The sequence below is a fragment of the Saimiri boliviensis genome, chromosome 1 (genome assembly GCF_048565385.1).
Source record: "Saimiri boliviensis isolate mSaiBol1 chromosome 1, mSaiBol1.pri, whole genome shotgun sequence".
Lineage (NCBI taxonomy): Eukaryota > Metazoa > Chordata > Mammalia > Primates > Cebidae > Saimiri > Saimiri boliviensis.
The window spans coordinates 77,639,382-77,711,470 of NC_133449.1; the positions used below are offsets into that span (position 1 = coordinate 77,639,382).

Consider the following 72,089-nt stretch of genomic DNA (forward strand, 5'->3'; position numbering starts at 1 on the left):
CTAACAATGCCATGGGCTGAGGGGGCATAAGCCATGGAAACTTATTTTCTAAAGCTCTGAAGGCTGTAAGTCCAAGATCAAGGTGCCAGCAGGGTTGGTTTCTCCTGAGGCCTTTCTCCTTGGCTCATGGGCCGCAGCCTTATTGCTGTGTCCTCACATGGCCTTTCCTCTGTGCAAGCACATCCCTGGTCCCTTTCTTCTTCTTATAAGGATGCTGGCCTTATTGGATGGGGGCCCCACTCTGACGGCCTCACTTGAACTTAACCACCTCTTTAAAGACCTTATCTCCAAATACATTTACATTCTGAGGTACTGGAGATTAGGACTTCAACACAGGGATTTTAGGAGGGACACCATTCAGTCCATACAACCTGGTCTCCACCCATTAGACGCCAGTAGCATCCCTTACTCGACGTTGGGACAACAACAGTGTCTCCAGATACTGCCAGATGTTCCCTGGGAGCAAAACGGACCACATTGAGAATCACAGCTCTACAGGACAGAAAGTTTTGGACACTGACCGCACATTAGAATCAGTTGGAGAAATTAAAACCAAACCACCCACAGAGATTCTGATTTGATTTAATTTGGGGTGGGGCCCAGGCAGGGATATTTTGCAATAGCATTCCTGACTATTCTAACTTGCAGCCAGAGATGAGAACCCTTTAGGAGTATTAAGTGAACGAGACAGACATTAAATAACAAATTTTGTGATTAAAATTTTAAAACACAATTAAGATTATATTACGCATACTCTTTTGTAACATTCTCTTTAAGCATCTTGAACATTTTCTTGTGCTGTTAGATAATCTGCAATAAAAATTTTCATGAGTATATAGCTGAATGTGCTGCAAGTCACCTAATCAAGGCCCTATTATATATTTTAGAGGGTTCGAAGTTTCCTCTATCAACTTAATACTGAAAAGAATATTCTTGTATGCATATCTTTGCAAGCAGCTTTGATCATTTTCTTAGGGTAAAATTTGAGAGGTAGAAAACTTGGGTCAAAGGGGTGAGTATTTGTGTGGCTTCTGATACATATTACTAAATTGTCCCTTAGAAGTGTTGTATTGCTATAAAGCTCTGCTAACAGAATATACAATTGACTCTTGAAAAATATGGGAGTTAGGGGCACTGATGCCCTGTGCACTAGAAAATTCAAATATAACTTTTGACTCCTTGAAAATTTAACTATTAACAGCCTCCCGTTGACCAGAAGCCTTACCAATAACGTAAATAATTAACACGTATTTTGTGTGTTATATGTATATATACTATATTCTTACAATAAAGTAAGCTAGGGAAAAGAAAATGTTATTAATAAAATCAGAAGGAAAAGACATTTGCAATACTCTACTATATTTACTGATACTGTAAGATGATGCGATCTGTTTACAGGATGAATTGTTTGTCTGAAATGGGCAAATGCATCTGCAGACCTCCATCTACAGCATTTTTCAAGGAATTCAACTTTTTCCTGTAATGTCACGACTTTTCTCTGCTTCTTGGGAGCACTTCCAGCATCACTAGCAGCACTTCGTGTGGATCCCATGGTGTTATTCAAGGTTTACGGCGTTGCACTAAACGTGATGAAAAATATGAGAGAGCCGCAAGAGATCGCTTTTCACTACGATACACAGTTTACTGGAGAGACGAACTGCTCACCCGAAGATGATTAGAATCACACGGCGGTGATTTAAGCGGATACTTGCAACACTTGAGTTCACCAAAATAGCAACAGGAGATGTCTGTGAAATGACTATAGTAGTACAGTATGCACTACAGTTAATTTTATGCAGCTCTGATTTAATGCTGTATCTTTACATTTGTTTACATGTCTCTTGACTGAATGACACCATGTATGGTCTGTGTTTGTGTGCGTATGTCTTGATAAATTCTAACTTTTTATGATAGATTTATGTATACTTTATGGTAGTAAATGATAAAATAGACCAGTATCTACATACGGTTTATACATTCATGGCATACCTTTTTCTTAATTTCTTTGATATTTCTAGGCTTTGCAGTTCTTCTGCGAGTCTTTTAAAATTGTTGAAAAATCACCAAAAGATTTTCTTCTTTCTTTTTTGTTTTTGAGACAGATTCTTTCTCTGTCGCCAGACTGGAGTGCAATGGCATGATCTCGGCTCACTGCATCACTGCAACCTCTGCCTCCTGGGTACAAGCGATTCTCTTGCCTCAGCCTCCTAAGTAGCTGGGACTACAGGTGCGTGCCTCCACACCCAGTACATTTTTTAATTTTTAGTAGAGATGGGGTTTCACCATATTGGCTAGGATGATCTTGATCTCTTTTTTTTTTTTTTTTTTTTTTTTTTTTGAGATGGAGTTTCACTCTTGTTACCCAGGCTGGAGTGCAATGGCGCGATCTCGGCTCACCGCAACCTCCGCCTCCTGGGTTCAGGCAATTCTCCTGCCTCAGCCTCCTGAGTAGCTGGGATTACAGGCATGCGCCACCATGCCCAGCTAATTTTTTGTATTTTTAGTAGAGACGGGGTTTCACCATGTTGACCAGGATGGTCTCGATCTCTCGACCTCGTGATCCACCCACCTCGGCCTCCCAAAGTGCTGGGATTACAGGCTTGAGCCACCGCGCCCGGCCTGATCTTGATCTCTTGATCTCATGATCCACCTGCCTCGACCTCCTTAAGATTTTCAATATATTTATTGAAAAAAATCCATGCATAAATCTATGCACTTCAGACCTGTGTTGTTCAAGGGTCAACTGTATAAAAAGCTATTGCCCTGTGTCTTCTCTAGACTTGGGTATTTCAATTTTTGAAATTAAACAAAATATATTGCCTTGTTTTAATTTAAATTTCTTTGGTTATCATTGAAGCTAAACTTTTTTTCTCAAATACTATACATTATTTGCAGTTTTCATTTTTGAATTGCTTGTTCATGCCATTTGTCTATTTTGAACAATATTTAAATTTTTGTATATATTTGCAAGAGCTGGTTATGAGCATATTAATTATCTGTTATATGTTACAAATATCCTTTGGTATTTGTATATGTCATGTTTATTTCTAGAAGTAACTTTGTTATAGTTAAGTCTATTAATGTTTCTTCTCTCCCTTTCTCTCTGCTTACCTTTGTTCCTAGTTTTATTCATAGAAAACTTTTCCATAGCCACCATCAGATCAATATTCACCTATGTTTTTGTTCTTTTATTATTATATTATGGACATTTGATTTTCTAAATTTATTTGAAATTTCCTGTTGATTTGAAATGTCACATTTTCCTAGATGAAATTCTTATCTGATTGGGTCTGTTTTGGTGCTTTCTGTTTTGTTTTACTCTGTATTATTTTATTTGCTAGATTTATAATTTGTTTTGGCAGATGAAGTTCAAGTTCTTCTCATTTTAAATTTTCAAAATAATTTTTGAAATTCAGAATCTTTTGTTTTTTCAGATTCTAAAAATTCTCATTGTGATTTTGAGTAGAAGTCCATTAACTTGGGGAGAATTTATAGCTTTCAAGGTTACATCTTATCTTCCATACACATGATGGAAATTTTAAATATTCTTTATGAATCTTTGTAAAACATTTCATTTTTTAAAATAACGGTCCCATATGTTAAATTTATTTTAAGGTGCTTTTTTTTTGTTGTTGTTGCTAGTTGAAATGGACCCCTCTCACCATTGTATTTACTAGGTAGTTATTGTTGCGATTTAAGAAGCTATTGTTTTAGATAAATTTATCTTGTAATTGTGTAGTTTACTGGGTAGTTTCAGTGTTTTATTCTAGTTTTCTGGGTTTTTGATTAAAATTTATGCAAATAGTGTTCATTTGGTTTTATTGTCAATGCTTACGTTTCATATTTCTTCTTGTCTTACTGCATTGGCTAAATATCAGGACAAAATTCAACTATATTGGGAATAATGAACATGCTTAACCTGCCCTTGATATACTTTGATCTTTTTATCTATTCTTACATGAGATTGGCTGAAGTTTCATAAGACTTTATTGTGCTTTGTCTGATTTTTGCATTGACATAGTATTGCCATTTGTCTCTGTTGGATTTTTGTGTTGGCATTATGCTAACTTGGCAAAATAAATGGGAACTTTCAAAGAAGTTATATGGTCTGTAATAGTTTATGTAACAAAGGATAGTTGATTTCTTAAAATTTTGAAAGAATTTGCCCATAAAACCTTCTGATTCTAATCCCTTGGCAGACTTTTTCAATTTCTTCCATAGCATTTGTTTGTTCAATTTTTGGATATAGTTTTGGTAGTCTACATTTCTTAGAAAATTACCTATTTTACAGAGATTTGATTTTTTAAATTTATTGTAGTGTGGTACATGAAATTCTTGTCTAAGTTAAAATATTTTCATGTCTGTAAATTCATATACATTTTTACTCATAATTTTGAATATTTATTTTTGTCTTAAAATTATTTCTATTCTATTCTTTTTTCTTTTAAAAACACATTCACTTCCATTTTATTTTTGTTAATTGCATTTTATTTACTTTTTCTAAATCATCTGATTTGAAATATTAGTTAATTCTTATCTTTTTAAAATTACTGATGAAACCATTTAAGGCTTATATGTTTTTACTCTGACTCTGGATTTGAGAGCATTTCCTAAATTCATGTATTAAATTTTCTATGTAGTCTGGATTGAGCTGTTGCTTCCTCTCTAACTGAAAGTTATTTATAAGTAAATTTTGAAATTTTTAAGAACCTGGGGCTGTTTTTAAAAGCAGTGTTGTAATTTTTGTAAATCTTGTTACTCTCTAGATTTGGTCTAGGGTGCATTGAGGATGTGGTTGAAACAATTTCTACTTATTTCGAACCTGATTATAATTTTCTTTGCTGGAATAGTCTTTTTAAATTGAAATCTGAGTGTGTTCCTTTGCTGTATAAAATTCTTCAGTTCTCCTCCATTACCTTTAGGATACAATCTTAAGTCCTTGACATGGCAAAACAAATTTTCTAGAATTTAGCCTGTATCAGTTTTCTAGCCTTGTCTTTTGCCACTGACTCCCTTCTCCCCAGCACTAGTCCCCCACTCCTGCCTCCCATCACAAACCCACTGAGTTAAAAGCCCCTGCTTCTATTTTGTGCAGGCCTCTAGTTCAGAACTTCTCTTTTATTACAGCTATGTATCTATGTGTCTGCCATCCTGTTAGCCAGTGAACCCTATGGCCTTGGTCATTTTTGTGTTTTTAGTGTTGAGAGCAGTGTCTGGTATATACTAGGCATCAATACATGTTGGCTGGATTGACCTTGAACAGATGGGAGCATGGCATGGGCTCAGCTGGCTAAGGGGACTGTGGCTTCAGGTCTCATTTTTAGCATACCAGTTGACTTTAGTGATCCACAACAAAAGATCAGGTACAAAAATGCATTTGTAGAACAAGTGAAGAATGCGTTCCATATTTGTAACAAATTATCATCCTTTATTGACAAGATTAAAGTCGATTCTAATTTTTTTTTGTGATGCTACCACATAGCGGTGTACCTATTCTTGGCATTAGGAGGAGAAGCAGTCTAGATCATGGAAAGCGGTTGAACCTGAAGCTACATCTAGCAAGCAGTCAGGCCGATATTTGCTCTGGCTGCCTCCACACAGGCTTGCAAGCCCTCAGCTTCTGCAACTCTCAGAGAAGATACTGAACAGGGTTATTTCTAATGACTTAAAAAAGCATCCTTGGCAAGTAGCAGGAACAAAATAACTCACAACACCAAAAGAAGAAACATTTTTATATTTTAGGATTATTTTTTTAAACTACTTAGATTCTTGAAATAGAATGCAGAATTTTATGAGTTTGTGTGTTGCATATTTTTTTTTTTGCTCTGCAAAGAAGATCTAATTAGGGTCTCAAAGCATATATGATAGAGAAAAGCTTAAGAACAACCTTCTTAGAGGGTTCCAAACCTGAGGGTCACAAGGCCTGATGAAATATTATTTCTTTTTCTTCCTAGATTTCCCCATCACGTCATCCCCTTAACTGTCAGTCAATCAAAACTATGTAGAGCAGCTTCCATGTTGAATGCATTATTCTCTTCCAAATAGAAGAAGAATAAGAAAAAAGGGCATGAGCTTGTTCCTGCCTTTTAAAAGTTTAAGGTGGGATTGGGGAGAGAGGAAAAATAAATGTGGAAAGTTAGCGAAGAAGACTTCTGGTATAAAGCGAATACATTGGCCACAGGCTGCAGCTTCCCCTTTCTACCTTGAATATCCACAAATGATAAGAGAAAAGTTTTATAAGCACATAGCCATTTTTAAACAAGAGTAAATTTCCATGATCAGAAATGGAGAGGTTTCTATAAAGTAATTTAACACAAAGGTCATATTAGAATTTGGAAGCTTTAGCTGTTAGGCTTGAGGGGAGTGGGAATGAAACTGGACTAATCAGTGGGCTCCAACTGGAATCCCATTAGCTGGAGAATCTGGGGCTGGAGTTATACAACCTGTGTAGAGCTAAGGCCTGAAAACACACTCTCCCCATTAAAGGTGGGAGGGGCAGGAGAAAAACCTTGCCTTTGTGCCTAGGTTTGTGACTAAGGGTCTGAGGAATGCCACTGCCATCCAGTGTGATGAGATCTCGGCACCATCCTGTACGTTCAGGGCCAGGGCCAGTAAGCAGATTACTCTGGGGTGAGAAGCCTGAGCCTTAGTATCAAGTCCTCCTTAAGACTGCTTTGGGTTTTTAGAGTGTATGTTTAATATAAATAAATAATATACATGCTGTATATTATTATAGTTATGTGTCTACATGTCTGTCATTCCATCAGTTAGTGAATCCTGTGGGGCCTTGGTCATTTTTGTGTTTTCAGTGTTGAGAACAGTGCCTGATATATACTAGGCAGCAATATAAACTGAACATATATTCAGTCTCTCTCTCTCTCTCTCTCTCTCTCTCTCTCTCTCTCTCTCTATATATATATATATATATATATGTCAAAATGCTGCTCTCTCTCTATATATATACACATATGTATCATTAAAAATCATTGAATCAGTATAAATATATCTATATATCAGTATATCTATATGTATCTACTGATCCAATACACACACACACACACACACACACACACACACACACACACACACCAGTCAATTTTCCTAAAAGACAATTTCACAAACAAAACTTACAAAGTACCCAGGAAGTTTAACACCATGAAAGATGAGTAACAAATTCAGAAAATGGATGAACCAACATCCAAGGAAAAGAGATAATAGATCAATCTAAAAAAAAGAAAAACTAAAAAATAATCTAAATGTTTTCAAATATAAGGGAGGGCATAGAAATGAAGAAATAAGAACAGAACACAATGAAACAAGAATAGGTGGTTATGAAAGATTAGAAACTTCATAAATGAAGAAATCATTACTGGGCTAAAATAATGTAGTTCATGGATGTTTTAGTTAACAGATGATGCTAAAAATTAGTAGCTTAAAGCAATGAACACTTATTATTTCATACTTTCTTTGTGCCAGTCATTCAGGCATAGCTTAGCTGGTTGATTTTATTTCAGGGTCTCTCATGAGGTTATAGTTAATACATTAGCCAGATCTGTAGTCATCTAAAGTCTTGATGGGGGGCTGAAGAATCTGCTTCTAGGATGGTTCACTCATGTGGTTGTTGGCAAAAGTCCTCAGTTCCCATAGTGCTACTTGATGGGTTCTTATAACATGGCAGCCAGCTTCTTCTATGGCATGTGATCCTAGAGAGAGCAAGGAGTAAGGAAGCACAAGGCTTTTTATGATAAAGTCCTGGAATTTACATACTGTTGCTTCCACCATATTCTATTAATTAGATCAGTCATCAAAACTAGTCCTATCTCAAGAGGAGAAGAATTAGATTCCACTTCCTAGAGGAAAGACTTTGCAGGTACATTTAAAAACACACAATGAGATAAATAGCCTATTGTGCACAGCAAAAATGAATCAGGAAATGGGAAGACTGAGCTGAGGAAATGTTTCAAGATGTGATGAAAGGGCCGGGCGCGGTGGCTCAAGCCTGTAATCCCAGCACTTTGGGAGGCCGAGGCGGGTGGATCACGAGGTCAAGAGATCGAGACCATCCTGGTCAACATGGTGAAACCCCGTCTCTACTAAAAATACAAAAAATTAGCTGGGCATGGTGGCATTTGCCTGTAATCCCAGCTACTCAGGAGGCTGAGGCAGGAGAATTGCTTGAACCCAGGAGGCGGAGGTTGTGGTGAGCCGAGATCGTGCCATTGCACTCCAGCCTGGGTAACAAGAGCGAAACTCCGTCTCGGAAAAAAAAAAAAAGATGTGATGAAAGGAGCTAAAGGGAGAAAAACACACAAAAGAAGTGAAGAGATCTGGAGGACAGATCAAAATGCTCCAATGTAAATTTAATAGTAGTCCCAAGAGAAGGAAATAGAGAAGAAGATGCAGACACAATATTTGAGGGTATAATGGCTGAGAATTTCCCAAGACTGAAGATAATATTTCCCAGATTGAAAAAAATATCATCAAGGCTGACAAGTATAAATAGAAGTTAGCCAACTCTAAAAAGCAGTCACATTGGCAAAAGGGTGGCAGAAGATACTGCTTCAAATAAAATGGAGAACAAGAGATTTCTAGGGATGGAATAGTCAGAAAACTCTTTATAGGTGGTAGTGGGAAGGCTACATCTGATTCAGGCCCAGACGGCTGACTGCGCTCAGTAGAAAGGGACCAGCTTGTTGGGCAGTCATGATGCTGCTCATGCATCTTCAACTGACCTTCCACTGACCCCTAGGACAGCTTCCTCCCCACCTCTGCCTCACCTCTGCCACCATAAAAAGTCTTGCAAAGATGAGTGAGGTGGCCCTGGAACTCTGATACCCTGAGTATAGTGGCAAGGCCTGAAGACACCATGCTTTTTACCCCTCCACCCCTCAGTGGGGCAGGATAAGGTCCCTTTCTGCTCCAGGCTCCTCTCTCCAGTTTTTGGACCTCAAATGTCAAAATGCTGCAAACAAATGAAGACACTTTTCTTCTGCACTAAGGCCTAGACTTGCCACATTCCTGTTTATTTTCACCCCCAAAAGCTGTAATTAGTAGTCAGGCTTAATTTTCCCTGCAGACTCAGACAGGAGTAAGTGTTAATTTGAACATTTGCAACTAACAAATACCTTCCCATTGGCCAACACATAACCCAGCAGTTTTGAGAGATGATGAATCCTCTAAGAAAGGCCCAGGGTAGGGTGGAAGGTGGGTGGGGAGGTTCCAGGGAGGCAGAAGCTGGCGCAGTCCAGCCGGGGCTGTCTTGCTGACACCACGAGGCCAAGACCTGGGGAAGTGGCACTTCAAAACAGTGAAGGCCTTCATGGGAAGTGGCAGAAGGCAGCTAACTACACCCAAACCCACAAGAGACGAACACCGCTAAGCGGGAGTAAGAGCTTTGGCTGGGAAAATCAGTCATCTGAAGAGAGGAAACATTGTTGGGGGAAAAATATCTTTGGCCAGGCAGTGTGATCCGACCCCATGAGAAACTTTTCTGAAGACCAAACCTTTGGCCTTTGCGTCCTAATCTCCTGCCTCAGGCTGAGGCTGCCTGGATATATGTTTCTATGTTGAGGTCACTATTGTCTAAGGTTCAATAAAGCGGTCTAAGGGAACAAGTTTCGGGGGAGGGAAAGGCAAAAAATATTGGCAAGGAGAAATCATAGTCATAAAACCACAATAATTCGATCTGCCACATGAACTTTCACAATCAGTTCAGAGTTCATTCATGGTTCTTTTTCTCCCTCCTGTTGCTGCTGTTGTATTTTCCCTGTCTGCATTTTTTTTTTTTTTTTTTTTTTTTTTTAGCTTCCTGCAAACTATTTAAAAATCGGATACAGAGAAGACATCCTCCACTTTTCCTCCCTTTAAGGGAATAAAGAGCAGGATGGCCATTTATTCCTTTTGGTTTCATTTCTAATCCCTGGGGAAATTGACAGAAAGAGGGCACTCTGTCTTCCCTTCCTCTTTGTCTCATTCCTCTTCTGTTTCTTAATCACTGGGTCACATTCTAGATCTTTCTTTTTGTCTCTTCTTCTCTCTGGGTATTCTGGTCTTTCTCTTTGGCTACAGCTTCTACATAACTAGACCACACCCAGTATATCAGCAAGGCATTCAGCATCCTGGGTCAGCCACAGTCTTATAGCCTGCACAGCAGTCACATTCCCGGTTGTATTTTCTACCTCATTTCAGCACCCCTAGCCAGTGTGCATGCTGAGGAACTTTGGTTCTTTTAGCTCTCTGGATGATCTTTTATTTTAGTGACCCTGGGCAGAACACAAACCGAGCTCAGGCTGCAGACCGAGACCTGACCTCTTTTTATGTAGTTATGTCTAAAGGGGCATCTGTGGGATAGCCAGGTTTTCAGGCCAATAGTTTTGGGATGGCTGCACGTGCCCACAGGCACACACAGCATTGCAGAGAAAACAGATTTATTTTTTAGTTGGTATTTGATTCCTATGAAGTAATTTGAAAACTTTTCTTCCCCACTTTCCTCTTTTTTTTTTTTCAATGAGAGAAGGAAATGGGTGATACTTCCAGCCAAAGCTGTCACGTCATGATGCAGGCAGGGGACTTAGCAGAGTGTGGTGTTTTGGGTAAAGGAATCAGGGCTGGGAAAAGGGAGGGCTAGAAATAGCCTGATGGCAGGGAGGCTGCTGGACTTGTCTCTCTTGCAACTGGGCACTAGCTGCAGGATGATTCAGGTACATGACAGTTTTTTTGTGACTCAAGGATTCCAAACGATTCTTGGACAAGGGGGAAGCACGGCGTGTTGAAGTGAAATTCGAGGCTTTCTTGGGTGCTGTGGTGGGTGAGAATGAAGGTTAGGTTTTCAATGAGTTTGAACAGGACACCAGAATTTTAGGGAAAGAATTGTTCTTTCCAAACTGCTGGATCTTTCTCAGTCAGTGGCGGTGCTGGTCTACATGCTTGGGCTCCCAGGCATTTCAGAGATTTGTAGGAAGCACAGGGTGGGAAGGATAAGACCAGCTGCCTAGCGATCAGGAACAGTTTCTCTGCTGGTCTGAGTATCTGAGAGCCCTGGAGTTCTGTACTTTGATTGGGTTTTGGGACCCAATTGGTAGCTGAGTGGAGGAAGATGTGCACCAGTCTCTTGTCTCATAAATATAACGGTAACTCAGAATCTTGGCGTTTAATCCCATGGCTATTTGCACAATTACCTCCTCATGACCAGCACTAATCCTCAGCAAAAATGCAAAGTCAGGTGAATCTTGCCTCAGTGGCTTCAGCTTCTTCTTCTGTTTTTTAAATCTCCTTCCCTATCCCTTGGCTGGCCCATCTTCACTTGTTTCCACAGCTCCTATCTTCCCTCTCAACCTGGTGTTCCGGGCTCCTTTCTGCCTCATTAAAAATTCCATAGAGAACGCAGATCTTAGTAACTCACATCTTAGCTTTCCCAAGAATGTTTGCATGTCTCATTATATTCTAAAAGGCTTTGTCCTTCATGGGACGATAAAATGCAAGTTCCACGGGGATAGGTATTTTCGTTAGTTTTGTTTGCTGTCGTGTCCCCAGGACCTAGGACAGTGCGCAACATACGGCAGATGATCAATACACTTAATTGAATGAATGAGTCAACTAACTGAATTCAGGTTTTGTCAGCACATAGGGACAGCTCTTCCTTTTGGGGGGAGCAGCTGGGGACAGACAGGCACTGAAACCGCCCCTACTCTCTCCAGGATTTCACATGCAGGCTACCACCTCCTCCGCCCCCACAGAAGGCCAATCCCTTAAATAACTTTTTAAAGACATAACTTTCTTTCGTCAGACTCTCTGGGATCCTAAAATCCCCTGCTTTGGTTTCTGGCAAACTTTCCATCTTTCATGGCAAAGACGGTTTCCTCTCCCACTCTCCCAGACCCCGGCTTCATTACGGTGACCCTTTTAGCATGGTGGTCAGTGCCTAATGTTCATTTGCCCCCGGGGGATCTGAAAGCTGCATATGCAATGCCCACCTCTGTCCTCAGGGCGTCAGGAATAGAACAGCGTCTTCCCTTTCGCAAGCCTCCAGTGCCTGTGTCTCTTTTGCACGACTGACTGCTTAATAGTAAAATCGATCTGCTTCCAGGCAGGGGCTTCAGGCCTGGTGACTTGGCCTTAAACAAAGTCACGCCTGTAAAGGACAATTGCTCAGAGCTGTCCGTCTCTGAGGACTGCCCCTGGTTAAGGTGTGAGATGGAAAGTTGACAATGGAATCAAAATATTTTGGGCTGTTTGGAGAGCTATTTTTAATATGGGCAAGGGGTGTAGTGGTCCTTGTTTAGACCATCTTCAGTTTGTCAGGAAGCTCTGTGCATGGAAAATGTGAGCCAAAGGCCTGAGGTGGAAAGGGAATCTAAATGATCTGGACATGTACCTGCTGTTCTGAGCAGCTGGGGATGTGGGTTCTGTGTGTATTAGGGAAGGATTTTCTTTTATTTCTAGACATTCTCTCTCCCACCTTTCAGCGGGTGTGTAAATACCCATCAGCACCCCGGTCCGCAGGACCGTCCCAGCCAGCTGTACCATCCACAGCGGATTGTATACATAATGCAACACCATTAACTGTAATGCTGTCGCGCGGCAGAAAGAGCACTGGGGAAGTGCTGGGCGGAAGGCAGGAAGCTGCTGACCAGCTGGCTCTCGTTTATGTAATCATAAACTCAAACCTGCATCTCTCTGAAAGCAAGAAATATCACCCACCCACCTTTGGATTACACTTTTACACAAATTAATGTCATTTTCTTTTCCAACGGTATTGACTGTAGGGCTGCATTTGGGCCGGCAGGCACTGGGAAACAGGAAGCGTGCTAAGAGCAGCTGAGTTAACGGCATCCCTCTCGAGAAAGAGGATTCTCTGAGCAGGGTGAGAGAAAAGAGGGAGAAGAAGATGAAGAAGAAGGAGGAGGAGGAGGAAAAAATCCCAACAACTTGCAAACACATACACCTCCCTGTGTGCTGCTGCTGCTTGGATGCATCTAAGATGGCACCTTGGTGCCCTGCCACATTCGGTCTCCTTGGTACCGAAGCGGCGCTCAGCTTCTTGTCACCGAGTGGATGATGATTATCTGCACCAGGGTCTCAAGGGTGCTCAGGCTTTGCTGGCGATTGGAGCTGAGATGCTTCAGCTGAAGGATTTTAAAAGCTATACAAGGCCAAAGAACCATTACCAGTCACTTGCTGTGTGATGCCTGTTGAAGAGGGGGTGGGTATGGAAAGGAGGGGTGCTGGGGGAGCCAGCAAGGGGAGGGCATGATATCTTTATCCCCTCCCTGTCCTCTCACTCTCCTCCTCTCCTCCCACCTCTCACCTCCCCATGCCTTTTTAGCCACTGTACCCTTGCTGAGGCATGACAAGGTTATGTCAGTGTGGTCTGAGAATCTATTGATCACGGCCATCAAAGATCTTTGCAGGAGTTTAGGGATTTGGTGCTTTGCATAACACCCCACTCATCTTGGTTAACTCCTCCTGTCCCGGCCTGGGCTCCTACCACCACAGAGCTGAGCTGTTTGCAAAACTTGCTAATTTCTGTGACAGCTGCTTTCCGAACTATAGTCATAAGGCTGTCAAAACCATTGTAATTACTATTATAACAGAGCTCAGGTGCATGACCCAGGCAGCTAAAAAGAGATGGGATTGGATGAGATGTAGCAAAGGGAAAAAAACCGACATATAGCTACTAACCCCCCATGCATGTGCACTCAACTACCTACACACATGTGCCATTCACAGACACACACTCGAACTTGCCTCATCTTCCCCTTGAAGGACCACAAAAGAAAGGTTCAATAAGCAAAAGGGATCTTGTTGATCTCCAATCCAGGTGATTTTTCTTTGAACCAGTGGGAAAAAAAGATACCTGGGTGCTCGGCTCCATTGAATAGGATGCTCCTTGGTATAACCCAGCTAGGACCACAACCCTGACCACCATCTGAGGGGTTCATAATGCCCTGCATCCCAGATGGGCTCCCAAGATCTTTTGCAAAGTACAGTTTTGCTCTGAAAGCCAGCCCTCTTCCTCCGAAGCCTCCTGTCCAGGACCACACCACTCACATGTCTGTATTCTAAACTTGCCCTCCCCGCAGCATCCCAGGAAACCTGTGGGCAGGTACCCATAGGCACTGCCCATCCTGCAGCCTGTGGAGAACTACCACCTCTCTCTTACTCTAAGAAATACTTAGATTCTTCCATGCACTGCAAGCCCTTGTAATTGTCTTTTCAGGTGGGTAAAGTCTAGCTAATACAAACACCTCCCAGATGCTGCTAGAATCTTCTGCGTCACATACTTGCATTCTGACATGTAACATCTCTCAATAAATATATACTGAGTGTGGACCACGGAGCCAGCACTATCTTAGATGCTGCAGCTAAGCAGGATATAAAACAGAAAAAAATCCCTGCCCTCATAGAGCGGTCAGTCTGGATGTACTGACACGAGGCTGCCTGTCTTCAAAGTCTGTGAGTGACAGGACTCCCCTGTGATCAAATCATGACTGGGCCAGTATTTTCCCCTAGTGCAATTTGCACAAATGCACATACATGCTCACACGTACTACTTACAGGCTTTAATAATAAAAGAGTAAGGAAATATCTGAATATTTCTCTTTGGAGTCTGCAAAAACAGGAAAAACTAAAATGTCGCAAATCACAAACCTCAAAGAAGAGCGACACTAGTTTTCAGCCTGATGATGCACTCTGTCCTGGGAGGTGTTTGTGTTAGCTAGACTTTACCCACCTGGAAGAACAATTACAAGGGCTTGCAGTGCATGGAAGAATCAAAGTATTTTTTACAGTAAGAGAAATAGTTTGTCTTTAGCACTGCATGTCACTGCAGGGAGGGTGGATCCCTTTAGAGACCCGTAGGGGCCAGGAATTAATCACCTGGCTGAAAGAGGAGAGGGTGGAAGCTGAGAGGAAGAGAGGAACAAGAGCCTGAAAAGTTTGACAGAGGGGAGGAAAGAGAGGGATCTTTTTCGCTCAGCAATTCTCAAACTCCCTCAGAATCCAGCTCTTCATCTTTGGCCCCTCCTAAAAGTCACCTTTGTAGAAACTGATGTGACGCCTCATCTGAGCCCCAGACGTTTTGCGCATTAGCGTGCTGCCTTTGCACACTTTGGGAGCTGGAGGTCGGAATCCCAGGCACATAGGTTTACAGTGGGATTGCAGATTTGTCTCTTAACAGATTTGAGGGGCCGTGGCATTTGCATGCAGGAGAGTCGTTGCCTCGGAGGCAGGAGGATGCTGGGTCTGGGCTCTATGTTGGGAACCGGCAGCACTTGGCAACATCACTCTCAGATCCGAAGCCTCCAATCTCAGAATGCCCATCTGAATGGGAGCTGGCAGAGGGCTTGTGCAGCACACACAGCCCCATCCTGTGTGTCCAGCCTGCAGCAGGGTGGGGAGGGAGAGCTTCTTTTCCTTTTTCTCTTCTCTTCTTTTCTTCATCTTTACGACGTCTTCAGGGTTAGGGGAATGAATTTTGGATGCTTTCCCTCAAAAGGCACCTTGTTTTGAATAAGCATGCCCACCCCAACCATGCTTTTGAATCACACAATGACTTTATTCATAAGGTCGCTCCTTTCAAGGCAATAGATGAGGAACGAAGAGTCTGCGCTCACAGTGAAATCATCACCAGCTAAGCCCAAAGCAGGGATGCAACAGAAGTGGACATCTTCCTCCAAAAAGGATTTATTTTTAAGTAGTGAGAAGAAGACAAGGCATGTGTGTCTGTGTGTATGTGTTACATTCACGTGCCAAGCACGGCATAATTCTGCACGAAGACTACAAGCAACTTGAACTTGGCTTTGGGGATGCCCTGTGTGTTTTTTCTAATAAACAGAAACATAAAAACAGAATCTCTAACCCTTGGCCCCACCTCCAGAAAGGTCCTCCTCCTCCTTCTCCTCCTCCTTGTCAGACAGTTTCACTTCTGCCATGTTTTTTCATTTCTCCTTTAGGTTCTTGTGCCTTTTTGAATACCTTTGTTGTGAGGAGCCGGCTGCCTCCCCACCTCTTCTCACTTCTGCTGTTTTGTGATCTTGCCGTTTTAATGAGAGCACAGTCAATAACTATGGAGAGGTGCTGACGACATTACAAAGGAACTCGCCCTTAACAAGTCAACTGAAGACGAGGTGCCAACGGGATGGACAAGAGGATTAAAGTATTTATGCCAAAATATCAGAAGCACACGCAGAATTAGCTCTCTTCGTGTTAGATATTTTACTTTTGGCAAGTCCGTATTTAAAAATCTTTTATCCTTGTTTTGCTTAAAGTATTACAATAAGCCCTGGATTTTTCACAGTTACACTTGTATATTTTCATGGCTATTTTAATCAGAAAAAATTAATGTGCTTTTGATAGCTCAGAAATCTATCACTGGCAAAAGCTTTGCAAAGATGTGCTATGGAGCAGAGTGGAATCCTCAACATCATACATTTTACTGGCTATTTGAAATTCATAGAATTTCCCCTAAATATTTTCTTTTGCAATTCTTGCCTAAATTAATCTAACAGCTCAGGCTGACTTCTTTGATAATCTCTTTCGTTATGAATGCAGGGATTGCTATCGCTAATGTTCTTTGGTAACCCAATGTGAACTGTCTGTTACTGGAGGAAAATACAGTTGTTATTTTTGCATGTATTGGAAGCATTTACTAAAATAAAATATACACCATAATGGATAGGCAGGACTGGCACCCTCCTTGGTGGCTTTATGGCTGCTGGCTTAGCCAAGGCGTTTCCCTGGATTTTCACCAGTGGCTCATAGAAGAACTTGACTTTTGCTTCTCAGGGTCTGAGACTCATACAGATCCATGGATGTGCCACCTCTCAGGCGTGGGGACGGCATACGGTCTTGGACCCAAATGCTAGGTACACATCATGCACTGTAAGAGACGGAACTAGGAGTAATGCTCCTGGCAGCATGTCAACAACACCAACACCAAAAACAATGAAAAACAAAGCAAAACAAAAACAACTTGCAACAAGGGAAGGGAAAGATGGGAAAGGCACAAAAGAGAGGAACAAAAGTCTCCATTTGCCCCTGTTTGCCCGGCAAAGAAGAGGCTTGTTTCGAGGGGAAGAGGAATCCGTGGATTAATGTGAACTTTAATACTGAAGCAGTGCGTGTTTATTGCTGGTGACCACAAGACATAAATCTTGCAAGCACAATATACAATGCGATGCAGCCCCCAGTTTTTTTTCCCCTCTCCAGTCTCAATTTGTGCGTAAGTGTGTGTTAAGTGCTGGTGAAAAATAGTGACCTTTAATAAAGGATTGTATCCTGCGACTATTTTCCCAGACACACAGTGACCTTTCAAACCAGACTGAGGTGAGGGGGTGTGGAGTTTGGACTTTGAACCGGCCAGACCCTGCTGCGCTCCTCTGTTAGCCTGGCCACTTTTTATTGTGTCACCAGGGAGCGTTCTGTATGCAAAGCAGGCTGGGCTGGCAGCCTGAACCTTTGCAAATCAATTTGTCTGTGAAGGCGAGTCCACTGGAGTGAAAGCTGGTCTAACAGGGCACACTGCCCCCTCTCTTTGTGACATCATCGCCTGTGGTACTCTTGTCAGTCATGTCTGCCCAAAGGAGGGTTGGAAAGGGGGGCTGTGCTGGGGAGGGGGTGAGAGGGTGGGAGGGGTTAATCCTCATGACCAACTGTGGCCTGAGAGACAAGGGGCGTTCTTCTGTTCGCAAGAGGACAAAGCTGGGGGTTGGATGATCTGCCTGGTTGGAAGGGTGTTGGGGGAGGGTGTCATTCACTTTTGATATTGTTGCCTGGCTATGGAAGCCAACCCTACTGTTTCTTCTCTGTTCTGGGTCTAGGTATTGTTACAGGAAGGGATCACTATCTCCTTTGGACCAAGAGAGTGTCAGGTCCTAAGGAAATGTTAAAGGTCAGGGTAGCAAGAAGTTTTACACCTGCCAATGGAGCTGACACCCGTGAACTCTAACTTTTGACTATTTACCATAGAAGACCCTGAGCTACAATCCCATCTTATAGCAAACCTTTTCATACAGGTTAATATTATTATTGATTTCCTTAAGTCTTTTCAACACCTAGAACTGTGCATTAATCAGTAGCTAATAAGGCCAAAAAAGAGAAAAATTAAATTGCTTTGTTCCCTAATTTGAATTTCTTCAAGAAGTCCTTCTAAAGATATGGAAATCCTGCATTTTTCATAAAACAGTGGTTAGATCAATTTCTGTGTAAGCAATGAATCATCTTTATACTTCACAAAAGATGGGGAGTAAAGTTTGACTTACCAAAGAAAGGATGCCTGATTAGTCTCTGGGTGAACAGTCTGGTGGGAAGACCCCAGATTCCTGCCTGACTCCTGCACAGGTTTAACATGAAGCCCTCCAAGGAACCTTTCAGAATGGCAGCAGTGACAATGGTGGCTCCAGAGGGGGATGAGCTTGAGTTCTAATATTTGCTCTATCACTTAGCAGATTATGAGAATTTCAGCACATTACCAACCTCTTTAAGCCTTGGTTTCCTCATCTATGAAATGGGGATGATAAGGCATAGCTACTTTCTGGTTTTTTTGTGAGAATGAAGAGTTCAGATGCTTGCACTTCTTGGCAGAGTGCTGGCATGTAGTTACCTTGCATAAGCAGCAGCCCTGGTAATATCGTAAGTAAAGATGATTGAGGTTGGGTACTATACAGGATGTTGTCTACAGATACATGAAGGATAATTAGGGTTTTAAATAGCTTTATCATCCATGAAGCACTTGTTTTATTTCAAAGATCCTGGGATGTCTGAGGAGAAGTTGTGTTTTGTTTTGCAAATTATCACATTGGATTTAAGATGATTGACATGAGCATCATATATATGTAGCATCATATATGTCTATACACACATATAAATATATATTTGTGCTATCCATACATTTTTTTGGACTGCCAATCTATTTTCAGTTATAACCCCCAAGTGTAAGACACTAAAATTTATTTGTGTATCATGTCCTTTCTACATTGGATCACAGGATGATTTGCAGAGAGTCAGTGGCAAGCTGACAGGGAGAAAATGTTTTTAGGAGCAGGATTTGAAGGGGGAAGTCACTGTGAGGCAAGACTAGCCATCCATTTGTAAAGAGTACAGACGTGATTGGCATGGGCTGAAGACTGAAAGGAGAATTCCCAAAATGGTTTAATTTTTAAGTTGAGTTTGAAGTTGAGCTTCACCGTGAAAACAATGAAAAGGAATGTGGTTGAGTGTATCTCATTTTGAGGGGAACAATCTTACTGACCTTTTTATTTAGGAACTCATAACTAAGGGAACAGTAATGGGGGATTTGGGAAGTTATATGAGCACAGGTAGGAATTTCAGAGAGACTCGAGGCAACATGGAGTATTCTAGGTGAGGAAAAGGCAATATTAGAGGCAGAAAGCTAAGAATGAGGTCACATATCTGATATTGGAATCAAAGTTAGGATGCTAGAATCCCTTTAAGGATAGCAACAACAAAAAAGAAACAAACAAAAAAATCAAAACAGATAATACAGAAACAACCACAAAAACAATTCTTTAAAACACAAGTTAGTGGTGTAAAATGAAGCCTTGAAATAGCAAGCTAAAAAAGGTTATATTGAGCATCCCTTATGAAACACTGAAGACTTTGAGATTGAAAGTATTTATAATTCTTAGCATGGAAGTAATGAATGACACTTTCCAGGAAATTAAGAAAGGACGGTAGACAAAGACATGCAGGTCCAGTCAGATCTCGTTTACGTGTTTCATGAATTCAGTTATCCAAAGTGTCAAATCTGGACCATAAGTAAGATGGCTCCAAAGCCTTACCCAACACAAGCAGCATCTGAGGTGGGCATCTTTCTGGTCCCTTGATTCAGCTCCTCTTGAAAAGTGTTCCTTTGCACTCCCTGAGTGAGAGATGAATCAAGGCCAGGTTGAGAAACAGGAAAAGGGAGAGAAACTTCTTGTAATTGTATGAGCAGAAACCATTCTTAGAAAGGCTGGCTGTCCTAATACAGTTAAGTGTGTAGGCATAATGCTCCCAGTGTTCCCAGAGGCTGAGTTGGAAGAAGCCATGTGGGAAATTGGAAATAATGTGGCCTCTTTGTCCTTGCTACATTCTGCTCTGTTTTTCTTAGACTTTGGAAAACCGTCCTTGAATCCTGTCCTTCCACCGCTTAGGAGGCAGGGATCACATTATCTCAGACCTCTTCTACAGTGAGAAAAGGTTGATTAGAATTATCAACTGGAATTGTGGAGAAAAATGGAAAACATTAGGCATCTACAACAAGAAAAAGGCAGAGCATGAGTCCTTAGGGCAGGGCAGCTGCTAGCCAGATGGAAGTGAAAGTCTGGGTGCAAGTGGTCTGGGAGGTGGGGGCTGACTCTGCTGTTAGAAGCTCAAACCTGCATTAGGGAAAGGAAATTCAGACACTATTTTCTCCACTCTGTCCACAAAGGAGGAATAATAATAGAGGCATTTTCTGCTTTTGTTCTGGCCATAGGGTGTGACCTAAGAGAGGTCACAATCTGAGACCCTGTCCAGTTTGATTGAGGCATGACCATTTGATCAGTCGTAAGGAGATTTGTATGAGGAGGTGAGATGGAAAAGGGCAGGGCCCCTTATCCTAATATACTCAAATTGGTAATATTAATTATTCATCAGATAAGAAATCAGGACCTTGCCTTGTACTTCTGACAGCAGTAGGATGGGAGCTCCCTGGGGGTTTCTAGTTGCCTTGACGGCTGCTGGCTGTGGGTGATTCTTGGACTAGGTGCTGGGAGCATTCTACAAGATCATCCCTGGGAATGCACCTAGGGTTGTGCCTGATGAAGATGGGGTATCTGGTAAGAGGGAGCTGTCTCACTGTGTTCCGACATTTAATAGTACACTGTCTCTTCAATGACAAAGTGAAGCCTTGAGGGCAGGCCCCATATCTGCACATTAAAATTCCTCAAGATCTTGCACTAAACTGGCATTCAGTGGCTAGAAATGTAGCCAGTGGTACGACTTTGCTGTTTAACTGCTTAAGTGGTGAAGGAAGGAGAAGAGATCCCAGAAAAAAATCCCCCAGCCATTGGGAAGGGAGGGTTTGTGGTGGTGGGGAGAGGACCTGTGGGTGGTTAAGCTTATTTTTCTGAACCCTGATTAACTTTATGCAATGCTTAGAGCTTATTTGATATCCACATGAGTCATGAAAGCTGCTGGGGCTGGGAACTCCTGTCCATTACCAGTTAGGCCTGGGGTTAGGACTAAAAACAAAAGACCTCTACTTTGTGTAGCACTCCACCACCATTTTCAGTTTCTTTCTTTCTTTCTTTTTTTTTGAGATGAAGTTTCTCTCTTGTTGTCCAGGCTGGAGTGCAATGGTTCGATCTTGGCTCACTGCAACCTCCGTCTCCTGGGTTCAAGCGATTCTCCTGTCCCAGCCTCCCAAGTAGCTGGGATTACAGGCATGCACTAGCATGCCTAGCTAATTTTTGTATTTTTAGTAGGGATGGGATTTCACCATGTTGGTCAGGCCAGTCTTGAACTCCTAACCTCAGGTGATCCAGCCACCTTGGCCTCCCGAAATGCTGGGATTACAAGTGTGAACCACTGTGCCTGGCCCACTACTTTCATTTTTTTAAACTTTCTTTTAAAATAGTTTTAAAAATGAGGTATGACTGACATAGAAAAAAGCTACAAATATTCAATGTATACAGTTGTCCCTCAGTATCCTTGGGGCATTGGTTCCAGGACCACTACAGAGAACAAAACCTGGGGATGCCCAAGTTCCCTACATAAAATGATGTGGTATTTGAATATCACCTATTCACATCCTCCTACATACTTTAAATCATCTCTAGATTACATATAATACCTAATACAATGTAAATGCTATATAAATAATTGTTATACCATACTTTAAAATTTCTGTTTTAAAATTGTTGTATAGTTATTTTTTATTGCCTTTTTTCCCAAATATTTTTGGTGGGTGGTTGGTTGAATCCGAAGATGGAGAACCCATGGATGTGGAGGGCTGACTGAATGTCTTGATAAGCTTGAAGATAAGTATACACTCCCAAAAGCACCATCACGAACAATGCCGTAAAGTTAACCACTGCCTCTAAAACTTTCCTCTCTCCTTTTTTCTACAGTAAGGATATTTAACATAAGATCTAACCTCTTAACAAACGTTTAAGTGTATAATAGAGTATGTTAACTACATGCACTGTGTCGTACAGTAGCTCTCTAGGATTTACTCATCTTGCATAACTGAAACTATGTACCTTTTGATCAACACTTCCCTGATTCCCCCTCCTTCCAGCCCCTGATAAGGCTATTTTAGATTCCTCATATGAGAAAGCACTTCACTGTTTTCAAAATGCATTTGTAAAGTTGATCTCCCGGTAGAGTTGCAAGATAAAGTACAGGACACTCACCTATGTTTGAATTTCAGACAAACAAACAATGAAAAAATATTGCATGGTTCATACTTAGAACCAAAAAATTGGTTGTTTATCTGAATCTCAAATGTAGTTGGGCATCCTGTATTGTTTTTTGTTGTTGTTAAATGTGGCAATATTATCTCCACGCAGAAGACTAGAATTGTGGTTAAAGCACAAACACTGCTAACATAGAAGTGGTTAGTACTTCAAGCTCTGTAACTTACTAACTTGGTTTCTTTGGGGGAAGATTTCTTTTCTTTCCTTTCCTTTCTTTTCTTTTTTTTTTTTTTTGAGATGGAGTCTTGCTCTTGTTGCCCAGGCTGGAGTACAATGGCATGATCTTGGCTCACTGCAACCTCTACCTCCCAGGTGGAAGTGATTCTCTTGTCTCAGCCTCCAGAGTAGCTGAGATTACAGGTGCCCACCACCACACCCAGCTAATGTCTTGTATTTTTAATGAGATGGGTTTCAACATGTTGGTCAGGCTGGTCTGAAACTCCTGACCTCAGGTAATTCACCTGTCTTTGCCTCTCAATTTGCTGAGATTATAGGTGTAAGCCATCGTGTCAGCACCCCCCCCACCTTATTTTTTTTAACCCTGCAACCAGAATTTTCTTGTGTGTCTATCATGCATCATGTGCCAGGCTGTGCTGTGAGGACGTCGTGAGATAATGCACACACAGGCTTAGCACATAGTGCTTGTTAAGAAAGTTATCGTTATTCTCTTATTCAAGCCTGGCACAAAACACATGTGAGGAAGATAGTCTTCATTTTAGAGATGAGGAAACTGAGGTTCAAGGTGGTGAAGAAACTTGGTGAGGCTAGCTTGAACCTGGATTCCAGAATCTTGCTTGTTTCTCTTTAGGGGGCTGGTGGACAATTGCCAGGTGATATCCAGGTCAGGGCCTTGCATCGTTGATTGTCTGTTCAGATGTCTTAGAGGGACCCAGAAGGTGGGGGTGAAAGAGGCAGTGGTGCAAACCCAGTGGAAATGGTTGCTAAACACGAAAGACAAGTAGGCGGTGTCTTCTTGGGCCAAGCTCCCCGGTGAGCTGCTATCAGTAGCATTTGTTCAGGAATGAAACACACACACAGTGTGTTCCTGAGAACTGTAAGCAAGTGAACTTTCCCTTCCCTTGGGTCAGCACCTTCCCTCTCAGGAAGGCCTGGAGCCCTTGGGAGCCTCTTGCTTCTCCAGCCCCATGGAGGAGGGATGCTGGCTCAAGCTCCCCATGTGGGGGTGGCAGCTGGCCTTTGCCATGGCTCCCGCCTAATGAAAACATTGCAAGATGGACAAAGCATAAAGCCAAGCAGAGGCACTGATGTGTGGGCAGGTGTGGGACAAAAAAAATAATAATAATAATTTAAGCATGCAAAGTTGAATTGCTGAGACATGGGATATCTTAATAGTGTGGGAAAAGGGGATTGTGAGATCAAAGGCTATGATAAGAGGGAGATTATTTCATCATGACTCTGCTACAAAGAGGGACAGTCATATAGGAAGGGCAGGCACTTACTCATGCCCATTTTTTTGATTTCAAAGTGTGAAACACTCCATTAGATGCCACACAGCCTGTCCCCATCCCTGACTCCCCGGCCCTCCCACCACTACTTGCTTTTGCTGGTAGAATGCAAGACTTCTAGGGCATGCCAAATTTGCTTTGCTGGGATTTTGATTTTATTTCCAGCTCGTATTTTTATTTTTTCATAGCTAAGTGTTTTTCTCTGGCTTTTGGGCATCCTGGCTTTTGCTTGAAGTCTCAGCCCATGTTCTTTATTTGGTTGTAACATTGGGAGTCAATTTGGAGGCTTTAAACCAATTATTATTATTGCATTTGGAGAAAAGGAAACCGGTTTGCCAGCAGGATTGCTAATTCTTAAGATTCAAAGCAGTTTGTTAGAGGTCGTTCTTTGGTCTTGGAGATGGAGCTGATTTCAGTTTATAGCCTGTTGTCTTCACACCCATCTTGGTGACTAATACTGTAAGATGGATTTCCTTTTTTTTTTTTTCCTTCCTTGAAGTGGGTTTCAAATCCCCAAAGAATTTCTGGGAGGGCAAAAATCCTTTAATTGAAAGCAAGAGAAAACAAAACAAAAAAAACCATAAGAGAGCTGACAAAAATATCATGTTTAATGAAACCAAGTTCCGTCCCTGCAGATGGAAGCACAGAATGACCTAAAGATAGAAAAACAAGTTTCCTTTCTGTGCCTTGTAAAGTGCGGTTTTATTTTGAAGGTTTCCTGTGTGACTGACCAGAGCCTCTCGAGCCCTTGAAAGAGCAGGCACGAGGAGCCCAGCCGCCCCGCACCTCCTTCGAATCTCCCAGGCACGATCCAGATGCAGACACTTAACTCCTGGGGCCTCAGCTTCTTCTTTGTAAATGGACAGATTCTCGTCTACCTCCATGGGTTATTGTAGGATTCTTGGAGATGAGGTAAGGAAAGTTCTTGGCACAATGTCTGGCCCTTTTGAAATGATGCTGGCTATTCCTGTGGCCTGATCCTCCCCACCTGTGAGGCTCTGTACAGGCTGACATAATTTTCTGTTGAGTGGGGCTGGGCTTTGCACACCTGAGAGGCCTCCTGGATCCTGATAATACTGTGTGGACTGAACCAGTAACCAAGAATCACAGAATCATTCAGGCAGATTTCTTAAACTAAGAAAGAAACTCTGAACTTGCTTTTTAAACAAACAAATTAAACAAAACAGAAAAAAACCCCAAATTTCTAAAACTCCACAAATCTGTAATTAACTCGATTTCATTAGTAATTAATGACTTGAAAGTCTTCCTGTTCTGCTGTCAATTCTTGCATGTTTTTGAAAATATTTCTTTTCCACCTTCTGTCTATGGAATTACTCTTCCAGAAGGTTGAGAGGACTTGGGTATGTTTTGCGGCTGGAAATGGACCTGACCCTTACCCATTAGAAATGGGGCCAGGCGCCATGGCTCACACCTGTAATCCCAGCACTTTGGGAGGCTGAGGCAGGCGGATCACCTGAGGTCAGGGGTTTGAGACCAGCCTGGCCAACATGGCAAAACCCCATCTCTACTAAAAATACTAAAATTAGCTGGGCTTGGCAGCAGGTGCCTCTAATCCCAGTTACTTGGGAGGCTGAGGCAAAAGATCGCTTGAACCTGGGAGGCAGAGGTTGCAATGAGTTGAGATGGCGCCATTGCACTCCAGCATGGGTGACAACAGGGAAACTCCATCTCAGAAACAAAAACAAAGACAAAACCCAAAAAACAAGAAAAGGGCACTGTGGCTTTAAGAATTGCATATAGTTTATGAAATTCCTAAGTAGCAGGGGCACAATTTATTCTGGAATCTTCTTTGTTAGAGAATAAGGGGAGACTGCGCATCACTAATCCACCTTTACTATTCTTCTTTGCATACACTGCCTTCTGCCCAACCTAGAACGATTTTAAGCACTTGGCTGGAGTCTCTGAGTTTTCCTAGTACTCTAACCCGCAGTGTTCCTCATCCCACTTCCTGTCTCCTCCTTGTCTTTGAGCAGTAACGCCCTCTCTTTCCTTGGCTCTTCAGTGCCAGCTCCTCTCCCTATGCATTAACCGCTCATTTCTGTCCCTTTTAAGATACAGACTAGGCCCAGTAATTCATTGAATTGGGTTGGTTGAACCCAAGGGGATATTGTTTCCCCCTTTCCTCTTCCTTCTCTTTCCCTCTTTTAGTTTTGGTCTATGTACCTTGCAACTACATTTCTAACTGGAATTCTGTATGTTAAAAAAAATTTAGAAAATTTGTTGATTTTTATGTTTTTTATTTTATAAAAACTCCTGTTATTCCTGGCAACCCAAGTTGGCCTGAATGATAAATAGCAGCTGTTTTTTAATGTTTCAAATGTCAAAGGGTTTCCCTCTAGGAATAATAGCTGGTACCCTGACACTGAATCCATTTGTTAAAACAATTTCTATTCATTTTTTCCGATAGATGTCTATTGAGCAGCTTGAGGCGAGCCTGGGTTGCCTTATGGCTTTTTCATCCCACCTTATATTCACGCAAGCTCTTCCTGCCCCATCCTAGCCCTTGCCAGTTCAGTGGACACTTAGCAGCAAGTATACTTTCTTTCACACGTTCCTCTGGCAAGTAAAGTTTGGGACTCTGATTTGTACCCTTCCCTTGCTTTGTCAGGGCAAGCTGGGGGCTGGCTGGGTGTGAAGGGAGTTACACTGCTTTTTAATCACTTAGAAATATACTTTTCTCTTTGGCTTTGCCTTTGTTCGGAGGCTGCTAAGCTTGTTAAGTCACACCTGGCCCCCAAATAATTGCATCCTCCATATTAAAGTTTACTGCCCCTTTCAATAGGGATAAAATGAAAACTAGAGAATTTAGCGACGAACCACAGGCTTTGACCATGCAGTGAAATTCACCCTGGTATAATATTATGAGGATGCAAACATCAATGTAGGGAAAACTTGAATGGGGCTGGACAGCACCCTCACTAACCTTCGGGGTCTTTGGAGCTTCTGAATGTACGAAGCTCACCTACCCTGGCATAGCAAGAATGATCCAGCTTGGAAGATGAGTTAATATTGTGCCCTCCTCGTCTGGTGATCTTTGCTGTTTTGCATTTTAAAAATCTTTTCTTTCACATTGCCTCAAAATATCTTTTTATTTTTCTCTCTGCCAAGCCTACAGGACCAGCAAGGGTTACATCTAGTTACCTAGTTAGCTGTGCCTGTGCTTAAAGACTACCAAGATCACACATCTCTTTTTTAAACACACACACACACACACACACACACACACACACGCTCAGACTTAACTTGTTTAATTTTCATTATGAAGGGTGAAATCCTAGTAGGGAAGTACCCTTGGGAACAAAGTTAACAGCATACAATTGAAATACTAGGTCTTAAAAAGATAACTTTTTTTTTTTTTAAAGGACAACAAGGAGACTGGCTCTGGGCTCAGACAGGACACCAGGCGAGCCTTGGATACTGCAGACAGGCTGTTTTTGCCCGTTTTTTGGTTCACCCCATCTCTCTCCATGTGCTGCTTCTAGAACTTCCTGGTGCTCAGGCCTGGCCTCACAAAAGGGAACAACCGTTCATGTCCAGACACATTGCAGACTGCTGGCAGAGCAGCCTGAGCTCACGAAAATTTACACTTTTCCTGGCACCTGGCCGAGAGTATGAGCAGGCCTTGGCTTGGATTTGCTTTCAGTTAGAGGGTGGGAGTGGAGGGAGGAAGGTGGGGCTGGGGGGTGGGGGCAGCAGTGAGATCCCCACGAAGGGTCAGAACTGCTGAAATAAATATCAGCTCAGCTAGGGAGAGCAAGTCCTGTAATTATATCTGCCCAGTGGCTTTTAATCAGCATTCTTAGCAGAGCCTGTAACTTTCATGTTTTCTCCTCTTGTGTGCAGTATGGGTGGCACCGATGGTGGCGGCAGGGGGTGGCATAACACCTTGGTTAAAAAAAAGGTGGTGGTGTTAGTGGTGGTTGTGGCTGTTTATATGAACATCACTCTTACTGAGGTTACCTTTGAAATAATGCCAGTGGGGCATTTGCTGGAATTTCTGGTGGTGGGAAGGGGGCTCTTGAGAGGGTGTGGGGAGGGGGACTTTGTGTTGTTTTTCACTAGGGGGACTCCTGTGCCTATAGACATTTAAAATACCAAGCAAAACAGTGTATGTGAATAAAGCTCAGATTTGCCATTTTGATCCCGTCCTCTGAATGAGGGTCCATTTTGGGTCCCACCCTCATGTAGCCATTCTCCATCTCCCCTCTGAAAAACTTGAGAGAAACCAGCCGTCTGCCAGTCCACAGGCCATGTGTCACTTCCTTCTGCAAGCCTCACTCTTTCCACAGAGGAGACTTTTCAAATTAACGTTTTCAGTTCATTAAAGACCTTTTTGCAAACATCTCATTCTGGTAAAGGCAGCGTTTCATCTGGAAATGGCCAGGCGCATGTTGGCCCAGGACGGTGTGAGAAAGAAAAAAAAATACAAAGTCAAATCCCTTCTCACCAAGTGGACAGTGTGCAGTAAGCCTCAGATGGGCCTTCCTTAGAGGACGCAGAGATTCCCTTGGAAAGGAAAAACAAAGTCAATGAATGAAAATCATTTGCTCTTGTTTGTTTTACAAAACTAGCAAGGGAATAGGGGAGCTGGGCTTTCACTGGTGTTCTAAAAAAAAGAGGATTTTCAGGAATGAGCAACAACTCACAACTGGGCCTCTTTGTCTTGCTTTTGCTAACATCCACTGTAGCCTCTCCAGGGCTCTCTCTGTGCTTGGGGAGTAATGCACGAAAAACCTTCTGCCTCCAGAAGAAAATACGGCCTTCTCTTCCCTGCCTGGTTTGAAGGAGACACTCTGAGAGTCTCACGCAAACGGCTGGCTTCCTCAGAATAAACCAAGGGAACAAAACAGCAGTACCTGGAAAAGCTTGAGTAGTTGGGGCTTGAACAAAATTTCAGACGATTCAGTTGACGTAGGACTGAAGATAGGTGTGCGGAACGTGCGTTTTTCCTGCTGTGTTGCCTCAGACTTGGAGAAAAAAATTCAAGAATCTTAGAGCAGGAAGGAACCTGAGAGATGAGCTAGTCTTTTTATTTATCCTTTTTAAAAACTGTGTTTTCTAGAGTTCCAGGGGACTCTATTTTTATCTGTTTCATATGGTGGAGTCTGGCGCAAGATTTCTACCAGACCTCAAGCTCGGTGAGGCCTGGGCCATGTCCACTTTATTCATGTTCATTGCACAAAGTTGGCTCTGGTAACTCTGTGTTAAGTGAACACAGAATGAATAATGTAGCTTCAAAGGAGTCTGAAAATCATGATTAGTCTTTTTCCTCTCTACCACCCATTGTACATCAAGGCCAGAGAAACTGGATGATTTTTCCCAGGGTCTTCTAGCCAGTCATGAGGCCTAACCAATACCCAGGCTGAACCAGTGTCCCCTAACAGCCAGACTAGTGTCTCCTCTATCAGTGGGACCCAACTAAAACCACAGATGCCAGCTTTTCAAGGCCACGTTTCAGATAGCAAGACCCATTCCCCACTCACCATTCAACCTGTGCTGGGCATGAACAGCAGGAGCACTTGGAACTGTGAGCCCTACAGGAGCAGGATTAGGTCTGTTTTGTTCATCAGTGTGTACTGTGTGCATAGCACAGGGCCTGGCACTTCGGAAACTGCTCAGTTATTGTAATACTTATTGAATAAATGAATACAAACACAACTCCAGCCCACGTTCTCCTCTTGAGTAATCTGGAAACAAAAGATAATGCTCCATCCCAAGTCTGTCCTCGAGAACTCTAGGGCCACTGAGGTCTTTGGGTCTCAACCGCAGGATGAGCCTGGATTGATAGAGCTCCACTCTCAGTAGCACCCAGCCTCTGCCTCAGCATCAGCATCATGGTAGCAGTGCAGATAGGGATGAAGTACCTTACTCTCATGAGCCTGCACAAGGAAAGAAGCAGTTTTTGCCTTGTTTGAACATGGCTAATGGTTGGTCCAACAATCTCACTCTTGCCCTGTGCACATTACATACTCCTACAGCCTGAATTCATGGGGTGGGGCAAAGAACACTAGACTCCTGAAGTAGCAGATTTGGGTGCTAAAGTTGGTTTTACAACTTCCTGGTTAAGTAACCTCATGCTTGTCCCTTGTCCTATTTAACCTTCAGTTTCTGTAGCTGTCAAAAGGGAGAACAGACCATGTGGATTTGCTGCATACCAGCTGTGCATCATTGGTTGAGTTTCATAATCTTTGCCTCTAAGCCTCCGTGTCCTTAACTGTGAAATGGGTTATTAGTAGAATGTACCACTCTGGGTTTGTGTAAGCATTGAGAATAAATACATGCAAAATACCTAGTGTAGTAAGTGTTCAATATATATTGTTGTCATACGTGTTCTCGTCTCACAGGAATTATAAAAACCATGTGAAGTGATTTGTTCTATAAAAGAAGAATTCTATATAATGTAAGGAATGGCTATTGGCTTTTTAATTATTTTCACTGTGCATCCAATTCCCTACTAGCATTCAGACTTAGCTGTGTTTTACACAAATCTCAAAGATAAATGGTTCCGAATGAAAGCCATGACCTTAACTCCTTCCTGGTGTTCTCCGCACCTCCCTCACTCTTCCTGCCCCCATCTCATCTCCTCTTCCTGCATTTCCTGCTTCAGTGAATGATGTCAACATCTTTACAGTTGTCTAAGCCAACAGATGGGAAGAAGCAAAATTCCATCTCACCTTCATCATCACTCAATTACCAAGTCCTGTCCTTGCCCTTGATTAGCGGGACCCTCTCCAGAAGCTGGATGTGCTTCTCCCTCCACATTCTGCTGCTTGGTTTTAAGCCATAGCCTCTTGCCTGGGCTGGGGCAGGTGTGTCTCCATGGCCCGACTGTCCAACTCTGCTGTCTGCATTCTTAGCAGGTTTGTGTTCTTTCCATTCTTGCCTCTGGCCTCTACACAAACTGCTCCTCTTCCTCTCACCTGGACAACACTTTCAGGACTTAGCTTAGAGGGTTCCTATGGGAAACTCTCCGTAAGTAGCCTCCTGCGGCCTGAGGGATGAGTGCCTTCTAGGGACATCTATACTACATGGCCCTGGGCATACCTCTGCCACAGTGTTTATCATCAGGCCGTGTTAAGATTTTTAGAGACTGTAAATTGTAAATTACAATGTCTTTGGGGAATACCCATTCTATGGCACAGAATGAGGTGTTGCTGGAAATGAAATAAAATTAAAAAATAAGACGTCCTCATCTCTGTATATAATCTAAAATAAAACTACAATAGTAATCTCTATGTGTCATTATAATTATCACTAACACTGACAGCTTGTTGTGGATCAGGCCCTGGTGCTTTACACATGTTGAAACTCATTTAATTCTCACAATAATTGCATAACCTGCTATCCCCATTTTGTCGATGAGAAAACTGAGGTCCAGAATGGTAAAGTAACTTGTCCCAGGTCACACAGCTAGTAAGTGACAGAACTTGGCTTCAAATACAGGGCGAATTGTTCTAGGGTCTTAATCCTATACTGCATGGAAGCTCAACTAAATTCAGAATGTTTGCTATTACACGTTTTGGAGAAATATCAGTGTAAAATTCTTCCGAGAATCTTTCTCTCTCTCTCCTGTTGTTGACACTGCTTTACTGAGACTCTGTGCTTGGGCTTCTTGCCAGCTGACCAAGCTACGCTGCTTACTGCATGGCACAGTTGCCTTAGCAAGACAGACATCACTCTTCCCCTCTGGACTCTGATCCCTGAGGGCAGGTTCTGTGTCTGCGTCTGTGTGACCCATGGAGAGGGGGTTGCCCAAGCATGCAAGGCCAGTGTGGGTCTCCACAGTACGGTGATAGCCCTGTTTCCTGATCAAACCTCTTGCTTCCCCAAGCTCACTCTGGTTTCCTGTTTGTTCCCTCCCCGTCCAGGTTCAGCTAACCTTGCCAGTGGTCAGCAACAGGGTGGGCTGAGGTGAGGATGGCTTAAGCACTAGAAGCTTCCCTCTCCCATCCTATGCTCCTGCAACCAGTTCCCTGGGAGTTTCCTGCCTTTCTCCATAGTTATCTATCCACACACCCTCAAAAACTGTCTCTTCAGCTGAAGTCGGTGGAAGCTGTGTGTTGTAAATACATTGTAATATACTAATACAAATAATAAAGAAATAAAGTTCTCCCTCACTATCCTTGTTCTCAGGACCACCCCATTCTAAAACAAATACTGTAGGATTAAAAACACACCAAGAGAGCCATCTTTCTAATCGGGTGGAGGGTGAGCTGAAGTTTTAGAAGCATCTTTCCTGAGTGTTCCCTCAAACTTGAAGCTGAAAGTACAAATAAACCCATGAGCTCTTCAGTTCTTGGGGGATCATTCCCCTCCACTGGACTAGCTATTTTTCCCTATACTGTTGAGATGTATTAATGAATATTTATTCACTCACTATTATGAGAGAAAGCTTGCATTTGTCTTGTCAATGTTTTGTTTGCTTGCTCCTTGTTGGGTGCCAGGACCCCTTTCTTTTTGGTTTCAGAGTCTGTCCCCCAAAGGAATCAATGATCTCCTTTCTCCCAGATCTTTCTTTCTCAGAGTCTGCAGTTTTATCTAACTTGAGCTAAACTATTGAAAATATGACTTCCAACATGCATTGCATTTACTTCTCACAAAGAAGAACTGAACCTATCATTTGCCAACAAGTGTACCAGGCTTGTTACGGGAGAGTTTACCATGGCAGAGGAGCAGGGGGAGTTGGTATGGCTGAGGAAGGGTGCAGACAAATGACCGTATTCACAGCCACTGGGATTCATACTGGGTGTAAACTGCCTCTTGGGTATGACAGTTGTACTGTTTCCAGTGAAGGTTCTGTATATATACGTAGGTTAAGTTTCCTCTAGTCTTGGTTATCTTAGGTGTAATCTCATGGGACTCAGAGACAAAATTACTTTTCCATCACTCTTAGATTCTCTGACAATTAAACAAGTAAGTTCTGACTCCTCACCTTTGCAGCTGACCACAAATAGGACCAAGATGTGTTTAGGCCTAGAAGTGCCAAGAGCTGCCAGAGACTCCTTTTTAGAAGACCACCAACCTAGGGTTGACCTCCTGTGAGATGACCAGAATCATTTTATGAACAAACATCCATCATTAATTTTCCCATCAGATTTTTCCTGTAACATACACTTGTCTAATTACACAACAAATTATTTCCATTTGATTTCCAAGGAATTCCATTTGATTTTTAGATTATGAGGCTTATTGATTCTGATTCCATTTGGGTAAACAGTTTAGTGCAATGCAATAAATAATGAAGTGTTATTTCAGTGTAAGTATTTCCCAAATATTCCCTGGGATATACTTATGCCAAACAATTTTTCATTGTTTTCATGAAATTCAAATTTAACTAGATATCTTATATTTTTATTTACTAAGTCCGGCAGCCTTAGAAGGTAAGCCCTTGCGAAATGGATTTTGAATGGAGACACATTGTGTGTGCCTGGGTGTGTTTGTATTTTAGATGTATATTTGAGGGACAGAAGGGAGGGTCTAGGGAAGAATTTCTTGGGCAATTTGACAAGTGCATGTTACAGGAAAAGTCTGATGGGCAAGTTAATGGTGGGTGTTAATTCATAAAACAATTCTGGTCATCTCAGAGGAGGTCAACCCTAGGCTTGGTAATCTTCTAAGGAGGAGGTCTCTGGCAGCTCTTGGCACTAGGGCCTTAGCGAGAGACATGGTGAAAGGAGTCCTGCAGTAAGCCAAGAAAGTGGATGCCAGTCAGCATGACCTTGGGCATCTCTCTTAAGCCTGCTTTGTCTCACTTTCCACAGCTGCCAAATGGGAATTGATAATAATGATTTTATTTTCATCATGGATTTATTTTGAACATAAATGAATATGATGCTCACACTCTTTGAAATGATGTAAACTTGATGTATGACTAAAGGAAATGGACTCTGTTTTGCCAAAATATACTGAGCTGTACCACACGGTTTTAGGAATCCAGGCTTTGGAACATACCTTGGAATCCAGACATTGGATGTGCTTGATAGATAAACTCTTCTCCCCTCCCAAACTCTCCTCTTTCAGCAATGAGGGCCCCTTTGGATAAGGTCTCAGGTGGTTTTGTCTTTCTCTAAATGCTGTTTAGAGGTGGCTACTGTTCTTAGTACCTCAGTGGGATTCCAAAGTGTGACCAAAAAGGATTTGGAATATTAATGTACAGGCTGGCTCAACTTAGCACAAAAGCATCTGGGCAAAAATTGAGAGTAGAAAATGATTGACATGGATTTCTCCACAATGACTCTAGTATCTCCACTCAGGTGCATAAACAGAACGTGTCACATACATAAGACATATAATTCACGTTGCACTTGAGAGTTTACAACGTGCCTTTTCACACATATTATCTCATCCACATATAATCTTTCTGTAGGCAAAAACAGACCTTTTGCTTCTCTGTACACATGGGTGGAGGAGCATAAGCTGCAGAGTGGGTGACCGAGTGACCAGACCTACCTCACACCCCCACCCCCAGTGTTGAGCTGTCCTTGACCATGTGGGTCGTGGCATCTCACTCAGCATTCTGTAAATCATTGGTACCGACGCTGAATGTAGTACTTTATTATACCATTGTTCACCAGACTTGTAAGCTTGAAGAGGGCAGAGATTTTTGTATCTTTTGTTCACGGTTTTATTCTCAGTATCAAGAATATTGCACATAACAGCTGCTCAAATATTTACTGAATAAGTGAATAAGTGAATTGTTCCTCATAAGTTAGTTATAACTTCTCAAATAGATTCTCATAGCCATGAGGATCATTTTCCCTTGTCCCCCCAGTGTACCTGGCATGGTGCTGAAGAACTGAGTATTAGTCATGCAGTTATGTGTAATTGACTCACTCAGACACATAGAAATGTGTTTTGAATCAGTAGGTAGAGCCACTTCGGGGCCAAACACACTCTTACTCTTGAAAGCCTAATCTCGTATTATACTAATCTTTAAAATGTATGTACATTTCACCTTATATGTGGGTGTGCATACAACTTATTTCTTCTGTAAAATAATTTTTATAATTCGCTTTGTTAATTATTACTTCAATTATCATTTTGATTTCACAGTTTCTGTTTTGTAATTTGGAGCCTTTTTTTTTTCATCTCAAACATTTTTTTGGCCCTTGACAAGACCACATCCCCTAGGCACTGTGCTTACAGTGCTTGATGCATAAAATGGCTTTGCCTGTGGGTACTTCCAGGACAAGAGTGACCTAAAAGGAACAAGAAGATGCATCAAAATCGAGTTCTGCGTCCCAGTGAAACTGTTCTCCATCCCCTTTCATCCTGTTCCTGGGCCTTCTCTTTTGCCCTGTCCCATCTGCCAGACTCCAGGCATGTGCAGAGAGAGGGCGAGCTCTGAGTTTTATGGTATCTGTAGTTGTCCGCCAAGTGCAAGCGTCTAATTAGGCTTGACACTGCCGAGGCGTTTCCCTGACATTTATGTCACTGTCTCTCAATCTTTAGCAGCATTCGGTCTTGTGGGAAGCACAACAAACAATGTCAGAAACAACATAAAATTCCCAGTTAGAGGAGGCCCTCAGAAACGGTGCCGCTGTTTATTAGGTTCACTAAAAGGGGAGGCCGAAGGGTGGGGCCGGGTGTGCAGATTCCGGCTTGGAGGAAGAAATAAAACGGCTCATTTAAATTCTTAAGAACTGCATAGGAGGCAGAAGACACAATGAGTATCTTAGAGAAGAAAGGCCATCAGTTGAACAAACTAATCACATGGTAATCAAAGGGGAGTGATTCGCTGCCTACTGAGAAGTACTTTAGAAGAAGTTCCAGCCAGGGAGAGTAAAGACCCTATCGAATGACAGCTTTTATAAATTATAGAATTTTAAAGATTGCACAAAGGAATGTGCAATAACGTGCGAAATGGATTTAGAGACGAAAAGTTCCCAAAGAATCTGGGCAAAGCCAGGAAACAGGGCTGGGCTCGGGGAGGCTCTGAGCCCGCGTCGGAGGTCCACGCCCCGCGCAAGCCCCGCCTCCCGCGCAAGCCCCGCCCCCACACTAAACCCCGCCTCCCGCAGAGCTCCGCGGGCATCCGCGTGCCTGGCGTTGATGCCGGGATGCCCTTCGTCTGATTCGTCTGGAACCGGATGCCTGACTCAACAAACACTTCAGTCAGGGAGCAGGTTGCCGGGACTCTCCACTGCACACTGCGCCGCTAGTTTTACAGACTGGAGATTCTTAGCCTTTACCTCGGCACAGGAAGGCAAGGAGAAGCAGCGTGGCTTGGAGTCTGACTTCTGGGCTGAGGCCAGGCTTCCTGCCTCACAGTCAGGGTGGGCTGCTGGGTGGGGTGGGGTTGCTGGGAGGACTGCCCACCCAGAGCTCTTCTTCCACTAGCCTTGTCCGCAATCTGGGCTAAGGACTCAAGCCCTCTGCCCAATCTGCTGTTGCCATTTGGATCATGTGGCATCGTAGCCTTGCTGGGAAGGGCAGCAGAGGCCAAGGTGGCTGGAAGGTGCTTTTGAGCACCAGGGACAAATCAGCTCTCAGCCAAGGGAAAGGAAGGCAAGCTCTGCCTCCTGGCTGCCCTCCTTTGCAACCAGGAGCCCTTTTCTCGCACTGGTGCCCATGGTAGCTGCCTTGAGGCCTCCTTTTTCTCAGATGGTATCAAAGTGATGACTAATGAAGCCTTTAGATGTGATTCTACCTAGGACTGTCTGTCTTTGTAAAGGTGATTTGAGAAGTTGGGAAAGTCGTGACAAGTTAGAAGTATTAGCACTGGGTGCTCATTTCTATGTGATCTGGGGACAGGTAATTAACCTCTCTGGGTCAAAGTTAAAAGGCAGGTGGGACTAGTACCTTCTGAGTTGTGATGAGAAACCCAAATGAAGTTCTGGATGCTAGTAGCTCAGCACAAAGCCCAGCATAGAGTGAACATTCAGTAATATCAGCTATTGTTATGCTACTGAGGTCATTCTGAGCATGGTGGCGAGTGGTGGAGAGAGACAATGGTGGGCTTAGCTACCTGCTGTCTTCCTGATCTCCTGGAGGAAGCTGGGTGGAGAAGGAGCATTGGCTTCTGAATTCCTAACAGAGTCTGTGAGGAACTGTGAAACCTCCTCTCCTTGTCACCAGACTGGCACAAGGTGAGCATGCTGAGTACTCTGGAAATTAGCCCCATCACTGGCAGATTTGACTGATTGCTGCACTGTGGACAGCAGGCCTGTAGACTCTGGATTCCACCTCCTGTTAGGAATGGATTGAATCTACTGCAGCCTCCACATGAGGTGGCTTTCTTGGAAGTCCACCACACACGGGAGCCAGGCCTCAGTCACATTGAATGGAAATCAGTCTCCACTCAGGATGGTCAGTCAGGGCCCAGAGACTCAAGGTCAGCTTTCCGGGGTCTGCCAGTCTTGTCAGGAGTCCAGCTCTGTGCTGTCATTCATTCGGTCTTTGGCAGCAGAGAGGAAGGGAGTGTCTGGGGACTTTCCATGGGACTGGTTTAGCTGTGAACCCAGAAGAGAGAAAATTGGTGTGGTGAGAATCTAGCTGTTTCTGGAATAGACTCCTGAATGGCACAGGGTAGATCTAAGACTGGGCCTGAGCTTCTTAACTGGAGGTCCTTGAATTTGTGGAGGATTCGCGCATCTCTTGCAATTGGATGCAAAATATATGTATGAATGTATTCATTTTTTCCTATTCATAAATGATTTGGGACTCCCCAAATACAAATAATCTTTGCTTTATCTTGCTTTCTAGTCCAATGGGAAGACTTTGGGGTTGACAGGTTAGATGAATTCCCAACATGAGTCTACTCCAGCCTTATCCAGCCTCATGGATTCCAGATTAGATTCTGTGAGTTGATGAGACTGGGGCCGCCAGGCCAGGACAAGGCAGAGAGGGCTGAAGCCCTGCCCCTGCTTGGACCAGAGTAGAATTACAGTACCTGCTATCTGCATCTGACATTCTTTGAAAAGATGATGGGTCAGGATTTCTGCCCCCCTTTCTCCCTCTTTCCTTTTCTTCTTTCCTTCTAGGAGGGAGCAAATGATGGATAAGAAGCAGAGATTTATGAGCACCGTACCTCATGGTGGCGCTGCTATTGAGAGGCTGTCGGCATTAGGAAGAGGAAGGTTAACTTGGCTGTGAAGAATCCGAGAGACTGCGGTGGGCAGAGTCAGGGCCCTTACAGAACAGATCCAGGAGCAAGGGTCATCCGGACCTCTCTAGTTTTCATGTTCAGGCAGGGAGGAAGAGGAGGGAGAGGGATGTCAGGGAAGGGAGTTGCAGACGCCCATTCAAGACAGCCTCTGTAAGGGATGAAAGGCGACTTGATGGGAAAACTGACATTTTGCACCGTAGTCTCAATGCCGTGTCTGCCTGCGATGGGCTCAGAGTGCCATTGTTTTCTTCCTGGTAACGGGCTCCACCTGAAAGCCCTTCCAGACGTCGAGGGCATGGCTGAGGGGTTACAAACGGTTCCGTGGCTTAAAAAGAAAAGTTGGAAAAACCGCTGGTGTAGCCTAACAATGGGGCTTTGTGCTCCTGCCCGACCCTGCCTACCAGAGGGCCTTTTGTTTTCAACAATTCCTGGCACCGGACTTCAGGAGGCCATGGGCCCTGCTTTTCTCTTAAAGTCAGAAATACTTGCAGCTGGCATTTTGTTTCATCCTATCTCCTCAATTCGAGGCACCTCCCCCATATGAGGCCATGGCTGAACAGGAGTGGCCTGCTCCCTCTCTCTCTCTCCTATTTGTAAGGCAGTGCGGGAGACAATACTCCGTTCGGCCTGGAGCGCCGGCTGTCTGGGTGAGTGCGACGCCAGCTGTCAGCCTGGGATAAGGTCAGACAGAGGCCACCCTGGTCCCAGGTGGGCAGGGGTCACCCAGGTGACCAGACTGCACCGGAGGCCCAGAGAGTGTGCAGGAGCATGAACTGTTGGGCTCCCCTGTGAGAGAGGAGCTGCAAGGGCTGATGGGAATCCACTGCAGATCCCGGCCAGGGGGCCAGCGTCGTTCCAGGTGCCTCTGTCCCTTCAGGAAGTTTGGGGTCTTCATTACTCTTGTGCGTCTGCAGCCCGAACACAGGGGTGTCCAGGCTGCGCTGGCCGGGTGGCCTTTCACTGCTAATAGTTTTGTCGTATGGAGGAGTGCTTCAGGAAGAGGCAGTGCATTGGATCAAGTCCTCTCTCTGGTTTTGGAGACAGTAAAGCGTAACGATTAAGAATAACCCTTCTGGGCCGGGCGCGGTGGCTCAAGCCTGTAATCCCAGCACTTTGGGAGGCCGAGGCGGGTGGATCACAAGGTCGAGAGATTGAGACCAACCTGGTCAACATGGTGAAACCCCGTCTCTACTAAAAAAAATACAAAAAATTAGCTGGGCATGGTGGCGCGTGCCTATAATCCCAGCTACTCAGGAGGCTGAGGCAGGAGAATTGCCTGAACTCAGGAGGCGGAGGTTGCGGTGAGCCGAGGTCGTGCCATTGCACTCCAGCCTGGGTAACAAGAGCGAAACTCCGTCTCAAAAAAAAAAAAAAAAAAGAATAACCCTTCTGGAGCAAGACAACCTATGTCAAATTCTGCTCAGTCACTGAGTAGCTTGGCGACAGAGGGCATGTGCCTCAGTTTGTTCATCTATAAAATAGGCCTCATGAGAGTGCATACTTATTTTGTAGGGTTGTGTCATGGGTTTCAGTTGATAAGTCTAACACACTTAGAGCAGTGCCTGTTAAACAGTAAGCACTCAATGAATGTCAGTTTTTATTATTAGCAAGGAATATACAGCCTATGAGCATCTCTGGGGAAAAGGGACCCTTCCCACTGATGACAATGCAGGGGCTTGTGAGTGGTGTTTATGTCTGTCCGTCACCATCACTACCCCTGAGAAACCTTCTTTTAGCACTCAAACAGACAAGGTTGCCTTTTCTTTTAATTGCTTGGATATTTGTAGTCTTACATCTTTTAATTGAAAAAGATTCCTTTAGGTTGTGTTTTCTGCCTTATCTTTTTCTGTCCATTCTCCCAGCTATTAATATCATAAATTCTTTTTCTTTTTCTTTTTCTTTTTTTTTTTTTGAGACGGAGTTTCGCTCTTGTTACCCAGGCTGGAGTGCAATGGCGTGATCTCGGCTCACTGCAACCTCCGCCTCCTGGGTTCAGGCAATTCTCCTGCCTCAGCCTCCTGAGTAGCTGGGATTACAGGCACACACCACCATGCCCAGCTAATTTTTTCTATTTTTAGTAGAGACGGGGTTTCACCATGTTGACCAGGATGGTCTCGATCTCTTGACCTCGTGATCCACCCGCCTCAGCCTCCCAAAGTGCTGGGATTACAGGCATGAGCCACCGCGCCCGGCCCATAAATTCTTATTAAATATTTTTTGGTTCACAGATTTCACACTGTTTTTAAAAAACAACTCATACTCTTTGTATGAATATCCTTCATAAAAAGAAAAGTATCTAGTCTAGGATAATGTTCTTAAAGATTTGTACTTTTCATAAACTCCATTTAAAAAAGTTTTTTGAGATGGAGTCTCGCTGTGTTGCCAGGCTAGAGTGCAGTGGTACAATCTTGGCTCACTGCAACCTCTACCCACTGAGTTCAAGCGATTCCTCTGCCTCAGCCTCCTGAGTAGCTGGAACTACAGGCACACACTACCACGTCCAGCCAATTTTTGTATTTTTAGTAGCGATGGGGTTTTACCATGTTGGCCAGGATGGTCTGCATCTCTTGACCTTGTGATCTGCCTGCCTAAGCCTCTCAAAGTGCTGGGATTACAGGTGTGAGCCACTGCACCTGGCCATAAACGCCATTTTTTAAAAAACAGTGCTCTACCTAACCAAAACTACATGTAAAGCTGTCATAATAAAACAGTATGGTACTAGTTCAGAGAGAAGATAGAAAAGCAGTGGAACAAAATATAACATCAATAAATACAGCCAGATTTATATGACTCTTTATTAAATTGTAAAGGTGGCATTGAAAATCAGTGGGTCATTAATGTATTAGTCAATAGTGTTGAGACAGCTATTTGGAAAAAATAAGTAAATCTGGATCCCTAAATTGAAAAAGACTACAATCACAAAAAAGTAAATGAAAATTTTAGTGGTAGTCAAGTACAGCAGACATGAAACTATGGGAGCTATAAAAGAAAACTGCTTGGTTTGATAATAAAAAAGCTGAAACTTTCATATGGCAAAATATTATCAAAATAAGAAATAAAATACAGCTAACTAGGTCTATATAGCAAAAATACCATAGACAAAGGGGAAAATAAAAGACTAACTGGGGAAAATCTTTGCAACATATTTTCTTAATATGCAAAGAGCAATCAATAAATCAATACAAAGACAAATATGACAATAAGAAAGTAGGCAAAGCTCATGAATTGATATGTGTTTTAACCTGCTTTCTAAAAACTACGAGATAATTTCTTGTATATTTGTTCACCAGTGTGTCTTTTTCTTTGAAATATCAATTCATGAGCTTTGCCTACTATAAGCTCTTAGTGAGAGAGTATGCCTAATAGCTGGCTAGGGAACAAGGGAATCAGGTCTATCACGTGTGGGTCTCTCAGTTTTTCCTTTGATTCCTAGTTCAGGTGGCTTCCTCTCTGCCTGCTCTGCCCTGCCCTGTCCTGCTGCTGATGCCACACTTGCAGATCTGAAGGAGTGGCACACAGCTACCTCCCCATGTTTCCTGTGCTCTTCCACTCTGTCTTTGGTCTGCTGCTCAGGAGGCTACCTGGTGCCCACTTGACCTTTCACCTCTGAGTCCAAAGGCACTCTTCTTCTTCTGGAAGGTCTCCTTTCTTGTTAGAATGCCATGGTCATCAAGCTTAGCTCACGTTAATTGTGGACGGTTTCTTGACTTGATTAATGGAGATGCACAAGGATATTTAAAAGCAAAATTGACCAAAATTAACTTTCAGCAGTTTTAGTCATTCTGATCCCAGCAGCCCTAATCTCCATCTTTGAAAATAAGTTGCCTGTACATAGTGAAACTTGCAGCTGGTTAGTGCCTCTAAATTACCCTCGTGATTCAGATGGTGACTGGTGCAGAAGGACTCTTGCCATTGGGCAGATAAGTCAGAAGGTCAGCTGCCTCTGGCCTCACTGCCAGGACAGTGGACATATTCTCCAAGCTCATCAGGGATCAGGCTGCAGTGTGTTTGCCCATCATGACTTTCCTTCGTAAGTCTTCACAGATGAGAAAATGAGTCAGGGACCTGACTAAGCAAGACCTGGAATTTTGAGCCAGATCTATAATGTGGAAACATGAAAATATTTTCCTCTGGATTAATACCCTGCTGGTGGTATCTTTCTATAACTATCCAGGGATAAAGTCTAACCGGAATAATAATAACTAAAAAAAATCCCAACAGAGCCTCCAAACATCCTACCTTTATCAGAAACTTGGCAGCATCATTTTGGGGTGTTTTTTTGTATAACCCTGTTGGGAAGCAGATGCCTGCAACTGTTCACTTGTATAGCTTCCTTGCCCAAGCTAGGATTCTAGCAGATAGTCTGTGATGTTTTTCCCTCTTGATTTTGTGCACTTGATTTATTTCTTCATCTTTACTTTCCCTTTCTGAAGTTGTCATTGATACACCAATATCACAGTAGAAGACAGTCTTCTGGAAAGTGTCCTTTTGCAGTGGAAGTGGTGAGACAGGGTGGGAGAAGATGAAAAAGATATCGAAGGTGGGTCAAATGAGAAGTGTAGAGGCGAGGGTCACCATTCTGCAGAGCCTGCCTGCGAAGCCACTGAAGTAGAGGCTTCTCTGCCTATAGAAGCCTCAACAGAATGTCCTGGGATTGCCTTTCACTACTATTGTGAGAGAATCTAGGCATAGGGACCAAGACCAGGAACACCTGCTTTGACCACTCAATCTCTGCCTGCTTTTTGTGCAGTGATTTGCTAGACCCATCCTTCTATAATGGAGATTATTTGGTTTGAAAAAACATTACTTTTTATTAATAGTGGCAGTGGGGTGCATAAGCAATGCCATTCCACAGAGGATGCTCATGCGACAAGTGAGAAGGGAAAGGGACCTTGTGCTAGATCCAGTGCAGAATTCAGAGCCAATCTCCTGGCTGATTATTTGGTGTTTCATAGTCACAGAGTGTTTGATGCTCTCTGATGAGGGGCAGGCAATAATTTCTGGTAGACTCTGATGACACTGGTAGGAAAAGAAGGTGTGAAAATGATTCTGTAGGAGAAACTGGGGAAAGGGAGGGTAGAAACAAGAATGAAATTACTTTGAAATGTGTCTAGATACTATTCAGAGGAAATGAGTGGTTGAAAGCTGGCAGTTGGAGCACAAAGTATTAGACAATGACTTAGTATTATGGCCTTAAAAATAAGCCTCGACGTATTTTTTTTTGCCCATGCCAATGTTTTCTCTACCATAGATATGGTGGTAGAAAAGTGAACAAAGTAAGTGTTTATTTTTTTCTCCAGGGCAGGTAGAAAATAAAGAAGTAAACAAAAGCACTAGGCTTTCAGGTAAGGACTTCTTTCCAAGGCTACAATAAGATAACCTTTTTAAGGGAGGTGAGACTGGGCTTGGAGGGTGGGGGAGGGTCACAGTATCTAAAGACAAGAAGAACAGTAAATCCAAGTGCAGTTGCCTCTTAATTGTATCCTGTGTCTTTGACCTTGAAGGGCAGAGACTCAGAATTGGTCCAGTCTGATGCTTCATTGGTCATAAAGATTTAATTACAATCCTTATTTGACCAGGACTGTAACGTGAGACTCAGTATTTACTAGGATTCTCTCTCATTGCCCCTTACTTTCTTCCCTTCCCGCCCACCTTGCTTTAGTCCCCTCTCCCCATTAAAAGGATGACCAGTTTTGAATTACGGTAATAGCTGCACTCTTGGTTTAGGACTAACCTCCCTGAAATTTTCAGGACCACTAATTTGTGGTTACTCCAGTGCTAGAATGAACTTGGCGCTCTGGCCTTTAGACTGGCAATGCAGTAAAAGTTTAAAGCGAAGACTGCCTCAGAGCCAAAAGAAGAGAGGAGATTGAAACCTAAAGGTTATCCTGAAATGCACTTTACTGTTATCTATGAGAACAAATGAGTTAAAAAAATTTCAAATACCAGAATACCCTACAGGGAGGAGATATAACTATTAAAGGGCTGTTATAGCTGCAATAAATGTAGGAACAATAAAAATAAATTGATGAAGTAAATGTCAGCGCTGTTCCCCTGAGCTGCCCCCACACCTTTGTCCAAAAGTAGAACATCTCCAATTACAGAGGGTGGAAACAGCCTTCAATGACAATATGACAAGGACAGAACACAGAACGCTGGCACAGAGAACACAATTATGCACAGCCTTGAAAAATTGTATCATAGCACAATGCATGGAAGAAATCAATTAATGATGCAGGGCTTCCACTGCTGTCTAATAATCCTAGAAAGGAAAGGAGGGAAAAAATACTCTGTACACCCAGCGCATCAAAAAAGGTGACCCTTAAGTGGAAGTCTACATAATACCAGAGGTCAGTCCTCAGAGTTTATAGCATCTGAAGTACTCTTTTTTTTTCTAATTTTTTTTTCTCTTTAAAAAAAAAAAGTCTAACAGTCTTAAGGAGGCATTTAAGTAAAAGTCACTTCTTCTGTGGTTAAATAGCCTTGAAAAAGAGAGTTCTTTGGTGGAAAGGGCAGGAATGAGCAAAGCGCGTGGCTGTGGCTGTTGTCGCAAGCCCCCACCAGCTGAAAGAGAAAAGGCAAAAGTTAGGCATAAACATGGTAGAAGGTAGAAGGTGATTTATCTTGTGCAATTTACAACAGGTGCTAAACATTACGAAAACCAGAGCTATTAAGCAATCAAATTAAGCTATAATTATAACCGAAGAAAACTGTACAGGAATTCTAATTAATTCAAATCTGAACATGTCCAAGAGGAATGCTCCAGCAACCCCACTTCTGAATAAAACAAAACAAAAATAACCCTTGGATAATGCTTTCAGATTGCACAGGAAATTAAGAAATACTTCTCAGCCTGAATATTCCAAGCATTCCTTGTTAAATAGTGAGAGAAATTCCCTGCAATGCCTGGGCACTTGGCTTTTCAGGTACACACCGCCTAGAGCATGTAGTTGGGGTGGGGATGGGGGGGTCCTTAGCTTGGCAGGATTTGAAGAAGGAGTGGACCAAGGGATTCCACCGTTTATATGAGTGCTTCAAAGGGTCTGAAGGGTTAGCTCATTCTTCTCATCTTTGACGTTTTCTTGCAGGGCGTGTGAGCTTTTAAAGAGCTCTCCAACACTCCCCTTTTATTTTATTCATTTATTTATTTATTTTTGTGTGTGTCTTCTAGACCAATTCCATTTTCTTTTCGGCCACTCCTCCTCCAATCCTCAATGGCAATTTCACCTGACTTGAGCTTTCTGCTTTTGTCCCCCTCCAGGGAGCTCACGAATGTCAGACCAGGGCAGGGTTTTCCGTGAGATGTACCAACATCACACAAGTTGCATTCGATGATGTTGTGGGAAGAAAAGGTTTAGATATCTGAAAAATATTTCCAACCCAAGAGTCAACCATTTGATTAGGGTTCCTATTCCCCTAATGCATGATTTTTTAATTTTAAGAATTCAAGGAACAACAAAAACAACAGTAGTGGGAGCAAACAGTTGTCAAAAGCTCGTTATGTACCCTGCTGAATTCTTTACTCAGAGGTCTTAGTCCATTCCTTCTGCCGTAACAAAATACCTGAGACTGAGTAATGTGTAGACAATAGAAATTTACTGTCACAGTTCTGGAGGCTGGGAAGTCTAAGATGAAGGAGCCAACAGATTACATCTGGTGAAGGCTACTCTCTCCTTCCAAAATGATGTCTTTTGCTGTGTCTTCACATGGCAGAGGACAGAGAAGAGCTAAATTTTGCCCCATCAAGCCTTTTTACAAAACACAGATCTCTTAAAAGCTGAACTTTGTGGTGTTTTCTGTAGTCCCAGCTACTTGGGAGAATGAAGTAGGAGCATTGCTTGAGCTCAGGAGGTCAAGGCTGTAGTGTGTGATGACTGAGCCTGTGAGCAGCCACTGCACTCCAGCCTGGGCAACACAACACCACCTCATTTCTTTAAAAAAGAAAAAAAGGGAAGGAAAGGAAAGAAAAAGACTCTAATTCCACCCATGAAGTTTAGTCTCATGACCTAATCATCTTCAAAAGTCCCCACCATTGGCTGGGCACAGTGGCTCACGCCTGTAATCCTAGCACTTTGGGAGCCTAGGGCAGGCGGATCACGAGGTCAGGAGATTGAGACCATCCTGGCTAACATGGTGAAACCCGGTCTCTACTAAAACTACAAAAAATTAGCCAGGCATGGTGGTGGGTGCCTGCAGTCCCAGCTACTCGGAAGGGTGAGGCAGGAGAATCATTTGAACCGAGGAGGCAGAGGTTGCAGTGAGCTGAGAGATTGTGCCACTACACTCCAACACTCCAGCCTGAGTGACAGAGTGAGACCCCATCTAAAAAAAAAAAAAAAAAAAAAAAAAAAGAAAAAATCCCCCCATTTAATACTGTTGCATTGGGAATTAAGTTTCAGCATGAATTTTAGAGAGGACACAAACATTCAAACCATAGTACTGGGTTATTTCAATGAATTCTCTCAACCTCTCTGTCAAGTAGGCACTCTTGGTGTACCCATTTTACAGAAGAAGAGTCAAGACCTGCTCTTGGCTGTACATGGATTATAAAACAAAGACTTCTTTCATTTTAGTCATGTGATTCTGGTACATTTCTAAATAATTCCATGCAGGTTCTCTTTGCCTTTCACTTGGGTTAAAGTGGTTGGGAGTGTGGGTTGGGGGAGGAGTGTTTTCTCAGGGTGAGTCTCCTTTCTGAACTGAAAGGGTAGCAGGACCCTTGTCATTAGCATAGTTTTGTCCACCATTTTGAATATCTGTTTTCCTTGACATTTGCCTTCACTTTGCTTTCATTTACATAACAATGTGGTGCTTGGGGGGTAAAGATGTGTGAAGAAACACTGATTTTGTGCATACTGTTAAGTTCATAGCACTTTTCACTATTCCCGTGAGTTCATGTTCTCACGTGAAACTCCATGTTCACTGTTGACGGCACTGATAAAGGGCACATGGCTTATTTCTCTTGTGTTGTCTGGGTTCTCTAGGTTACATCTCCTCTCCCTTTGATTCATTGTATAAGAGAGGGTTGGTTGGTACCTAGTTTGGCAGGATTAGTTCATAAACGTTTGCTGGAAACAATTCTCATAGTAGCAGTATTAAGAAATTTTAATTTTCATTGGTAGATGAGGAAATCAAGAATTTGAGAGTTAGAAATTTGGCCAGGGTCACATGGCTAGTTATGTGGCAGACACAAGAACTGAGCTAGAGAACACAATGCTCTTCCATGGGGCACCCCACTTGTGCACACACATGGGCACTCACTCCCACACCCAGTTTTCTTTTGCTGCCCTTGAAGCAGCCTGCAGAAGATCTAGGACATTTCCCTCTCACTTTCCAGGGCATCTGCCAAGCCTGGGATTAAGGGGAGTGCAGAAACTGCCCAAGGCTCAAGGGAAGCTTATGCCAACAAAAGTAGCTTTTTGTGTAGGGTACCAGGTGGCTGGCAGAAAGCTTCAGCTTGGAGACTCCTAAAGGGCAGCTCCGGGACCCGCAGACATCTCAGCCCACAGCAGCCCCTCTATAGCAAGTATATAATGCTTTGGGAGCCCGAGGGGGGACAGATCACCTGAGGTCAGAAGTTCGAGACCAGCCTGGCCAACATGGTGAAACCCCACCTCTGCTAAAAATACAAAACTTAGCCAGGAATGGTGGCGGGCACCTGTAATCCCAGCTACTGGGGAGGCAGAGACAGGAGAATTGCTTGAGTCCAGGAGGCGGAGGTTGTGGTAAGCCGAGATCGTGCCACTGTGCTCCAGCCTGGGCAACAAAGAGCGAAACTCTGTCCTAAAAAAAAGAGAAAAAAGTATATGATGCTACAATTGCAGTTGGGAGATATGAAGAGACCTGCTATTGTGGAAATATGGGCAAAAGGGAAAATATATGTACATTCAAACAGAAAAATAGTAATCCTTAGCATTTACTGATGCCAAGGCCGCTATCTACATTCATTCAATTCTCATAGCCACCCAATAAGGCGGATTAAATTACTCTTCCCAAGCTAAGGCTGAGGAAATTGGATCTAAGGGATGTTCAGTGACTTGCCCAAGGTCTCACAGCTCATAAAGGGCCAAACTAGGATTTTGACTCAGGCAGGCAGACCTAGAAGCCCAGCTCCTAAGCAAAAAGCTGGGTCCATTACAAGTCTGTTGTATAAGAAGGATTCCAAAGGCAGAGTGTGAGGGGCCAGGTGGGAAGGGGGCTGTGACCTGGAGTGAGGCCAATGGGAAGGGTTATCTGGATGAGCTTGATGGAGGCCTTTGAAGCAGGACTCTTGACAGAAGGGACTGGGAAGGCAGCTAGTGGTGGGGGAGGAGGGAGGTGATCAGCGGTGAGGATACCACACACACTTCAGCACCCCAGCCAGGAGCTTGGGATGGCAGGGCCTATGGTGGGAGTGTCACGGGGCCTCTTGCTTCCTCTTCCCTGTCAGAATCTGCTGGGCTCAGCTTGCATGGCTGGGGGCAGGATCACCCTCCCTCTCCTCCCCACCTCCTCTAGGGTGACCTTGGCCCTAAGGCACTTTCCTGGACTTCCTGCTCTCATGGGGGTGGCGAGTGCCCTGGGGATCTCCCAGGGAACTTTTGGTCATCCCCTTCGTGGCCTGAGGTGTGATCTGTGCTTTCTGTCTGTTCTGGGAAAGACAAGACAGCAAAGGCCTGCAGTGGCCTGTTGCCCTGACAAGCCCTGCTTGGCAGTCTGGTCTCATGGGAATTTTTCCAGCCCGCCCCTTGCTCCTCTAAAGTCCTGTCCTGTCCCATAAAAAGCTTCTGGGGTGGGGGAGGCCTGGGCACTCATGTGCCTGCACACTCTGCTTCCAGTTTTTGAAATCCTTCTCGGTTTTGCATAAGTAATGGGCACCCCTCCCACGCATGGATCGTAGGCTAATTTGACCTCATGTGGTGAGACTTGCCTTTCAGCTGGCCTGGAGGGTGACCCAGAGACAGTTCCAAGGGTGTGGCTGGAACCCTGGAATGGTCTGACCAGTATGGCAGCCACCCAGGTGACCTGTGTCCTGCTTACTCCCTCTGTGAAGTTGGCCCAGAAGTCCTTGCGGGCGGCAGAGCATGGCAATGAGCTCTATCCCTGGACTGCAACTGCCTGGGCTGAAATATCAGACCCCTCATCACCAGCCATGTGGCCTGGCCGCGTTACTCAGCACTTTGCTCTTCAGTGCCCTCATCTGTAAAATAAAAATCGTTGTGCTTCTCATTTGGCTGTTGTGAAGAGTAAATGAAAAAATATATGGAAAATAACAAAATAGCATCTGGCATGCAGTGGATGCTCAATAAATGTTAGCCATTACTTTTTATCATCAGAGTTTGAGGAATCCTTTCCTACCATAGGCTCATTTCACCAATGAGAAGTCAGAGACCCAGCCAGGTCATTTACCTGTCTGAGATCACCTACCTGGTGTCAGAGCCAGGGTTTTGCTCTGGTGGCACTACATGCTCAAACCAGGACTCTTCTTGCCCACGCAAGGTGGTGGGGCCAGGTCCGTTCCTCAGAGCATGAGATGAGATCCCATGCCTCAGAAAAATACAGGTTCCTGGCCAGGTGTGGTGGCTCACACCTGTAATCCCAGTACTTTAGGAGGCCAAAGTGGGCAGATCACCTGAGGTCAGGAGTTCGAGACAAGCCTGGCCAACATGGTAAAACCCACTCTCTACTAAAAATACAAAATTACGTGGGTATGGTGGTACGCATCTGTAATCCCAGCTACTCGGGAGGCTGAGGCAGAAGAATCGCTTGAACCTAGGAGGCTGAGGTTGCAGTAGCTGCGATGGAGCCATTGCACTCCAGTCTGGGCAACAAGAGCAAAACTGTGTCTCAATGACAACAACAAAAACAACAACAAAAAAAACCCAGATTCCTGGAGCCCAACCTGGACCCACCTGGGATGGTGCCTGAAAGTCTATTACAGCCAAGAGCATGCCCTTACTGTTTCTACATTCTACCTCTGTTTGATTCTTATATGCCCTAAAGCTTGAGAACTACCCACTCAGCTTTTGGGTAGTTTGATCAGATTACAAAAGGATTGGATGGTAGCAGAATCTCCAAGTTTTTTTAATCAACCCAAGTGCATGTCCTGCCTCTGGTGCACCCTGAATGCTGCCACAGCAGCCTGTTTTCTGGGACCTTACAGACCTATTGATCAGCATCTGTGGGGAAGGGGAGCCGGGCTGATGAGAAATGGGAAGGTCAGTAGGAGATTAAGTGCTATGGGAAGGCCGAGATGGTTGGTGACACTGACACTCAGAGAGCAGAGGCCAGTGAGCAGAGAGGTCAGGACGGACTTTGGGACAGGAAGGCCTTTGCAGGCTGGGGAGGTTTGAGTAGGCAGAGGAAAGACAGAAGGGCTGCTCAGCTAGAGATGCCTCTGGAGAGTGGAGCTGCTGGGAGCTGGTGTCACTGGGGGCAGCTAGGTGCAGGGCTATGAGATGGCGGACAGTGTGACTGACCAGCCACCATGAAACCCACCCGCTTCTTTTGAGAGTGTTAGGCTGCTCTTTAATGATTAAATGAGCAAACACACACCCACCCTTTAAAGCTACTGTGGATTTGATTTCATCTGTAGGCTTTATTTTATTTTTTGGGTCTCTGTAGAAGGACAGCTTGGCCCTTGGTTTCCTGTGTCCCTAAAATCTTCAGGGACAGCATTAACATGATGTGGCTGCAGGAAACATGGGAGCAGCAGGCTGGCAGGGCAGGAGGGAAATGGCGTGAGTGGGGAGGTGTGGAAAGACGCGACTCTCTGGTGTTGGGCTGGGCAGTGCCTCAGCAGCTGCCCGCACCCCTTCCCATCTCTGACTGCTCTCTGGACATCCCCTGATCTACTCGGAAGGGGTGGGGGTGGGCTGACCTTTATGGCAGATGTGGAAGACCATGCCCTGGTTCCTGTCACTGGAGGTTACATAGATTTCTCTCTGGTGTTTTACATCCTTTCTGTAAGCTGGCAGGGTATAAATTAGAAATAAACAAAAATAGATTTATCAGCACTTTCCAAGTTTATACCAAATTCGGGGGTGGCCATAGAAGTGCCTCTCTGAGCCCTTTAAGTCAGGGGTCAAGGTGCATGTGAAGATGAAGACCAATTGCTGGTTCTCTCCCACTGAGCAGGGGCTCCCAGCCACACGTCTCGATGAGAGGGGATGCAGGGTAACTGCTCATATTCCCAAGCGCTGGCTGAGGACCGTTTGCTGAAATAAGTCCTTTCTTCAAGGTGGTTCCAGTATCACCATCTTCTAGGTGAGGAGACAAGCCTAGCAAGAATAAGTTACTCACCCAAGGATGCACCAGTGAGGGGGAGGTTTGGAGTTGGAAACCAGGCAGCCTAGCTTCAGAAGTCACACTCAAACCCAGGCCCCAGAAGGACCTGCCTCATTTGCTCAGAGAAAGAAGGGGTCTGAGTGTTTATTATTAGTTGGTTGGAGAGACAACTGATATGCTTGGCTCTGTTTCATTCGGAGGGTGGCTGGAGTCAACATTGTTTATGCTGGACAGATTAGCAGCTCCTGGAGGGCAGGGTCTAGGGCTCGTTGAACTCTGCGAAGGCCTCAGCACCTTGGACTTGTCTGCAGGGTGCCTTTGGCTGCATCGAGTCAAGTGCAGTCTTTGTTGGCAGAAGTCCTCTGCCCAGCTTTGATAGGGAACCACAGTTTCATTATTCATCATGATCAAACAGAGTAGAGAAAGAGGGGTCTTCTTTCTGGTCAGTTGAAGTGTTCCTACTGCCTTTTCTTCAAAGGAAGGTGATTTGGAGTGAACTTTGAGTGGCTGGCTCGCTGGCAGGCCAACACATGAAGGCCAGAGTTCTCCTCTGCCTGCATGCCCTCTTAGTTCAGGGGAATTCAAATGCATGCTGCTGCTTCCTATGTAGCTCCCGGTCTGTCTTAAGTGGGCCGGTGGTGCACGTGGGCTCAGCTCCAGAACAACAGAGACCCACGTGAGGCCCATCCAGGCGTGAGCTGTGAGAGGTTGTGGGTGGGAGAGAATGGTATTGCAACTTCCATCTCCCTCACTGCGTTCTATTGAATATATCACCCACGGGCCAGTCCTGCTATCCCCACAGCCACAGAGCCCCTCACCTCTGTCCTATCATTCTCTCTACCTGTTCTCTTTAACCAAAACCACTTTCTCTCTGGTCAAAAATTCCAAAAAGCAGTAAGTCCCTCAGGTTGTCCCAAGGCCTTAGAGATGACAGACATTAAGTCATCAGGAAGCCTCACTGTTTTTTTTTTTTTTTTTCATTTTAGGAGGTTTATTTGCTAAAGTTAAGGATGTACTCTTGGGAGACAGGTACAGGCCTTTCTCTGAATATAATTAATTCTCTGAATATAAAGGGGAAAGGGTGGGATATTGAGAAGTATACAATTTTCATGTAAGAAGGGGTAGGGAAAAATAGTCATTCATGCGTTTGGCCCAGTGAATCTGCCTTTTTCTTTTTTTTTTTTTACACGTAAGATGACATAGGCAAATAGAAATAGGCAAGTGGAAAAATGCAGAGAATTTTACATAAGACAAGATAGACACAATGGGGCATGGGAATAATTAAATATGTATTTGCATCAGGTGGACAGAGGGAGTGACAGTATCTGTACAGATAAGCTATGAATTTACATTGCAATGGTGAAATTTTAACAGAAACACCTTAGGGTAAATATTTTGGAGTTCATGAGCAATTTTGTTGTGGGCAAAATACTTCAGGGAGGCGTGTAACTTTTCATCTTGTAGCCATCTTATTTAGGAACCAAAAGCGGGAGGCAAGTTTGCATGACCCAGTTCCCAGCTTAACTTTTCCCTTGGCGTAATGAATTTGGGGTGTAAGGTCTTCTAGGCTGACTGACGGTGCCATGGATGCCATAGTAATCTCTGTGACCTGCAAAGAGACTCCAGATGAGTTGCTGGAACTAGAGATCTTGGTAACAAAACAGCAGGTGAAAGCTGTGGATGCTCTACCCAGCTGGTGACGTGGACATGAGCCCTGTTTTACATCGACTTCTTGAGAGGGATCTTCAAGTACGGACATGGAATTTTTATTTTCCAGTGTTTGCCCTGTGGAACTTGATGACAGATCCAACCCCATAGTCTCTGGAAGAGTTTTTTCCTCTGAATTCCTCTCTTTAACCCCTGAGAACTTGGTGATCTATGATTATTTTATGAGGAGGGTCTGGCTCCCTGAAATGAATATGCTGTGTGAATGTCGATTCCATTATTCACTATTCTCAGGTAAGACCAGACTTAACCATAAGAAGATGGCCTTGGGGGAAATTTTCTTTGGAAACATTTCCAAACATACTGAGCACTGATGATATATAATGCATGCAACAGTCATTCATTGGCAGGTGAGCCAGGGTGAATAAGATATGCTTATATACTTATAAACTCTTAAAAAAGAGTCCTCGCGCTAATGGTGAAGGAGCACCAGTGTATAAATAATAACAAGTGTGATTATGGTGACAATGTGGCTGGGAGAGGTTGATAAGTAGTTTATGTGGCAGTTGTCAACTTGAGACCACCTAATTTCCCACATTGCCACACTCAGCACCCTGGGATGCCCAGGAAGATAGGTCAGATGAAGGAGTTAGGCTTGTTTTTAACTTTGTATTTTGAAATTATTTTAGACTAACAAAATATTATAAAAGTTGTACAAGGTTCTTGAATACCTTTCACCAGCTTCCCCTAATGCAAATATCCTGTAATATCTTACGTAACTATAGTACAATCACAGAAACTAGGAAATTAACATTGATTCAGTATTATTGACTTGTGGATAAGTTTTATTTGGATTTCACCAACTGCCTCACGAATGTCCCCTTTCCAGTTCAGGATTCAAACCAGGATCTCATGTTGCACGGAACTGTTGTTTCTTGTTAGTCTCAATCTTTGACAGTTTTTCCATCTGACTTTCATGCCTTTAACGTTTTTAAAAGAGTACTGGTCTTTTTGTAGAAGGTCTCCTGATTTGGGTTTTTCTAATGTCTCCTCATAGTTAGATTAATGCTCTTACTGCATTTTTGGCAGGAGTCTCACAGAGGCGATGTTCTCAGTATATCCTATCTGGAGGTGCATAATGTCAATACACGTTACTACTGTGATGTGGTCTTCAATCACTTGGTTAAGATAGTGACTGCAAGATTAGTTCACTATAGAGTTACTATTTTCTCTTTGTAATTAGAAAATATCTAGTGGGGAGATATTTTGAGGCTATGTAAGTATCCTGTTTCCGATCATACTTTTGCCCACTAAGTTTAGACTATCAATGTTTCTCGTCTGTCATAACCACTATAGTATATTTGCTTAATGATATTCTATTTCTGCCATTTCTTTCTCATTTATTAATTGGAATTCTACTGTAAGAAATAGATGCCCCTTCTCCCTCACCTGTTTTTTAAAATTTAATTGCTTATTTATACCAGAATGGGCTCGTAGATATTTATTATATTAGACTCAGAGATTACTTTTAGATCCTGTTACCATGGTTGTGAGTTCAGCCTTGCCTCATCTCTTGCCTGGAGCACTACAAAGCCTCAAAGCCTCCTCCTAACTGGTCTTCTTACCTCCAGCCTCCTCCCTTTTTTTTTTTTTTTTGGAGACAGAGTCTTGCTCCGTCACCAGGCACTAAGCTGGAATGCAGTGGTGCGATCTCGGCTCACTGCAACCTCCACCTCTTGGGTTCAAGCAATTCTCCTGCCTCAGCCTCCTGAGTAGCTGGGACTACAGGCACATGCCATCATGCCCAGCTAATTTTTGTATTTTTAGTAGTGACGGGGTTTCCCCATGTTGGCCAGGATGGTCTTGATCTCTTGACCTCATGATCCGCCTGCCTCAGCTTCCCAAAGTGCTGGGATTACAGGTGTGAGCCTGGCCTGGCCTGGCCTCCTCCCTTTTAATGCAGACTCTGCATGTCCACCTCAGGTCCTGTACTGCCAGTCTGACCATGTCACAACCCTTCAGTTGCTTTCTTTTGCTCTTCTGAATGGTAATATAATTAACGACAACTCTCATTGGTTGAATATTTACTAAGGGCTTTATGTGCATATGCTTACTGAATCCTCTACAATACTTGACAGCATTAGGTAGTATCATCTTCATCATCATCATCAACAGCAGCCCCAGGGTGCAGTTGAAGCAACCGAGGCACACAAGCATTAAGCAACTTCCCCAGGGTTGCTGAGCTGTTAAATGTTGAACGCATACTCTCAGCCTCTAGGCTCTACCACTAGCTAAATAGGCCCTTAATGATCTGACCTCTGCTAAGTCTCCAGCCACATCTTCCATAGTTGCAGCATTCACTGCACTTTCCATAAACAGTACTTGGAACAGAAGTAGCATTTCTCGCCCAGTGTTGTTGAGGGTACAGATGACATTTTGGCTGCACTTGTGGTAGGGACATTGGTAGCTGCAGAAGAAGTAGTATCCAAGTAAGATAATTATATAAAGAGTGGCCAAACTCTCCTGTGATTGTACCTAAGTCTATTAATCGAGTATAGTCAACTAGGTTGCAATTGTGAATTTCTTGTGAATTTCACCCCTACCCACCCATACCTGGACTGCCCTTCTGGAGCTTTATCACTTTTTCTCTGTTTCATCTTTACCACTCAGGGTAGGTAAACCTCCTCTTCAAAATTATTCCTGAGCATTAAGTTTGTGAAGATGATTTTCCCATCAGATCCCCTCACTGGGACTCTAGCATGTTGGTTCTACTTCAGGGCTAGGGCTATAGGAACCTGCAGTCAAGGATCAAGTATTTTAACCTACTGGATGCCTCTACTGCCAGGAAACTTGCCTTCTGTATAACACATGCTCAATTTGAGGATTCACTGATTGATAACTACACATAAGACACAGAGAGTAATGACTCTAATACACATTAATACAGTCCCTGAATCCATTATCTAAAACCCTTTGGGCCATATGTGTTTCAAATGCAGAATTTTTCAGATTTAGCAAGATATGATGGTACATATCAAATATAATTCATAATACCCCCAGTGGGGTCTAAAGAAGTGTTCCATAGTCAAAGATAATAATATTTTTGTAGTGATGTGAATGAATATTCTAAGTGAGGTAAACATTATAAATAGCCTCATGATAAATTTTAACATCAAATAATTCCCCCCAGTTTTTTCACCTTCTGAGTTCTTTCTATTTTGGAATTGTGAATATAGGATTCTGTGCTGATATGAAGGCATTAATAGGTGGCGTAAAGAGGCACCATTTTGTCCTTGGACCAAGATGAAAGAGACTTCTAAGGATGAGAACACTGAGGCTACTGGCAATGGCAAATAGGTGAGTTCTGTGGCTGTTCACCCAGCCGTGGGTTGAGAGCTGGCGTGACCATAGGAAGAGGCCAGTTAGGGGCTATGACAGTTATCTAGGACAGATGTCTCAAGGGCTTACCTTGAGTGCTGATGATGGGTTGGAGAGAGAAAATGTGACGTGAAGTGTTGCAGAGGAATGAGCCACAGAACTTGAAGGTAAGGTGTGTCAATCTGATGAGTCAGTTGTTCTCAGGCTTTGTGCTCCATGGGTTGGAAGAGTGTTGATGTCTTTAACTGAGCCAGAGCAGAGGGAGGTGGGCGGAGAAGATGGATGCATTTGAGCATGTGGAACATGCCTGTAGCCCATCCAGGTGGAAATAAGTTTTAAGAATAAAAGAGCAAATGGGTTTTAAACTACTTCTAAAATAATATGTGGTATGCAAATGTTATTGGTCGTGAATATTTCTATTATGATTAACATCACCCTATTCTTTTTCAAGTATCTTCATCACTGGCCTGAAATCCCCTCCTGCCCAAGGCCAGAACAATTCTCAAATGGGTATTTATCCCAGTGTCTAGGCTCATCTGCCCCAACTCTCCCAGAAAACCATCATATATATGCTCTGTTGGTTTTCATTGTCAAACTGTAAATGGTCGTTTATTTAAAAAAACAGTCTTTGTCTCCAAGTGGATGTTTGGAGCCCAGGTTTTATCTGAGATGCAGGTTTCCTGGGCGAGTTATAGACCCAGGAGATAGGAGACTGAATGGATACAGTGCCAGACTTGGGTAAGTCATAAAGTTTGTGATTTTGTTAGAATTCTAGAGCTGGAACCAGTTACAAAAGATAAGTCCCCCCTCTCCTCCTGCCAAGGTTAAAGCAGCTCTTGACTGTCAGTCCCTGGTCTAAATGACTGTCCGCACAGCTGTTGGTCTAGTTTACCCGTCGCTTTTTCTCTGCCCGGGCAGAGGGGAAAGAGCTGTTAAGAATTCCCCGAAAGATAGTTCTTTCCTCTTGCACAAAGAGTCTGGCTGGTGTCCTGGAAAGCTTGGGAGATGTCCTTGGAAGACTTGGTCCTTCAGGGTTGCCTCATGCTGGGAGGACAGGTCCCCAGGGCCTGGCAGGTGGTCGTGCATGAGTCTGGAGGAGTGAGTAGAGATGCTCTGTTTCTTGTTTCCCTGTTTTGTGCTTCTCTCACTGTTTTCTGGGCTACTGGGAACTCTGTGAAGACTCTCAGGACTAGGATTCAGGGAGGAGAGAAGGGGAGATGGGTGGGGGGTTACATAGAAAGAAAAGATAAAATTAGTAAATTTGACTCAATTCTGATCTTGGTTCCTAAGGATTGCTTTTTATAGGGCAAAATAGTTTTTGAGGAATAAAAGTCTTACTTAGCGATGGGAGAGCTGTATGGAAGTGAAGTAGTGGCAACCAGGTATACGTAGTCTCCCCAGCAGACTCCCGAGTTCCTGGCTCTCACCAAGGCCCCACTCTGTCCTCACCTGACAACAGCTAGGGTCTTTGGAGGCCTGAGTGTGGGTAGTTACTTGCTCTCCCAGTGGGCTGAGCCAAGACCTAGAACCCCCTGAAGCTCACCCTGGCACCGAGAGGGACTTCTACAAATACACACTGATTCTCCACCAGAACTGTGGAGGTGTATTCTAAGCTGCATCTACAAATGGTAAATGTATTTTAAATACTCATGACCTTGCCTCACAACTGACAATCTCTATCCCTGCTGAGTGTCCCCTAAACTTCTCTAAAGCATCTTGGTTGGTTTCACAAAGGCCATGCAAGGGACCTACCTCCCTTCAGGTCCTGGGGTTGTGTCAAGATTGAACTTGGGATCCTGTTTTAGGTCCCACAGGCTTGTATAAGCATTTTTATGTATACAGGACAATGTATAAAATGTATCAAAACATATTATTCCCACAAGAGTTTAAGTCTCTTGAAGTCACTGAGCTGACAATCCAATGGAGTGATATGAGGGTGTGGTGGTTGCAATTGTTGATAACATATTTTCTAGAATGAGAGAGAGCAAGTTGAGTAGAAAATCTACGAGCTTCCTTATCTTGGTGCTCTGATGCCTCCTTCTTCACCCCTGGCCTTTACCCCTCCCACCCACTAATGGGCCCTAGAACTTACCTGGAACTTGAGCTGGAGAGGGCAGGGCTGGCAGAGACATCCTGTCTAGAATCTGTCTCTTTTGCAGGGGAGCTCTTGAAGTCCTGTAATGCCTTATTTGCAGCAGAGAATTTTCTTGCTCTTCTTATCCAAGAGAAGGATTTCATTTGCTCATTTATAAATGGGTGCTGTCTAGTAGTTAAATCTGCTAGGGGACTGGGTTGTGGAAGCATGTTTGAGGGTTTTTGTTGATAAATATTACGTGGAAATGGAGTTCTGCTAGTGTAAGCCAACTTCTGAAAAACGGATCCCTTAATGTCCTCTCAATGAGACCTGCTACATGACAGCTGGCCTGGGGAGCTAAAATACTGGTGAGAAATTGAAGCCATAGATCTGTCTCAGAGTGTGGCCTCATCAGCTGTGATTGTTAAGTGTTAGCTTGAAGATTCTACAGCACTCCTTTCTTGCCCATGTCTGATAGAAGGTAGCTTAGCTCAGGGTTCTGGCAGGGCAGGAGAGATTGGCAATGGGCACCGCTGCTGCCAGGTGCTCACTTTATGTATGCGCCCTTCTGGCATGCACTGGGGTTGGCCTCAGAGGAGAAGAGAGGTCCTTGAGGGCTGGTGATTGCATCCTTCAGGGTCCAGCCAGCAAAACAGGTAACCGTCTGAGATATTTTACATAGAGGAGATTTGATGCAGGAATTGGTTACAAAGGTGTAGGAAGGGCTGGAGGAGAAAAAGGGAGAAGGTGAATAGTTGTGAAGGAGCAGAAGGAAGAAGAGATGATATCCAGAGATTAGGAAACTGCTAATCTCCCTGGATTAGAGCCTGCACCTGAGCCCACGGGCTGTGCTGCTGGAACTGCCAAGGAGGTGCTGCTGCTGTGCCCTGGGTGGCTGGAATTGGGAATTACTCTATACCACTGCCACTATGGTAACTAGCAGCCAGAGCCAGAGTAGCCTCTGATGTTCGGGGAAAAAAAGCAGGAAGCTTTGCTCTGTCATCTCTGATCTCTCACTAGTGCCTCCCTTTGGCAGAGTCTAACCAGAAGCTGCTGGAGGGTCAGTGAACTGTAGTTTGTAGACTCTCAGCCCCAGCAGCAAAGGGTAGAGCATTGAAGGGCCTGTGTGGGACTGAGAGGCAATGAGTAAATAAATGGCACAGGATTCTTGTGATAAACGAGCAGAAGTAGAAACTAAGAGAGAAGTTCTTAATTTGGCTGAATGACTAAGACACATTTAAGATTCAAAATCCATTGTGCCCTGCATATGTATTTTTTTTTTTTTTTTTTTACAATTCTTTAGAGAAAAGAGGTTGGTGGTTAAAGGGATCAGCATTTCGCACAGGACAGGAATTTCCTCTGCAGCATTTGGGGAAGACTCTGCTTGAACATTTATGGTGACACGAAACTCACTATTTCAATGGGGTAGCCGGTTCGTCATAGCTGGACAGTTCTAATCATTGGCAAGCATTTTATTCAGCTGGAACTCACATTCAAGGAACTTCTTCCCAGTGGTCTTTATTTGGTAGACAAAGGCGATTTCCTTGCCCTACCTCTTCTTTAACTTGGGAAGCACTATGTGTTATATGGACAAGGAGAGCTTTAGCTTCTGTATTAGTCAGAAGTTGGTTTGTCCATTAATAAAGCCTTCTTCCTCCACTTCAAAAAAAGCAGCTTAAATAAAGTTTAGTGGAGGCTACAAAAGGTGGGAGTGTGGTGAGGCTGAAAGTTGCCTATTGAATACAATGTTTACTATTCGGGTGACGAATACGCAAAAGGCCAAGACATCAAGACTATGCAATATATGTGTGGAAGAAATCTGCTCTTGTTCCCTCTAAATATATACAAATTAAAAACATGAAAAAATAAGTTTAGAATCTGGAGGAGGGGATACTGCATAAGTAGGAGGTTCTGCCCCATCAATTCCTAGAGCCCTGGTGTCCTACATTTCTACTCTGCCATCCTGAAAGTATAACCCTTATCCTCATGGTACAACATGGAACTCAAGCCATCCTGTCTAGAGGATGAGTGTAGATGGGGGTGAGTAGAATACTAGCTTTCTGTTAAGGAGCTGTCCTGGGAGTTGCCATTTGAAACTTCCACTTACATTTGATTGGCCAGAACTTGGTCACATGCCCACAATCTAGCTGCAAGGGAGTCTGGGAAATGTTTTCCTCAGACTGGACAGCTAAGTGCCCTGTTAAAACTTGTATGACTGTGGACAAAGAAGACAACAGATACCGGAGTACAATAAGCACTTTAGCATTTAATAACAGCTCTAGCTTAACAGAGGCCAAGCAATGTGCTAGGCCAGTGTTTCTGACATTTAATGTGATGTAACGTGACTCATCTGGGGAGTCTTAAATGCAAATGTTGACTTAGTAGATCGAATTGGAACCTGGGATTCTGCATTTCTATCAAGTTCACAGCTGACACCCACACTACGGGGACCACACGGACTGCAAGGATCTAGAAATACAATGTTGAACACAATGGACAGTCTTATTTTGAATTTCACAAGTGGGGTTGAATTCCAGCTTTTTTTTACTGTAAACTTACCTTTTGGGAGATGCTGTGAGATTAAAAGAGCCTGGATTTCAGGAAGTGCTCCATAAAAATACACTTTCTTCCCTCTTTTGGAACCATTCCCTCACCTTTACTGGAGGAGGGCGCCAATTGGGTCAGACAAAGGGAGTGCCTCAAGTCTGAAACATCAGCCGCAGACTCCAGAAGAATGAACAGTGGGTGTCTCCTGAGAGCCAGTGGGATCTTCAGTGACTGTGGACAGAGAGGCTCCACCAGGCACTGAGAATGGCAGTGAGGAGGCTTAAGCCTGGGCATGGGGCAGTGCGGCAGAGAGAGCTTCCTCCTGTGCCAGCAAGGATGAGGGCCTGAAAGAAACAAGGCTGCCACCACGGGCCTGCCCAACTCCCCATCTGCTCGGGGAGAGAAAGGACACGGAGCAGAGGCAGGAATTCAGGCAATTAATCCTTTATTTAAAGAATAATAAACAGCCAGATTTTACATGCTGAAAGAGGGAACAAGGTAAAAGGGGTTAAAAACTAAAAAGCAAGGATGGCAGACACCAATTAACACAATGCTAATTGACAATTTCCCCAAGCTTCCATGAAACATGCCAGGCCGATTTCCCCAATTGCTAATTAAATCAAACCGCACACACAATACTAATTTCCCTAACTTAGGGAACTCAGTAGACAAATAAAATGAGAAACTAACTTAAACATTTTGTCAAAGTATGGGAAGAAGGATGAATGAAATCTTAACATGAATAAACTTTGGCTCCAAGTAAATTTGTTAAAGTTCTGGCATGTTTAATGAAGTCTTGAAATATCCCAGTATCTCCGTTCTACTCACAATTGCATAAATGCACTTCCCTAATCACAAAATAATACACAGCAGTCCTCTTAAACTTACGTTCTCTCCCTCTGGTGAAGGGTACCCAGCACATCATGGAAGTGACGTGTAAATTGCACCATTTAAATATTATAAAATACCTACTTAATTACAATTAAAAACAAAGGAATAACTTGTCTTTAAAATAGTCCCTGAGGTTCTTTGAGCTGGAGTCTGGCTTTGTGAAAAACAGAAGCCAGTCACTTAATCACATAGTTGAGTGGAGAGGCAGTCGCCTTGGCTGGCTTTCTCGCAGCCTTCCTTCCCTGGCTTTCCACAAAGCTTGTGGGGCTCTGATCTATCTCACAGGCCCCATCTCCTTCTCTTCCCACCAGCCCCCTCTGCAAGCCTTCCCACCAGTCCCCTCTGAAGGTTCCCCTTTCACCTCTGTGCCACATTCAGGGCCCAAGAAGCCTCCCTGTTGAATTATGTCATCACAGAATGAGGACAGGCCTTTACGGTCATCTGTCTAATTCGCTCATTTTCCTATTGAGGAAACTCAGGCCAAGAGTTGTGGATGTGCCTAAGATTCAACAGCTGGCCTGTGGCCCCAGGTTTTTACTTTATAATTACACAAGAAATGTATGATGATCTTAATAATCGTAGCTCCTGCTAGCATAGTGTTTACTATGTGCCTGCTGCATTTCTAAGCACTCTACAAAATTAATTCAGTTGATCCTCACAGTGATTCTGAGGTTCAGATCATTTACCATTTTACAGATAAAGAAACTGAGGCACTGTAGTGTTATAAAATGTACCTGAGGTCATATCCCTAAGTGGCAGAACTAGATTTGATCCAAGAAGACTGGCTGCAGGTCCATAGTCTGAACCACTCTATTTATTTGCTCTTTTTTAGACTAATTAGAAAATAGAAATAGAAGTAGAGAATAAGAAGTACGCATCATCTGTAATAATAACACTACACAGATGTAACCATTATTAGAATTTTGAACATAGCCTAACATAATTTGTTTTCTTTCCTACATATTAAAAAATAGAATCAAACATGTTTATGTGGTCTCACATAATTCACCTTTTTTTCTCTTAAGAGTCTATTATGAACAGCTTTCTATTGCTTATAAATACATGTGTGCAACATGATCTTCAATGGTTGAAATACACTCCACTGAATGGACGTGGCACCATTTATTTAACCTATGCACCAAAGTTGACGTTGAAGTTGTTTCTTCTTTCCCTCTGATAGCATGTTGCAACGAACATCTTTATAAAAACATTCTTATTCTTTTGTTGGATTTCCCTTCACTATCAAATATATGGAAACTGGAAGCTCTAATAGGTGAGGGGGAGGGATAGGTATGTGGGGACACCCCTAAATATGCAGAACTAGGAAACTGGATTCCAAACCAGTAATGGAGGAAACCCCTTTTTTCCTAAATGAAATGTTTCACTTTATGTCCCTTCTTGTGCACCCCCACTTTCTTGGGGATCACTAAGGCAAAGGCCAGAGCCCCCACTAAAAGAATTTAATAGGTGACTCACCTTCTGTGGCTAAGTTGTTCTTTCAGGCGGTAAGTGATCAACTTTAGACAAATGCATGTATCTAAAAAATTATTGTTTTTATTTGTATTTTAGGGTGATGGCTGCCCAGTGGGGGAATTATGAGAAGTAGGCTGCATGTGCAACTTGTTTGCCTGGTTCTCCATGTTTTACCCACCGGCCAGAAGGGCAAGTTGGCATCCCCACTCAGCCTGGGGTATAGGCACAGGAGACAGCCATGCATGGCTGCAGAGCCGTGTTCTAAAGCAGTTTTGGCCTTTTTCTCCTGACTGGCATCCGTAATGCATTTGTCAAGAGGGAGGCTGCTTATCTGTCCTTGTCCCTTTCTGGGACAAAGGCAGACCTGTCACCGTCAGATCAAGGGAACTCCAGAGCTGTGTGGAAGGACAGCTCAAAGTCTTTCTTTTTCATTGTGATTTATCATAATCACTGACCCCTCCCCCAGGATGAAATAGGAATGAAATAGTAATGTGATAGGTTAATGCCGATAATTAAAGAGAGTTTAAGACCAGTGTAAGGCTGAACTGTGTGTGTGGGTGGTTGAAATGGTTGTTTGATGTGAAAGTCAATGATAGAATTATTCAGAGAGAGTGATTTCCAAATGATAATTTTACACTTTACATAACTGATTTTGATTTATTATAGTGGCACCCAGTCGAGCTGCTTTAGTTCTAAGGGGCTGTCAGCTTTTCTATCCCAAACCCCTGGTTTGTAACTCCCCCCTCCCCCAAAACCTGCTCATGTCTGAAATTTGACATTATTGTTGTTATCTTCCTGGCATGACTTTCCCCCTTGTTCCTCATAAGAGTTTATGGCTTGTTTGGTTTTGCAATTTATAATCTGGCAGAGGTGTGTGTGTGTGTGTGTGTCTGTGTGTGTGTACACGAATGCGTGCACACAGGCCTGGGTAGGTGGATGGTGAATGGCCCAGATAACCTGATCTCCCTTTCCCTCTCATTGTGGCTTTATGAAAGCTTTGATCTTTTGTCATTTAGCAAGAGGTAGGACCCTGCTGGGAAAAGGACCCTAAGGGCTGTTGGAACAAAAATGGTATAGCAGTGGCAAATTGCAATGCTGCTTCAGCATTGAAAAGAGAGAGTGAAAAGTGTGAGGGAGCTCTACAGGATCAGCCCAAGAGAAGGAATGTCAGACTTTGAGAAGGTGTGAATAGACACCAGGTAAATCTATCCGAAAAATCAATCGTCCTGAGGATGGATTCTTCTCATTGAAATCTTTTTCGCTGGGAGTGATGCAAACCAAGACACAGCTCTCTTGCTGTTCTTTTTTGGAACAGCCTAGGATGCAAGTGCCACGTGACAGGCAAACTAGTTACTTATCCTAGCATATCTGCTTAATACCCACCACTGCCCCCTCTAGCCCCTATCCCTCCTTGGTTTAGAACACCTGGGGCATGGGGACACTTGTTCTTGTGGATGAAAGAGGTGGCACAAGACTCCTTCATTAATTGACAATCCTAACTGAGCATTTGTATATAGTATAATAATATTGACAACAGCTAACATTTGTTGAATGCTTACTTTGTGACAGATGCTGTTTGAAGGACTTCATATTGACTCATTTAATTCTCCCTAGAGCTTGCAAAGTAGCTCTGTTGTTAGCTCCATTTTGCCCATCAGGAGAATAAGGGTAACTAAGGTGTCTCTGAGCAATCAGTATAGCGTCAACACTCAACCTTCTGCCCCAGCACCTGTCCTAGCGGGAGATGACACATTCCACATGTCCTGGGCTTTTCTTGCCCAGGCCTTTTGGATGGCTGAATGCAGGTCTGCAATCTGTGGCTCTGAAGCAGACAGGAGTAAAACTGCTTCATTCAAGAATATGCTGGAAAATTGTGGAGCAACTGGAGGAGTTCGGGGATCATGAGAGAAGTTTGGGATGAGTGGACCGGAGGTGACCAAGCACATTGGTGGAGGAAGGGGAGGAGAGGAGAGGGGAAAGGGAGGCATTGGAGAACAGTCCTGAAAGGCCAGATCCTATTCCTGCTCTGGTCCAGTGCTCTGGTCAGTTGCCATGATGACATGTCCTGGAAGGAACATTAAGCTTTCTAAACTGTGGAACTTGTCAAGTGGACAGTGTCCCTCAGTTCTGGTTTGGTGTAATGTTCACAGCAATGTGAATGCTGGGGAAAGCTTGGGAATGCTTGAAGAGCCCTGTTGCATGGGTGCGTCTCAGACTGGGGTTCAGTTACTGCCTGAGAACTCAATGCTGCCCCATCAGCCTAGTGGATTTCAAGCAGGAGAAGTTAAATACTTTAGCTGGTTAGTCACCAAAATATGACTTCTATAGAATAACAAATACAAATAAATTATGGAGTAGAAAATAAAGTTCTAATGCATTATTAAGATGAAACCCAGGATTTCTAAAAATTTTTTTCCTTCCACTGGAATTCTGAGCTAGAGCCGCTGGCCCTTGGCAGTATGGATTCACTCTTCTCTGCCCTTTGGGACATTTTGAGAGAAAAGTAGAAGCCTGGCTGCCTGTGAGCCCCTTGGCCTGGGCCAGATCTCTGGAGGCCAGCAAGCCTCCACTGCAGCCCAGCCCTCTTTCTGGATGGCTCCAGAAGTCTACTTGTGCTCTGAACTTTCACTGTGAACAAAATTATAATAAACTTGGGGATAGTATGCCTTTCAGAGGAAGATGGGGACCCCTAGAGAAAGATTAGACACAATAGAACTCAATAAAGGCAAAAACTTTTCTATATGACAAAAGACAACCTAAAAACATGTAAAAGACAAATGACCAACTGGGAAGAGAAACTGGCCTGCCATACAGGGGATAAATATTCCTAGTATATTAAGAGGTCTTAAAAAACAGAAAGCAAAAGATCAACAACCTGTAGAAAAATCAGCAAAAACATGAACAGGTAATTTACAGAATACATACCACTGCTCAGAGACATTTGAGAAGATACTCAACCTCATTAGTTATTGAAGAAATGTAAATTAAACAATAATACATATTTTTTTCACCTAGCAGACTGAGAAAAATGATAACAGCTTGTTGCTGGTAAAGGTGTGAGGAAATGGGCAGACTCATGCAAGTCAAGTCAGTGGGAATGAGAATGGGAATGGGAATTGGTACAGCCTTTTGGGTGAGTAGTGTAGTTGGATCTCTAAGAATTGAAAATGCTCTTATCTAGCACCTAAGCATAAGATAATATCAGGAATATTGTATATGTTTAAGGATATATGTATAATGGCTTTTCCTTTGTAGAGATGGGGTTTTGCTTTACTGCTCAGGCTGGTCTCAAACCCTTGGCTTCAAATGATCCTCCTGCCATGACCTCCCAAAGTCCTGAGATTACAGGCATGAGTCACTGTGCTCAGGCTATAATGGCATTGTTAATAATTGGTTTGTGAAAGAGTTGATTACAACTTAAATATCTGGAAATAGGGGAAATAGTCAGATGTATTATTTCATTCGTGCAGTGAAATATAATACAACTATCACTAGGCAATTTTTTTTTTTTTTTTTTTTTGAGACAGAGTCTTGCTCTATCGCCCAGGCTGAAGTGCAATGGTGTGATGTCAGCTCACTGCAACTTCCACCTCCTGGGTTCAAGTGATTCTCCTGCCTCAGCCTCTGCAGTAGCTGGGATTTCAGGCACCTGCCACCATGCCCAGCTAATTTTTGTATTTTTTAGAAGAGATGGGGGTTTCACCATGTTGGACAGGCTGGCTTTGAACTTCTGACCTCAGGTGATCCACTCTTCTCGGCCTCCTAAAGTGCTGTAATTACAGGGGTGAGCCACTATGCCTGGCCCTTTAAGCAATTTTTATAAGCTGACATGAGGAAAAGCATAGAGCAGGCTGACACGCGGAACACAATTACTCACTTTTGATTAAAAAGAGATGTATGTTTATATCTAACAGTGTTGTCTTAAACATAAGTAAAAATCAGGAAAGAAAATGCACTAAACTCCAAGAGGGCTATAGTCTGTGAGATTAGAAAATTAGAAGTGACTTTTCTTTTAAGTGTTTTGTCATGTTTTTTAGAATTTAAGCAATACATGAACAAATGCTCTCCTGCTAAAACATTTGCTTTCTGTGTATTCATTTGGCCTTCGACAGTCCCCGTTTTGTATTCCTGGTGAGCTGTCCAGATACATATATCCTCCCTTTTTCACAAGGAGATGACCTTGAGGTTTCATCCAAACTCCTCATTTTGCAACTGAGTGTGCAAGGCTCTGTGACCATGTCTCCATTTTCACAGGGCTGTCTGGGTTTGTCTGTCCTCCTGGTGTCCTGTCTGATGACTGCTTCCTTTCATTCTCAGATACGTCCTGGCCTGGACTGTAAATCACATCGCTACCTTGCTCAGACAGGTCAAATCACAGGTCAGGCTCACAAACCTGGTCAGAGGTGGAGGCAGGAATGAACACAGAGCTCCTGATTTCACTGGATTTGATGAGAAGTAATCCCTTCACTCAGTGAGCTTCCAGCAACTTCTGTGAGAAAAGGCATTTCCCCACAAAGGCAGGTGGTTCTCTGGAGAAGAATATTGGGGTTAGGACAAGCCTAGATTCAGTTCTTACTTTTTTTTCTTCTTTTTTTTTTAAATTGTACTTTAGGTTCTGGGGTACATGTGCACATCATGCAGGATTGTTGCATAGGTACATGCATGGCAAGGTAGTTTGCTGTCTTCATCACCCCCATCACCTATATCTGGTATTTCTCCCCTCATTATCCCTCCCCACCATCCCCACTCCCTGCTGTCCCTCCCCTAGCCCCCCAAACTGACTGCATTATGTGATGCTCCCCTCCCTGTGTCCACGTGTTCTAATTGTTCAACACCCACCTGTGAGTGGTAATGTGGTGTTTGGTTTTCTGTTCTTGAGTCAGTTTGCTGAAAATCGTTTCCAGATTCATCCATATCCCTATGAAGGACACGAACTCATCATTTTTTATGGCTTTGTAGTATTCCAGGGTGTATGTGTGCCACATTTTTATTATCCAGTCTATCGTTGATGGACATTTGGGTTGGTTCCAGGTCTTTGCTATTGTAAACAGCGCCACAAAGAACATACATGTGCATGTGTCTTTATAATAGAAAAATTTATAATTCTTTGGGTATATACCCAATAATGGGATGGCTGGGCCATATGGAATTTCTACTTCTAGGTCCTTGAGGAAACGCCACACTGTCTTCCACAGTTGTTGCACTAATTTGCACTCCCACCAACAATGTAAAAGTGTTCCTATTTCTCCACATCCTCTCCAGCATCTGTTGTCTCCAGATTTTTTAATGATCACCATTCTAACTGGTGTGAGATGGTGTCTCAATGTGGTTTTGATTTGCATTTCTCTAATGACCAGTGATGATGAGCATCTTTTCATATGTTTGTTGGCCTCATAGATGTCTTATTTTGTGAAGTGTCTGTTCATATCCTTCGCCTACTTTTGAATGGATTTGTTTGTTTTTTCCTTATAAATCTGTTTTAGTTCTTTGTAGATTCTGGATATTATTAGCCTTTTGTCAGATGGGCAAATTGCAAAATTTTTTCCCATTCTGTTGGTTGCCAGTTCGCTCTAATGATTGTTTCCTTTGCTGTACAGAAGCTCCGTGGTTTAATAAGATCCCATTTGTCTATTTTGGCTTTTGTTGCCATTGCTTTTGGTGTTTTAGCCATGATGTCCTTGCCTATGCCTATGTCCTGAATGGTTTTGCTTAGGTTTTCTTCTAGGGTTTTTTATGGTGTTAGATCTTATGTTTAGATCTTTAATCCATCTGGAGTTAATTTTAGTGTAAGGTGTCAGGAAGGGGTCCAGTTTCAGCTTTCTGCACAGGGCTAGCCAGTTTTCCCAACACCACTTTGTTAAACAGGGAATCCTTTCCCCATTGCTTGTTTTCCTCAGGTTTGTCAAAGATCAGATAATTGTAGATGTACGGTGTTACTTCTGAGGCCTCTGTTCTGTTCCATTGGTCTATATCTCTGTTTTGGTACCAGTACCATGCTGTTTTGATTGCTGTGGCCTTGTAGTATAGTTTTAAGTCAGGTAGCATGATGCCTCCAGCTTTATTCTTTTTGCTAAGATTGTTTTGGCTATGTGGGCTCTTTTTGGATTCCATATGAAGTTTGAAGTGGTTTTTTTCAGTTCTGTCAAGAAGGCCATTGGTAGCGGGATGGAGATAGTGTTGAATCTATAAATTACTTTGGGCAGTATGGCCATTTTCATGATGTTGATTCTTCCCAACCATAAGCATGGAATGTTTTTCCATCTGTTTGTGTCCTCTCTTATTTCCTTAAGCAGTGGTTTGTGGTTATCCTTGAAGAGGTCCTTTACATCCTTCGTTAGTTGTATTCCTAGGTATTTTATTCTCTTTGTAGCAATTTGTGAATGGGGGTTCACTTTTGATTTGGCTCTCAATTTGTCTGTTATTAATATATAGGAATGCTTGTGATTTCTGCACATTGATTTTGTATCCTGAGACTTTGCTGAAGTTGCTTATCAGTTTCAGGAGATTTTGGGATGAGACGATGGGTCTTCTAAATCTACAATCATGTCATCTGCAGATAGAGACAATTTGGCTTCCTCTTTTCCTACTTGAATACCCTTTCTTTCTTTTTCTTGCCTGATTGTTCTGGCTAGAATTTCCAATACTATATTGAATAGGAGTGGTGAGAGAGGGCATTCTTGTCTAGTGCCAGATTTCAAAGGAAATGCCTCCAGTTTTTGCCCATTCAGTATGATATTGGTTGTGGGTTTGTCATAAATAGCTTTTATTATTTTATGATACCTTCCATCGATACCTAGTTTATTGAGGGTTTTTAGTATAAAGGCTGTTGAATTTTGTCGAAGACCTCTTGGCATCTATTGAGATAAACATGTGGTTTTTGTATTGGTTCTGTTTATGTGATGGATTACATTTATAGACTTGTATATGTCGAACCAGCCTTGCATCCCTAAGATAAAGCCTACTTGATCATGATGAATAGCTTTTTGATTTGCTATTGCATTCTGTTTGCTAGTATTTTATTGAAGATTTTTCTGTCAATGTTCATCATGGATATTGGGCTGAAGTTTTCTTTTTTTGTTGCATCTCTGCCCAGTTTTGGTATTAGGATGATGTTGGTCTCATAATATAAGTTGGGGAGGATTCCCTCTTTTTGTATCGTTTGGAATAGTTTCAGAAGGAATGGTACCACCTCCTCTTTGTACGTCTGGTAGAATTTGGTTGTAAACTTGTCTGGACCTGGGCTTTTTTTAGTTCGTAGGCTATTAACTGCTGCTTCAACTTCAGCCCTTGTTATTGGTCTATTCAGAGTTTCAACTTTTTGCTGGTTTAGTCTTGGGAGAGTGCAAGTGTCCAGGAATTTATCCATTTCTTCCAGATTTACTGGTTTGTGTGCAGAATTGTTTGTAGTAATCACTGATGGTAGTTTGCATTTCTGTAGAATTGGTGGTGATGCCCCCTTTATCATTTTTATTGCATCTATTTGATTCTCCTCTCTTTTCTTAGTCTGGCTAGCAGTCTATCTATTTTGCTGATCTTTTCAAAAAACCACCTCCTGGATTTGTTGATTTTTTGAAGATTTTTTTTTTTTGTCTCTCTGTCTTCTTCAGTTCTGCTCTGATCTTAGTTATTTCTTGTCTTCTGCTAGCTTTTGAGTTTTTTTGATCTTGCATCTCTAAATCTTTCAATTTTGATGATAGGGTGAAGATTTTAGACCTTTCCTTGCTCCTCATGTGGATATTTATTGCTATGAATTTCCCTCTAGACACTGCTTTAAGTGTGTCCCAGAGATTCTGGTATGTTGTGTCTTCATTCTCGTTGGTTTCGAAGAACATCTTTATTTCTGCCTTCATTTCATTTATTTATCCAGTCAACATTCAGTAGCCAGTTGTTCATTTTCCATAAAGTTGTGCTGTTTTGAGTTAGTTTCTTAATTCTGAGTACTAATTTGATTGCATTGTGGTCTGAGAGACTGTATGATTTCCATTCTTTTGCATTTGCTGAGGAGTGATTTACGTCCAATTATATGGTCGATTTTAGAGTAAGTGCGATGTGGTGCTGAGAAGAATGTATTTTCTGTGGATTTGGGGTGGAGGGTTCTCTAAATGTCTATTAAGTTCTCTTGTTCCAGATCTGTGTTCAAGTCCTGGATTTCCTTGTTGATTTTCTGCCTTGTTGATCTGTCTAATATTGACAGTGGAGTGTTAAAGTCTCTCACTATTATTGTGCGAGAGTCTAAGTCTCTTTGTGGGTCATTAAGGACTTGCTTTATGTACCTGGGTGCTCCTGTATTGGGTGCATATATATTAAGAATAGTTAGTTCTTCTTATTGTATTGATCCTTTTACTATCATATAATGCCCTTCTTTGTCTCTTTTGATTTTTGTTGGTTTAAAGTCCATTTTATCATAGACTAAGATTGCCACCCCTGCCTTTTTTTACTCTCCATTGGCTTGGTAAATCTTCTTCCATCCTTTTATTTTGAGTCTATGTGTGTCTTTGCATGTGAAATAGGTCTCCTGAATACAGCACAACAATGGTTCTTGGCTTTTTATCCAATTTGCCAGTCTGTGTCTTTTGATTGGGGCATTTAGTCCATTTACATTTAATGTTAATATTGTTATGTATGAATTTGATCCTGCCATTTTATTACTGTTTGGTTGTTTTGTCCTTTGGTTGGCATAATTTCTTCATTGTGTCATTGGTCTTTACCATTTGGTTCTTTTTTGCAGTGGCTGGTACTGG

The 72,089-nt window shown here is 43.2% G+C and overlaps 1 long non-coding RNA gene across 2 annotated transcripts; it reads left to right on the top strand.

Moving 5' to 3' along the window:
- The first annotated feature begins 2,051 nt into the window (after positions 1-2,051).
- LOC141581014 (uncharacterized) lies at positions 2,052-57,490 on the top strand. 2 transcript variants are annotated; one of them, XR_012513417.1, is made up of 3 exons: positions 2,052-2,227; positions 24,640-24,838; positions 56,222-57,490. It is a non-coding gene; the product is annotated as an uncharacterized LOC141581014 (long non-coding RNA). The 2 variants fall into 2 exon arrangements; XR_012513419.1 differs by lacking the exon at positions 56,222-57,490 and adding an exon at positions 27,310-27,526.
- The last annotated feature ends 14,599 nt before the right edge of the window (positions 57,491-72,089 follow it).